Source organism: Anolis sagrei, chromosome Y (assembly GCF_037176765.1).
Source record: "Anolis sagrei isolate rAnoSag1 chromosome Y, rAnoSag1.mat, whole genome shotgun sequence".
Lineage (NCBI taxonomy): Eukaryota > Metazoa > Chordata > Lepidosauria > Squamata > Dactyloidae > Anolis > Anolis sagrei.
Genome location: NC_090035.1, coordinates 21,948,685 through 22,020,573, shown reverse-complemented (window position 1 = coordinate 22,020,573; position 71,889 = coordinate 21,948,685). Strand labels below are relative to the sequence as shown.

Below are 71,889 nucleotides of genomic sequence, written 5' to 3'. Positions count from 1 at the left end.
CAAAAGGTTTTACTGTGTTTTCTCTATAAATATGCTTGTAAATTCTTTAGCGGTATGCTTGTAGAGGAATTATCCCTACTTTTGCATCTGATTGCAGCTGAATCGCAAATAAAACACCTCGGTTGCTGAACTTCTTCCGCTTTGGTGAGGATTTATTATTTTAAATATTTTTATCGCTGAAATTGGCTTCGTTGGCCTCACCACGGTTCCAGGACTCTCTTTGGTGCAGTCCTCAGGGATCTCTTTGGCTGGGAAGACCCTCCTAAAAGCAACTCAATATCATTTGGCTTATACCACGAAGGGACCCTGCTTGGAGGTCCAGATGAAATTATAGCCTAAATTTCCAAGCAGGCGCCTTGGTCCTGAATCTTCGGGCCAGATTACCAGGCGGAATGGCTTGGGAAAAGAGGCGCCTCTCTCAATTCGGACTTTCTTTCTGACAAAATTACAAATTCTCCCACAGCCATTTCCCCCCAGTTCTGACCCGGATTTTCTGCACAAAGGAGCGCCAGGGAAGCCTTGATCCAAGGACTTCCTGGAAGAAGAGCCACCGACATGAAAGGGGAAGATGTCTGAAGGGTAAGGCAAGCAACCGCATTGCTGCCTCAAGAATTGCCAGGTGGAGGGGTTTTGGGTTTCTCTGTCCAGACTCGGATTCGGTCCACTGGGAAGGGGAATTCTGGGACTCGGTAACAAATCCTGGTTGAGGGGTGGAGGTCATCTAGGCGTTTGAGGTCCAGATTTTGCAATTCAGCTCGTTTATTGCGGACCTGAGAGGGCTGTGTAAGAAAGGGAATTTCTACCTTTGTCTACAAGTCCATTCAGGTGCTGAATCACTCGGAGTTCTCCGGTCAGGAACCATTCAGTGGGAGGTTCGTGTTGCGGTTGACAGAACTCCCCTGATTAACCACTGGTCTGTGGGGCTGAGCGGAGAAATGGGTGCTTGCCAATCCGGGATCAAACATCCTGTTCCACCAGAGTCACCTTTAGGAAAGATACTGGCAGAGTGGGACAGGGTGGCATCACAATCATTGATGCAAGCCAGTATGGTAAAGTTTAGCATGCAGAAATGGCCCAAAAGGTCTTTGGAGGGTGGAGTCTCTTGGTCTCCTCATGGCAGCTCTGATCTGGACCTCATTCTGAAGCTCCAGTCGGACTGCTATGATAGAGCCAAGTGGACAGAACTTGCCTATGCTTCGTGTTTTTTTGCCATGTACCGGAGGGCGCCAGAGGGAGAAAGTCGTGCCCAGCTCTTACCATGCCAAGAGAAGGACACAAAACCCCATCCTCCCAAAATCTCCCCTCCAGACCCTTTGCCTCCTCCTAAGGAGGATCCCCTTGAAACATTTGCTTGTCCCCCTCCTTACCGCCCCAACCTCCTCAGCACCTCTCCAACAGCCCCCTCTCAAACCCTTCCTGCCCAACCCCTTCTCCCGGGGATTCCTGCCCTCCAGGCTTCCCCAGCCCAGCCTCCAAGCCGGCCCAAGCCTCCTGAAGCAGAGAGTTCCTCCTCTCAGCGTTCAGGGGCCTCTATCCAGAATGCCTCCACACACACCCCCCCTGTACCCCCCACTACCTTCCACTCCACAGCCACAGCCCCACTTCATGCTCTGTTCCTAGCTCATCCAGGACTCCTTCCCTGGGTCTCAGCTATCCACTCTCCTCAATTTCTTCTTCATTTGTCCCCTCCACGCACAGCTGCCCCCTTGACCTCCTTCATCATCCAGCCCAGACCCCCCAGAATGTCCCCTAGCCCTCGGCCGGAGCCCTTTTCTCTGCATGGCCTTGATCCCCTTGTCCCTTCATACATTCCTCAGCCAAAACTCCCCGCCATTTGTGCTCCAGCACCTTCCACATCCACAATACACATTCCACTCCCCCTGCTGCCACAAGGACACCCCAGTATCCCCCACCGGGACCCCTCCTCCTGCCCAGCAGGCTTTGATTTCCTCTCCAGTCCCACCACCAGCCTCTCACAACACTCCCACTGACCCAAATGACCCTTTTGAACCCCTCATCACCAAGGGCAGCCTGCGCAGCCATCCTACAAACATCCAGCCCCCCCTGAGGGAGATGGTAGGGGCAGGGGGCACTCCTGTCCTTGTGCATGTCCCCTTCTCTACCTCTGACCTCATAAATTGGAAAAGGAACACTGCCCCTTTGTCCCAGGATCCCACAGAAATGTCTGAATTGTTCAGGACCATCTTTCTCACACATCGCCCCACTTGGGGGAAGGTTATGACCCTGCTGGGCTCCCTTCCCACCCAAGGGGAGAAGCGCCATCTACTGGCAGCTGCTCAGGCAGAGGTCATGAAAGCAGATGTGGATGATGGGGAAGATAGGGAGGTAGTTTTCCCCACCAAAGAGGACCCAGGGTGGAACTACAACACTGTTGCAGGCAGGCTGGCTCTAAAAGGCTTCCACCATGCCATTTTAGCTGCCATGCCCTTGGTGTACCCTCGCCCAATGAACCTCTCAAAGTTTCTTGGCATCAAGCAAGAGCCAGATGAGAACCGTTCTGACTTCTATGACCGGATCTGCTGGATGGCCAAAACTTGGACCAATGTTGACCCCACCAACCCCCAGAGTCAAAGCCTGCTGAACATTCTCTTCATTGGGAAGTCCACCAGGGACATTAGACTCAAACTCCAGAAGGTGGAGGGTGGGGAAGGAATGCCCATCTCCCAGTTAATCAACCTTGCCTTCAAAGTTTTCCACAACCGGGAGGATGCTGCGGTCCAGAAGGAAGAAGATGATCGGAAGGCTCAGGCAGGGGTTCAGGCCACCAGCCTGGTGGCTGCTTTGGTCGAAAGGGACAGGGGTCACAGGGATCATAGGGACAGACCAGTCTGGAAGGATCGGGGCCAAGGGAGGCAGGGAGGGCAGATGAAATACTACCAGTGCGAGAGGGTGGGATACTTCAGGAGGGATTGCCCAGAGCTGAGGGAAAGGGGAGCCCATGAGAGGGTTTTATGAATAGGGAAAAAGATTGCCCTGGCCCCCTCAGACCCCATTGTGCCACTGAAATTTGGGAGGAGGACAATTGACTTCCTCCTGGACTGTGGGACCACCCACTCAGAGGGGTTCAGGGGGACGGAACTGGGAAGCAAGAAAGCTCAGGTAGTAGGGGTCTCAGGGAAAGAGGCAGAGCGTTCCTTCTTGAAGCCCATGTAATGTGAGGTGGGAGGGAAGACATTGTCTCATGAGTTCCTGTACATGCCTGAGTGTCCTGTTCCCCTTCTGGGCAGGGACATCCTTTGCAAGATCGGGGCACAAGTTGCCTTTGGGTCAGAGAAAATCATCCTAGCTGTGCCAGAAGAAGAAGGGTGGAGGGCACAAGCATTCTTGCTCCACCAACCCAGCCCAGAGGTGGACCTGATTCCCTTAGCCATCCTCCAGCAGGTGGACCCCATTGTGTGGGCAGATGGGGTCCCAGGGAGGGTCAAGAACATTGCCCCTGTCTCCATTGCTCTCAAGCCAGACACAACACCTCCTAGAATCCCCCAGTTTAGGATCTCCATGGAAGCCCACAAGGGGCTCCAGCACATCATTGATAACTTTCTACAACACTCCTTATTGAGGGAGTGTGCCTCACCTTACAACACTCCTGTCCTTCCTGTTCGTAAGCCCGGAGCACCTGGTGAATTTCGTTTTGTGCAGGACCTCAGAGCCATCAATGCCATAGTAGTGGACATACATCCCGTGGTGCCAAATCCTTACACTCTTCTTTCTACTATTCCTTCCTCCTCCTCATGCTTTACTGTACTTGACTTGAAAGATGCTTTCTTTTCCATCCCTGTTCATAGAGATAGCCAGGAGATCTTTGCCTTTGAGTGGGAGCATGTGGGCACTGCCAGGTGGGTGCAGCTTTGCTGGCAGGTTTTGCCACAGGGCTTCACCTGTTCACCTACCATCTTCAGCCAGAGCCTCACCTCAGAGTTGGAGAAGTGGCCAAATTGTGACCAGGGAGTCCTGCTGCAGTATATTGATGACCTACTCCTCTGTTGTGGAGACAAAGACACCTGTGAATGTCTCACCATCAGCCTCCTCAACTTCCTGGGTGAAGCTGGCTTCAAGGTATCCAAGAAGAAGACCCAGATCTGCAAGGACACTGTGAGGTACTTGGGGTTTGATGTCAGTCAAGGACAGAGGGCGTTGGGACCAGAGAGGAAGGAAGCCATCTGCAAGGTCAGGGAGCCCAGGACTAAAAAGCAACTGAGAGGTTTTTTGGGGATGGCAAGCTTCTGTCAAATTTGGTTGCCAAACTTTGGACTACTTGCCAAGCCCCTGTATGAGGCAACTTCAGGGCCAGAGACATTCCTTGTTTGGTCTGCTGAATGCAGGACTGCCTTTGAAGCCATCATGAAGCCCTCATATCTGCTCCAGCCTTGGGACTCCCTGACATGACCAAACCCTTCTTCCTTTATGTCCATGAATGCCAGGGGGTGGCTGCGGGGGTGCTGACCGAACCACTGGGTAGCACCAAGAGGCCAGTTGCTTACTTTTCCAAGCATCTAGACCACACCAGCCTTGGGTGGCCTGCCTGCTTGAGAGCTGTGGCTGCCACTGCCATGGTAGCTGAAGAGGCCAGGAAGTTGACGTTGGGCCAGCCAACAACTGTCTATGTGCCCCATAGCGTCCTGGCTGTCTTGGATGCCAAGAGGACCAATTGGCTTTCTGCTGGCAGGCTCACTCGCTACCAGGCCCTCCTCATCGACCAGGGAGACCTCACCTTGGCCACCACCCACTGCCTCAACCCAGCCACCTTGATGCCCATCGAGATCGCAGATGGAGACTACCAGGAACCCTATAACTGCATCGCCACCATTGAAGAAGTCTACTCCAGCCAGCCAGACCTCAAGGACCAGCCCCTTCCAGATGCCAAGCTCGAGTTCTTCACCGACAGCAGCAGCAGTTACCACCAGGGGGAGAGGAGAGCCGGGTATGCCGTGGTCACTCTGTGGGACACCATCGAAGCTGAGCCACTTCCTCCTGGCACCTCTGCCCAAAAGGCAGAACTAAACGCCCTCACCAGAACCTTGGAGCTGGCTGAGGGAAAGACTGCCAACATCTACACGGACTCAAAGTTTGCCTTTCATGTGCTTCATGCCCATGGAGCCATCTGGAAGGAGAGAGGGCTGCTGACAACAGCTGGCAGCCCTGTCAAACACCAGGCTGAGATTCTAAGACTCTTGGAGGCTGTTTGCAAGCCTGCTGCAGTAGCTGTCATCCACTGCAGAGGGTACCAAACTGGGGAGCAGGACACAGCTAAGGGGAATCGGAGAGCAGATGCAGCGGCCAAGGGGGCTGCCAACAGAGAGCCCACCTTCCTAGGAGCCCTGATCCCAGACACCACTGTGACCGCTCTCCCTGTGTATGGAACTATGGATGATGAGTTTGCAAAGGGAGAGGGTCTGAAGCAGGAAGGGGACTGGTGGAAGGACAACCAAGGCCGTTTGCTGCTAACTGATCCCCTTATGCGTGAAGTGGCCCTCCGCCTCCACAAGAGCACCCATTGGGGCCATGATGCCATGCTGGAACACCTCAGGACTTTCTTCATTGGCCCTCGCATGGCCCAGCAGTCCATCTGTCGGCGGTGCCTCCTGTGCTTAAAGAACAACCCTAAGATCCAGAAGAAGCCAGAAGTGGGGCATCTCAAGGCAGGCCTCCAGCCAGGGCAAGTATGGCAAGTGGACTTTGCTGAATTGCCATCCAGAAAGAAGTACAAATACCTGTTGGTGTTTGTGGACTGCCATAGTGGCTGGCCAGAGGCCTTTCCCTGCTACACCTGCGCTGCCAAGGAAGTAAGCCAGGCCCTCCTCAACCACATCATCCCCCGTTTTGGACTTCCCATCTGCCTCTCCTCAGACAACAGGGCATCTTTTATCTCCAAGACCACCCAGCAGGTCGCACAGGCCCTCCAGATCAAGTGGAACTTGCATACCAGCTGGCACCCCGAAGCCAGTGGAAAGGTTGAAAGGATGAACCAAAGCATCAAGAGACAGTTGGCTAAGATTTGCCAGCAGGCGAGCCTGCCTTGGCCAGACGCCCTTCCACTTGCTCTCACTCGAGTTAGGGCTGCTCCCAAGGGAGGGTTAAAGTTGAGTCCCTTTGAAATTCTTTATGGTAGGCCTTTCCCTTCCTCACAGGCTCCTCTGAAAGCTGATCACCTGCATGAGGTGGGATCTGAGAGTGTTAAAGAAAGACTGTCATTTCTCACTTCTATACTTTCCTCTTTGAATAGGTATGTGCTTTCCCATCTTCCTGTTCCCTTGGATGCTCCTGTCCACAACTTCTCCATTGGCAATTGGGTCCTCGTGCGGACGTACAGGCCAGAAGCATTGTCGGAAAAGTGGGTTGGGCCTCACCAAATCCTCCTCACCACCCATACAGCGGCTAAGGTAGCGGGCATCTGAGCTTGGTTCCATCATTCCAGGCTGAAACTCGCCCCTGAGCCAGAAGTGGGGTCCACTAAGGAGGAGGAGGACAACAAGCAGTGGGCCGTCGAGCCTGGGGAATATCTACGGCTTTTGTTCCGGAAGGTGCCACCGAAAAGACCCCCTCCTGCTCATCCGGTCGACCCACCTCCTTCCGAGGCCTCCAGGAGGAAGAGACATCATGCACGAGGACAGAAAAATCCCTCTGGAGATTCCCACCAAGTTTCATGTCGCTAGCACCACGGGAAGCCACTTTTTCAATACTTCCGGGTTTTTGACAGTTCATTTGACAGCTGTCAAAGTCCTGCCAGCTGATTTTGACAGCGTGCCCTAGTACATCCTTTGGTTTCGATTTCCTGTGGTCCTCCACGGGCCACGCGGAGCTGTTCTTTCAGCACCATTTCAACACAATGAGTCTATTTATATTCTATTATTCCTCGGGCGGAGCATGTTTTTTCCTGTATTTCTCTGCCTGTTATCTTTAACCCAATGCATGTCTTCAAGCCCTGTTCTCTACGAATGGCTGTCAACAAAAGCCAACTTCTGGCAACAGTTGGCTTCAAGGGTCCTAAATGTTTCTGATTTCTGTCTGTCAGATCTGTTTTCCACATGTTTGATCGGAATTCCAGAATCTCTGGAGATTTTTCAAAATTTTACCATTTTTCAAAATATTCTCTCAAAGCCCATGTCCTATAGAGACTTGTCTGTATGGGGCAGGGTTGCCAGGGAAAAGGAACCAAGCATGGTGGCAATTAAGTTGGCCCACAGCCCCCATGCTTCGCATTGCTTTCAAATTCCCAAGTGCGTGGGAAAGTGCCAAAATTTGCCAAGAGAAAATTCCCTAAATTGCTCTTCCATTGAGATATTGCCCTACATGAATGCCCATTTGGTCTTGCCCCCAGGATGGTTCTTCCGGTGTGGGTAGACAGCCTATAGTTATCTACCAGCCAGTTCCTCCATAGGAAATTGTGCCCTGGGCAGACTGTCAGTTTTTATGCCTTCCAAAAGTGACCTGGAGCTGGCACACTCCTTGGCCAGGGAGGCTAGGTCCATCCAAAATTTGGACCCAAATTGTGATCCCTCTGTGGTCATAAAGGGCATTCCTCAATTTGTGGCAATGGCCCTTGCAAAGAAGCAAGGGAGCGGAGGGATAATATATTGTTGCCACCAATTTGATAGGAACCAGTATTCAGGAGATTTTACCCCAGTTCCCAATTCTAAAAAGAACTGGCCGATTTGCAATGTAGGTTGCCGATTAGGAACCAAATTTACCATCAAGTTGGAAGGGAGGCTGTTCAATTGCACCTCCTCCTTTATTAAGAAAGTAATAACTTAGTAGTAATTACACTGTATATACTGTAGTGTGACTGGAGAGAAGAATGTAGTTTCATTTGGTTACTTTTCCCTGCGTTTCTGCCACCATGTGAGGTAAATTGTAATACTGTGAGAAATTACACGTGGTACACAGAATAGACGGAGCTGAGGCAATCTTCAAATAAAAGTTAACAATTTTATTAAGTACACAGCGTGTGGTTGCAAGACGTACCTTTTGTTATAGAACTTAGAACAATGCTTGGTTAGTTGAATGTTACACTCTTTCAGTTTACACAGTATCTTCCTGAGGTGAAGCACTTATTACAAAACAGTTTCAATACAGGGATGTCTCCCTTATCTAATCCTCCCTTGATCAGATATTTAAAGATTATTCTTTAGCCTTTCCTTAGACTAAAGGAATACTGGCTTCATTTCCCTTATCAGCCTCTCTAGGCTTCTTTTTAAAATGCAGATTTATTTATTTATTTACTTCACTTGTATACCGCCATTCTCAGCCCTAAGGCGACTCATTGCGGTTTAATGGATTTCTCTTGCTAGGCTCTGTCCACTTTCCACTCTCCTCTGCCTGGTCTCCTTGGCAACGCCACAATGGATACAACCAGTTATTTCTAGCTTTCAGCTACTGTTACCAAACAAATAGTTAAACAGTTCAAATACATATACCTAGTTTCAAGAACTTCCTTACAGCCCTGTTCACCCCTGGGGTGGCAGCTGGCATGAACTACAGGGCCATTAAACATCTGGCCTGTGCTCTGGTCAAGAACATTAATTTCACCTCACAGGCCCCGGCTTACATAGCCACAGAGATGCATGAGCTGAGAGAAGCTGTGCTGGACAATCGTGCTGCCATTGATTTCTGGCTGTTGAAGAATCATTATGGCTGTGAGATTGTGCGCCACATGTGTTGTTTCAACTTGACTGACCAGAACCCTGTAGTTAACAAAGCCATAGAGGGAATGAATGATTTGGCAGCCGGGATCAAGGAAACTATTGGCTTTGACCTCAGTTTTTTGACAGACTGGCTTCCTTCTTTAGACTGGCTCAAAAAGGGCTTCCTAGTTTTCCTAGGTCTCATAATACTCCTCCTTGTTTTGAACTGCTGTTGGTCTCACATTCCCTCTCTGTTCAAAATTTGTCAAAAAAGGGAACGTTCCAATCCATCCCGCCAGATGCCCTTGCTGCCATTGGTCGGGTACAATGCTTGGGCGGAAACTTTGAGAAGGCATGGCCTTCTTCAGTTTCTGAGCGGGGAATTGTTCCCGAGAGCGGCGGAGGCCCCCGCCTTCAAATTGGTATGAACCACAGCTGAGAGTTCCGCAGTTCCTGGGAGCCAAGTTTGGCAGCTCAAAACTAGGACTGCACTCAGCCTCTCATTACTTTCCCCTCTCCTTACTTTGTAGCAAATCCCCGATGAAGGTACTTGAATTTTGCAACTTTTTACCTTCTCCGCCTGATACTTTGTATCCTTTCCTGCCTCGGACTAACCCAAACATGAAATAAACTTCTTTCTGGGCTCCGGGCAACCGCGGGCCCACCTGGGATGCCTTCTGGGTGTCCCGGGGAGGCCGAATCTGCGTCAGTTAAAACCGCGGATACGGAAACTTTCCTATTGGACCCCTGTATCCGCTACAACCTCAAAATAGCGGATCAGCACCGTTTCAATTTCATATTTTTCTATACCCGATTCCTAACTAAACTCCTATCTCGCTTTTCTCACTTTGGATCCCTATGCCCAGGAAATAATTGTTTTGTTTTAAAGTATAAATTTTGACAGAAACCAGCTGATTCGCCGGCTCTGCACAAGCAGTCCATTTCTCTTCGTTGCCGTTCGTTCCTGCCTAGCCCCGCAGCCAGGGACTTGCTGTGGATGACCCCAGGAGACCTTGGGAAGGGGGCCGGGCAGGAGACCCAGTCCTTGGGAGGGAGTTATGGTTCCCCAAGGACTGAATGATGGATCTTGTTGTTAATCAACTCAGTGCCCATCTGCTGACTCCTATTGGGAGAAATGACTCTCTGCGGGTTGATCTGGACTGCAAGCCACCTCCGTCTCCACGATCTTTCCACAGGAACATGGGATTCCAAGTCCTTTTAATAAAAATCAACTATTTTAATAAAATTGATTAAGATGAGGGGTGGAAATGGGGTTTTCCTTTATGAACTTTATATAAGTAAATAATGCATGAAATGTCATCCATTTCCCGCCTTTCCCTTTGACTTTTGCCCCATAAAGAAATGACCAAGGACTGTTGCAATGCTCGAGGGAGAATCCCTGCCTCCCTTGAAACTCCCTTTTGATTGACTCATCGGCATAAACAATAGCCATTTATGATTTCCTTTTCTCATTTTCTGAGTCGGTCTGGTGAGATAAGGAAGTTTATATGGACAACGGACATTAAGATTGATTTACAAAGGGCAGGGTTGATCCCCCCTGAGGTCCCCTGCCCTGATCCTATTTGTTTCCCTCACCAAAACCCATCAAGGACAGGAAAGCCTTTGTTTATGAAGATTGCACCTTGCCAGCCAAAACAAAGCCTCACATTCCAGCTGGCTGGCTATCTATAATCCCATCATTTCCCCCATTGTCCGCAGTTGGCCCGCCTTCTCTCTTCTGATTCGTCCATCCTCAGAAGCAAGAGAAGCGCACTGATTGGCCCTCTAGAGGCGGAGGAACTCGCTGATTGGCCCAGAGCAAGGCAGGTCGCCAAGCCTCCTCCCAGCTGTTCGAGCTGTCAACCAATCAGTGCGAAGCCGGGCGGAGAGGGGCGGGCAGGAAATTCAAAAGGTTTTACTGTGTTTTCTCTATAAATATGCTTGTAAATTCTTTAGCGGTATGCTTGTAGTGGAATTATCCCTACTTTTGCATCTGATTGCAGCTGAATCGCAAATAAAACACCTCGGTTGCTGAACTTCTTCCGCTTTGGTGAGGATTTATTATTTTAAATATTTTTATCACTGAAATTCGCTTTGCTGGCCTCACCAAGGTTCTAGGACTCTCTTTGGTGCAGTCCTCAGGGATCTCCTCGGCCGGGGAGACCCTCCTAAAAGCAGCTCAATATCAGGACTGCCTCCAAATTTGGCAAAAGAGTGCAGGCTTCTATGAAGAATTCTTCATCAAATTGTGAATTCATAAAAAGATGGTGCAGCAGACCTCAGATGTGGATTTTGTAGCTGGAGCAAGTTCCCAGCCGCTGGTATCAGATTACCTCCTCAATGTCCTCCTTGAGGGGTCAATCCCCAATGACCTAAGGACATCCTGTCAACCAGCCAAAGCAGATCCTTGTCTATTTACCTAACTGTCCATCTGTCCATCCGTCTCTCTCCTTGGAGCGTGTTCTGCCTCTGCTCTCGCCAGAAGAACCACCATGGCAGCTTACAGATCAATAAAGAAATGAGGCAGACCGTGACATCGGGCTTATAGTCTAAGAAGACAAGTCATGAAAAGATTTGGAGATGGAGAGAAAATGAATAAGGATCAGGTGGCAAGAGAAGGAGTAGGCCTTGGAATAACGGCAAGCAGAGGCCGAATGTGGCTGCCCAAACCAGCCGCTCCTGGCTCCCAGATTGCAGTTGCCTTGGCCCACAGAGAGCTCCCGTGACATCAAAATTAAAGATGTGTCTTGGTAAGAAAGACTACCAAATTCTTGCCAAGGTAAGTCTTTGGTTTTGTGGCGGGGGAACTCTTTGGGGCCCAGGAGGCTTTGCAGCATAGATTCAGACCCTGAACAGCTCCAGCTTAAAACCAAAGAGCCACCAGCAGAATTGGTTTTTGATGGTTGCTCTGCCTCACGTCCAGTCTGGCCAGCCACTTCTGAATGGGATTTTATCCTTTTGAAAGTAGCTTTCCATTGTGTAAATAATCTGCTCCAACCCAGAACTGCATCTGTTTCCTCTGCCCTGGATGACTGGGCCTTTTGTTTTCAGTTTGTTTGTGTGTCAGGAGCAACTTGAGAAACTGCAAGTCACTTCTGGTGTGAGAGAATTGGCCATCTGCAAGTACATTACCAAGGGGACATCTGGATGTTTTTTGATGTTTTTACCATCCTTGTGGAAGGCTTCTCTCATGTCCCAGCATGGGGAGCTGGAGCTGACAGAGGGAGCTCATCTCTGCTCTCCCTGGATTCGAACCTGCGACCTGTTGGTCTTCAGTCCTGCTGGCACAAGGGTTTAACCCACTGCACTACCAGGGGCTCCATTTTACCATATTTGGTCATGACAGTTACGGTTCCTCTTTCTTCCTCTCTTTCTCTTCTGTCTTTTCCTGAAGGCTTCCAAGGGGCTCACAGCCTCAGAGCCATGCCTTTCTGCTGCAATGCCAGCTGGCCAAAGCAGCAGCGGCTGGGAACCAGCCAGACTTGGAGGAGCAATTATGTGCCAAGGAGGTAGCCAAGCCCATCTGCTCCTGAGCCACGGAGTCCGTCTGCGAGAACAGAACAAACATCTTCCTCCCGCTCACTTGCTCTTTGCTCCCCAGGCCAAGCGAGACGCACAGAGAGAGAAAAGGAGAGGAGTGGATGGATGGTTGGATGGATGGAGAGATCAGTGCCACTGCTCTGAGAAGGAAAATGCCTCAAGGGAAGGCCCAGAGTCAGTGCAGTCAAGATGGCCAATACAGATGGTCCCCAGGAGAGTGATGGGCCAAAGGGATCCCAAGCAATCCCAGGAGGGCTCCCTCTGCCCACATCATGAGCCTGCTTTCTCTTGCAGATCACTGGAGAGGCCCAGAGCTTGCTCAGAATCACAGCATTCTAGAGTTGGACGGGACCCAAGGGCAATCCAGTCCAATCCCCTTCTCCCATAAAGGAAGGGCACCACCCAAGCTCTCCTGACAGATAACCATCCGGCTGCTGCTTGATGATGATGATGATGATGATAGACCCCTAGAGCTAGACAAGTCTCCCAAGGGTCATCTGGTCCAACCCTTTTCTGCATCAAAACACCATCCAAACCCTCCTGACAGATAGCCATCTAGCCTCTGCTTGATGATGATAATAATAATAATAATAATAATAATAATAATAACCTAGAGCTAGAAGAGGTCCCAAGGACTATCCAGTCCAACCCCCATCTGTCATCCAAACACCATCAAAGCACTTCCAACAGATAGCCATTGACTATTGCTGAATGAAATTAAATGTCTTCTCCAGCACACACAACAAAACAGCACACCCATCCCTCCACACCCCCACTCCCAAACTCTTCTCCCCCAATGCATATGCATGATGCATACACACATGCACACAAAGACATAGGAGCATGTCCTCGGCTCCCACCAGCCTTCAGTGTGGCCCGCGTCCTCATCAAGGTCATCTCAAGGACAATGTGGCCACTCTTGAAGGATGACTCGGCTCCTTTAAATATGGAGGTGGTAGAAGGGGAGGGGAGGGAAGTGGCTGAGCTGAGTGGAGGGTTGGCAAGGAGAAGAAATATCCTGCCTCTGATTCAGAGTTAATAGTTTTCTAGTTAAATCTTAAATTATAGCTTCCAAGTGCTGGAGCGGAGCAAGCCATAAACATCTCAGACATCAAAACAGGAGGTTATGTCTCTCACAGTTGGTTTCCTGCTTCTTGTGTTCCTTTGGCAAATGTTCCAGAATCACATCCTCCAAACAACCGCGAGATGTAATTAAATGTGCCGGCTTTGTTAGCAGCAGAGCATCTCTCCTGGCCGCTCTCGGCTCCAGTGAGCACCAGCCAAAGCACTAGGCTTTGCCTTCTCAGCGCCAGGCAGGAGGGCCATCTAAGGGGCCCCAGAGGCACTTTGGGGATGTGCCCCCCTCAAACATACACATTGCATGCCCAGCTGGACTTTCTGAGAGGATGGCTGTCTGTCTCTTTGCCTCCCCAGAAGTGCCATATGGCCAGGGAGGGTCAGACCTGCCACACAGGGGAACCAGTGTTTTCCCTGCTTATGGGGGAGGCAAAAATAGGGTGCTTTGCAAGCAGGAAGTTGGGATGGCACGGGGGTGGCATTTGGGGGAACAGAATGGCTTTGGATGGTACTGGAAGAGGCAGAAAAGGTCCCAAAGATACAGATTAGGTGGCACCATCAACAGCCCCCCTAGGCTTGAGCTTGCCCCCTTCACAAGCATCATAGGAGCTGTGTGGTTGCTGTGAGTTTTTAGGGCTGTATGGCCGTGTTCCAGTAGCATTCTCTCTTAACGATTTGCCTGCATCTGTGGCTGGCATATTCAGAGGTTCTGTTGGTAGTGAAGCAAGTGGAATGTATATAGTGTTTCCTCACTTATCATGGGTGTTCTATTCCAGGACTGACCCCAAGAGCGGTGGAGGCCCCCGCCTTCAAATTGGTATAAACTGCAGCGGAGAGTTCTGCAGTTCCTGGGACCCAAGTTTGGGACCAACTGATGAAATGTGCCCCAGCAGGCAGCTCAAAACTAGGACTGCATTCAGCCTTTTATCACTTTCTCCCAAGCCCTGACTTTGTAACTAATCCCTAATAAAGGTACTTGAAAATTGCAACTTTTTAACCTTTCCGCTTGATACTTTGTGTCCTTCACTGCCTAAGCTAACCAAAGCATGAAATAAACCTCTTTCCAGGCTCCGGGCAACCGCGGGCCTGCCTGGGATGCCTTTCTGGCATCCCTGGGAGGCTGAATCTGTGTCAATTGGAACCGCGGATATGGAGATCTCCCTTTCGGACCTCGGTATCCACTAAAATCTCAAAATGGCGGATCGGCCCTGTTTCAATGCCATATTTTTCTATACTTAATTCTTAACCAAACTGTTATCTTGCTTTTATCATTTCGGATCCCTATGCCCGGGAAATAATTTTTTTGTTTTAAAGAATATAATTTGACAGAAAACAGCTGATTGTCAAACTTCACCAGCTCTGCACAAACAGCTCATTTCTCCTTGCTGCTGCCCGTTCCTGTCTAGCTCCGCAACTGGGGATTTGCTGTGGCTGCCCCCAGGAGACCTTGAAGAGGGGGCTGGGCAGGAGGCCCAGTCCTTGGGAAGGAGTTATAGTTCCCCAAGGACCAAACCACGGACTTTGTTACTAATCAACTCAGCGCCCATCTACCAACCATAACCAAGGAAAAATGACTTTCTGGTGCCTGTTTTTGGACTACAAGCCACGCACATTTCCACAAACTCTTTCAAGGAAGCTCCGAATTTTCAAATAAAGAAATGATTTTATTATTGGGTATGGGGACGGGATTTTCTCTATATGAAATAATATTGTTTAAGTATTGTTTAAGTATGTATGAAATATTGCTGGCGCTCCTGTCTTGCCCTGACTTTTAGAAAAATGTGACCAAGGACTGTTGAAATGCCTGAGAGAGGGCCACCGCCTCCCTTGAAACTTATTTGATTATTCAACATCTGCATGGACAATAACAAGTTGAGATTTCCTCTGCCCGCTCTCTGAGTTTGTCTGGCGGGTGAGGAAGTCTTCATGGAGACTTTGATTAAATTACAAAGGGACAAGGACAACCCCCGGGGTCCCCTGTCCTGGCTCTGTTTGTTCCTTCCATTAAGGACACTCCTTATCTGATCCGGGACAGGAAAACCTTTCTTAAGGAACATCACCCTTTGCCAGCCAAAACAATGCTTCAAATTACAGCTGGCCGGCTGGCGATAATCCCATCATTTCCCCCATTGTCCGCGATTGTCCCACCTTCTCTCTTTTGATTCGTCCATCCTCGGAGGCGAGAGAAGTGCGCTAATTGGCTCCTCAGAGGCGGAGAAGCTTGCTGATTGGCCCAGAGCAAGGCAGGCCACCAAGCCTCCTCCCAGCTGTTCAGGCTGTCAACCAATCAGCGTGAAGCCGGGCGGAGAGGGCCGGGCAGGAAATTCAAAATGTTTTCCTGTATTTTCTCTATAAAAATGCCTGTAAACTTTGTATTGGTATGCTTGTAGAGGAAATATCCCTACACTTGCATCCGATTACAGCTGAATCGCAAATAAAGACACCTCGGTCACCAACTTCTTCCGCTTTGGTGAGGATTTATTATTTTAATATTTTCTGCTGCTGAAATTGGCTTTGCTGCCCTCACCAAGGTTCAGGGACCCTCTTTGGTGCGGTCCTCGGGATCTCCTTGGCTGGGTAGATCCTCCTAAAAGCCGCTCGATATTAGGACCATCCGTGATAAGTGAAAATCTGCAAAGTAGGGACGCTCTGCCCATTTAGTGGTAGCCTCCTCCTCCTTGCTGCCTCCAAGTCCTCATGACTGGGCTGAGGTCAGAGGCCTCAGCCCAGCCCAGCAGTGCCGTCAACAGAGCCCAAGGGGCCTCCGAGGTGAGGAGCAGCAGAGGCAGCGAGGAGGAGGAGGCTGCCACTGAGTGGGCAGAGTGTTCCTACTTTGCAGCAGCCTCCTCCTCCTCACCACCTCCAGTGCTCCCAGCCTTGGAGGCCCCTTGGGCACTGATGATGGCACTGCCAGGCTGGGCTGAGGCCTGGTCTGAGCCTCCTCCTCCTCGCTGCCTCTGAGTCCTCAGGACTGGGCTACGGTCTGAGGCCTCAGCCCAGCCTGGCAGTGCCATCAACAGAGCCCAAGGGATCTCTGAGGTGGGGAGCAGCAGAGGCGGCAAGGAGGAGGAGGAGGCTGCCGCCAAGTGGGCAGAACGTTCCTACTTTGCGGCGGTCTCCTCCTCCTCCCCACTTCCGCTTCGCCCCACCTCAGAGGCCCCTGCCAGGCTGGGCTGAGGCCTCAGATCACCGTGGACATTCCACACACACACACACTCCACTTGCTTCTCTGCCAACAGAACCTTTGAAGATGCCATTAGCCACAGATGCAGGGAAATACCAGAAGAGAATGCTACTGGAACATGGCCATACAGCCCGGAAAAATTCACAGCAACTCAGTGATTCTGGTCATGAAAGCCTTGGACAACACATTGAGCTGCCTTTTGTTCTGTGACTAGTCACTGCGAGGTCAACACAGGCTTCATTTGCAAGTGTGAAGACTTCACCAGCCTCTGGCCATTGGGCCATTCAATAATAGCATGGTTTCCTTGGTTTTTCTGACTTAATCTCCAGGCCCATTGACAGAAAACTACCCTGTTTAAGTGAGCCCCAGCAGGAAGTCCCTCAGAACAATTCTCTTCCTATGTCTCTAAAGACAGGCCTTTGGCTGGCAAATAGGACAATGTGTGAATTGATCCCATCAAGGAGGTCAATTTATTTATATGCTATCTCTGTGACTGCTGTAAGTCGCTTCTTGAGAACAGACAAGCATCTCAAACTCTGAGGATTACCTGGGAAGGAATCCCACTGGAGCATTGCAGCACACCCAAATACCTGGGAGTTACTCTGGATCATGCTCTGACTTACAAGAAGCACTGCTTGAATATCAAGCAAAATGTGGGTACTAGAAACAATATCATACGAAAGCTGACTGGCACAACCTGGATATCACAACCAGATACAGTGAAGGCATCTGCCCTTGCACTTTGCTACTCTGCTGCTGAATATGCATGCCCATTGTGGAACACATTTCACCATATTAAAACACTTGTGGCTCTTAATGAGACATACCGCATGATCACAGAATTTCTACAGTATTGTGCACCAGTTGCGCCCGTACCTCAGGAAGTCTGATCTGACCACAGTGGTCCACGCTCTTGTTACATCCCGTATAGACTACTGCAATGCACTCTACATGGGGTTGCCCTTGAAGACTGTTCAGAAACTTCAACTGGTCTAGTGAGCAGCAGCCAGATTGCTCACCGGAGCGACATACAGGGAGCACACCACTCCCCTGCTGTGTCAGCTCCACTGGTTGCCGATTCAGTTCCGAGCACAATTCAAGGTGCTTGTTTTGACCTACAAAACCCTTTACGGTTCTGGTCCAGTGTATCTGTCCGAACGTATCTCCCTTTACGTCCCACCCCGGAATCTGAGATCATCTGGGGAGGCCCTGCTCTCGACCCCACTGCTATCACAAGTGAGGCTGGTAGGGACGAGGAGCAGGGCCTTCTCAGTGGTGGTCCCCCACCTGTGAAACTCACTCCTGGGGGAAATCAGGGCATCAACATCCCTCCTTGCCTTCAGGAGAAAGCTAAAGACATTGTTGTGGGACCAGGCCTTTGGGCATCCTGACAATTAGATATGGAAACCAGATGGATAGGAGCGACAATTTGTGGAAATTGAAACTTAAACTATGAGACTGTGAAACTATGAGACTCTTCCTCTCCCTCTCTTGGGGGGGCGGCGGCAATGAGAGGACCACAGGCTTTGCCTCCCTATCTGCTCCCCACAAACACACATCGAGGAGGAAAGGGCTGCCAATGTATCCATGGAGGCAAAAGTGCCCCCCCCTTGATTATGGGGGAAGAAGAGGGGTTTCACATGCTCCCAGGAAAAGATTACAGTCCCACTGACATGGAAGCCTCCAGGAATGTCCTTAAGGCTGAGCACTACTTTGCTTAGCCAATGGGCAACTACATGGCCTGGGGGGGTCTTCTCCTTCTCTCCTTCCCATTACAGTCCCACATAAGGTCCCAGCCCCACTGGAGAGGCTGAGAGACCTCAGCTTTGAGTTCCCCATACAAACACAGAGAGACACCCCGGTTCCATACTATCCCTTGTGAGCAGTGGCACTGACCCTATCCATCCGCCAGCCCAGCACCCACCTCATTCATTTCAGGGTCCATCTGTTTGTCTGTCCATCCTGGGCTCCAAAAATGCCCATTGGGGAAGTTTCCTAATTAATCTGCTGGAGAAGGCTGAGCAAAAGAAAGAAAAAAAGGGAGAGGTGAAGAGGATTGCTGCTTCTTTGCAGAGCCTCCTTTCCCCACCCCAAATAGAGACAGGGAGGGTGCAGGTACATATATGGGAGGTTCACCCTTAATTCAAAAGACAAGCCCCCATCATCAACCTGACACCCATCAGCTACCCACCAAGAACCAAGGGATTCAAGCCTGCAAACAGTGCTTCAATTTGCATCTATCTAGTGTTTCTACTTTAACAAATGGCTTGAGGTGCCTCACAATGGAACTGAAAAGAAACCCCATGAAAGAAATTAGCCAAGCAGCCAGTTGCTGCCACATTAAACATCCCAGGAGTGGAAAGCTAGGCAAGTGTGTGTATGTGCATGTGTGTGTATGTATAAGGGGTGGGAAGGTGTCCATCAGGTGTTGGGGACTGTATGTATTGTGTGGGGACCCCCCCCCCATGGGCCCCACCGTCTTTGTGGCTGGAGCTGCAGTGGAAACACTCCATAAACTCCTGGATGGAAGCGGCTTTCCAGAGCCCCAGACATTAATTTCGGTCACAGCTGGCCAGACAATATCACCCTATAAACACCTCTCCGGTTTCAATTAACATCCCTCTATCTCCTGTCTCCCTGCATATTATATTTCACTAATTTAGGGGGATTGGTAAAGATAGTTTTCACACTTCAAAGGAAAGAGTAATGAAATAATTATACCTATAGCCACAGAGTTGGCATGAGGGCATTGCAGAAGAGGCGCTAAAGTCACCCCAAGTAGAAACTTCTTGGAGGCTTCCGGTCCACTTTGGCCCCTTAAGATGGACTAGGTCTAAAGTTGCTCTCCAAGGTCCTAGATCCCTTCTGACACATAAGTTTCTGAGAGCAAGGGAAAAGGATGGGGTGGTTTACATCGAAGGGATGCATGGAAGGCCTGCAATGACCACCAAGTATCGACTAGATGGGAAGATACCCCAAAGGAATGCAAGGCATATCGAGGCAGCTCTCAAGGCACTAATGGGACTAAGACTGGGGTCTCCATTGAGCTCTGGTTCCATCTGCCCGAGGTTTGGAAAGAAATGCATCTCTTCCAATAAAGTCAGGCTCCTGATCCACCAATTCTGAGAGCAAGCAAAGAGGGTAGATTGGTTTGTATGGGATTCATGGAAACCCTGCAAGGACCACCAAGTATCAGCTGGATGGGAAGATACCCCAAAGCAAGTGCAAGGAATGACCAGGCATCTCTCAAGGCACTTATGGGACTAAGACCGGGGTCTCCATTGAGCTCTGGTTCTGTCTGTCCAAGGGTTGGAAGGAAGTGCCTCCCTTCCAATGAAGGCGCGCCCCTGATCCACCAATTCTGAGAGCAAGGAAAGAGGATGGGGTGGTTTGCATGGGATTCATGGAAAGCCTGCAAGGACCACCAAGTGTTGGCTGGATGGGAAGATACCCCAAAACAAGTGCAAGACCAGGCAGCTCTCAAGGTACTAAGACTGGGGTCTTCACTGGGCTCTGGTTGCATTTGCCTGAGGTTTGGAAGGAAGTTCCTCTCTTCCAATGAAGCCCCCAATCCAACAATTCCTCTGGCATTTCTCTGGGAAAGAATCCCCCCAAAGCCTCCTAAACCGCAGCTCCAATGTGGCCGAAGAGGTCCTCTCACAAATCCCACAACAACAAACCAGAGATGAGCTTGCAGCACTGCCTAGTTTGGAAGAAGTCAGCAATGCCATCAGCCAACAAAAGAATAACAAAGCCAGCGGACCGGATGGGATCCCTGCTGAAATCTTTAAAGAGGGAGGATCCGAGCTGACACACCAACTCCACTAGCTCATAGAAAAAGTGTGGGTGACCGAGAAAATCCCAGCAGACTTCAAGGATGCCACCATCATCACCCTCTTCAAAAAAGGGGAAAGAACAGACTGCGGAAACTATCGAGGTATCCCCTTCTAACCTCCACTGGGAAAATCCTCGCAAGAATCCTTGCAAACTGCCTTCTGCCCCTCTCAGAAGACACCCTTCCAGAATCCCAGAATGGCTTCCGCCCCTCCAGAGGAACCGTGGACATGATCTTCACTACACGACAGCTCCAAGAAAAATGCAGAGAACAAAATCAACCTCTGTACATGGCATTCATCGACCTTGCAAAGGCATTCAACACAGTGAATCACAGCGCTCTCTGGACCATCCTCCAAAAAATCGGGTACCCAAACAAATTTGTGAACATCCTGCAGCTCCTCCATGATGACATGATGGCAATAGTCTTGGACAGCAATGGCTCCCAAAGTGACACATTTAAGGTGGAATCGGGTGTCAAACAGGGATGTGTTATTGCCCCAACTTTATTCTCCATCTTCATCGCTATGATACTTCACCTTGTTGATGGGAAGCTTCCCACCGGAGTAGAAATCATCTATTGGACAGATGGCAAGCTGTTTAACCTCAGCAGACTGAAAGCTAAAACCAAAGTTACAACAACATCTGTTATAGAACTCCAGTATGCTGTCTGTGCGCATTCAGAAGAAGATCTACAAGCCACTCTCAACACCTTTGCAGAAGCATACACGAAGCTTGGCCTGTCACTGAACATCGAGAAAACCAAAGTGCTGTTCCATCAGTCACCAGCCATCCCCTCTCCAATGCCAGAGATACAGCTTAATGGTGTAACATTAGAAAATGTTGACCATTTCCGCTACCTTGGCAGCCACCTCTCCACCAAAGTCAACATCGATGCCAAAATACAACACCGCCTGAGCTCTGCAAGTGCAGGAATTTTCCCGAATGAAGCAGAGAATGTTTGAGAACCGGGACATCCCTAGGGATACCAAGGTGCTTGTCTATAAAGCTATTGTCCTCCCAACCCTGCTATATGCCTGTGAAACATGGACTGTCTACAGACGTCACATGCAGCTCCTGGAACGATTCCATCAGCGCTGCCTCCGGAAAATCCTGCAAATCTCCTGGGAAGACAAGCGGACAAACGTCAGTGTGCTGGAAGAAGCAAAGACCACCAGCATTGAAGCGATGGTCCTCCAACATCAACTCCGCTGGGCCGGCCACGTTGTCCGGATGCCTGACCACCATTTCCCAAAGAAGTTGCTCTACTCTGAACTTAAAAATGGAAAATGGAACGTTGGTGGACAGGAAAAGAGATTTAAAGATGGGCTCAAAGCCAACCTTAAAAACTCTGGCATAGACACTGAGAACTGGGAAGCCCTGGCCCTTGAGTGCTCCAGCTGGAGGTCAGCTGTGACCAGCAGTGCTGCAGAATTCAAGGAGGCATGAGTGGAGGGTGAAAGAGAAAAACGTGCCAGGAGGAAGGCGCATCAAGCCAACCCCAACCGGGACCGCCTTCCACCTGGAAACCAATGCCCTCAATGCGGAAGAAGATGCAGAGCAAGAATAGGGCTCCACAGCCACATACGCACCCACGGGGAAACCCATGATGGAAGACCATCTTACTCGTCCAATGAGGGATCGCCTAAGTAAGTAAGTAGTAAGTAACCCCCCTCTGATTCCTCCTCAAAAATGGCCCACAAAACTTAGTGGAAGAAAAAGAAGACAAGGGGAAGATGCCCGGAGTCTTTCAACATTTTTAATTGCTCTGTCAAACTGACAATTCTAGAACTAATTATTGAGAAGACAATGCCAGATACACTGAAGAGCACATCAACAGTGCTTTTATGTATTGTCGAAGGCTTTCATGGCCGGAATCACTCAGTTCTTGTGGGTTTTTTCGGGCTATATGGCCATGTTCTAGAGGCATTTCTCCTGACGTTTCGCCTGCATCTATGGCAAGCATCCTCAGAGGTAGAGTGCTTTTATGTAATTATGCAATTTAATGAAATGAAAGCTACAGTAATGGATGATTGCTGGTTAATTAGGGACTCCCTTTATGCTAATGGCACCATTTATTTCCAAGTCACAATAATTCCTTTTACAACTCTCTCCGTTTCTCTTTGTTTCACTCTGAAGTCGCCGTAATCCAGGAATGGAGCTGGAAGTGCTTCCCTATAGAAGAGTAGGGCGGCCTCCGTTCCTGGAGAGCAGTGATCAAAGAGGTCCTCCAAGAAGAAGTCCTTGGCCATTAGGAGACACAGGCAGATGCTATTGAATCACAACACACCTCGTTTTCTTTGGGATTGTTTTATGCTTTCATAAAGTTCTTTCTTGTTGCTTTATAGCAACTTGAATGGCTTTATGTTGCTTTTGCAATTGATTTCGGTTTCCTGCCACCCCGGGTGCGATATTAATATTTTAATCACATATACTGTGATTTTGGTTTATGTGATTTGATTTCCCCCCAAGTGGACTTCAAGGCAGTTGCAGTTCGGGTTTTTATGATATTTGTTGGCCTCTGGTGAAATTGGCAGGTACGGGAAGAGGTCAAGGCTCTTTTTGGACGGGTCATGTCCCAGGGTCAGGGAGTCTCCTCACTCTCCCAGCTAAGCTAAGCGGCTGAGGGGAAAAAGGAAGGGGCCTGAGGCTGTTAGGAATTGTGGGAGTTGAAGTCCAAAACACCTGGAGGGCTGAAGTTTGCCCATTCCTACTCTAATCCCATTAAGTCAGAGGCAGCCATAAGCCATCTTTTCTGCCGCATCCTTTGAGTTTCACCTAGAATGGTTTTAGGACGTGCCGCCAACAATTAACTTGTCGTCTGTTAAATTAGATCTAAAACTTCATCCCAAAATTGTTTGATATTTGGACATGTGCAAAAGAGCGAGAATGAGAGAGAATTGACTAAGATCTGCCTGGGAGGTTTGACAGCTCCAGCACGAATCTGGGCGAGAAGAGTGACTGTTGCTTCATTGCTGTGATGCCGAACAGGCTCCGTGGAACAGGACTGCCTTCATGCTTCTGGGGATCCGGGCACTCTCCTCGTCTCCTTGAGCACGTCCTTGTCCTGCGTTCACCATCTTCTTGGGAAAGACTTGCGCTCTCCATCCCCCTGTACTTCACTCCATCAATGAGGTGCGTTTCACACAAACCAGATTCTGAGCTGCTTCATTTGCGGTCCAAGCTCCACCTTTGAACTCGGCTCGTAATAGTCATTCATATTTAATCAGCGAGTGGCGGATAACATGAAGAGCTTGGAAATCCTGAAAAGGCGGAAGCCTGTGTCCTTTCGGCAGGCTTTTCAGTTGATCAGAGGAAATGGCGTTGTTGACTGTTGTACAGATGAGAATCTTTGGCCATTGGCTCAAAGAATGGGGTTGAAATGCTGCAATGAGGGGGGTGTCCCTCCCCACTGAAGATAGATCAGAGCTCCTTGGGTCCCGCTTCCTGGGATTTCCTCTGTCTCAGTTCTGTTTTGGATCTTGGCCAAAGAGGCTGTTGTGTTTCATCCTTGGACTGCATAAGTCTCCAGTCCTCAATGAGTAGCTAGCCTAGATATAGGATTAGAGTAAGGGATTCCTTTCCCCACATTCTTATGCATGCTTTTCCCAGAAGGGGCTTTGTGTTTCCTTTTCTTGCTTGCCACTATCTCCTCCTTCTTTGATGATGTACCAATAGAATATGGATTGTTGTAGGATTTTTAGGCTATATGGCCATGTTCTAGAAGCATTTTCTCCTGATGTTTCACCTGCATCTATGGCAGGCATCCTCAGAGGTGGTGAGGTCTTTAAAGGTATTTTTATTGCCTTGGGTTTTGGCCATGTGGTCATTCCCCATTACCCTCTTTCTGCCTTTGTCTTCTTTCCAGTGAGGACACATTTTGCCATTCTCCAGGCAAAATATAGCTGCATGGACCTCACAACCTCTGAGAATGCCTGCCATAGATGCAGGCGAAATTTTGGGAGAGAATGCTTCTAGAACATGGCCATACAGCCCGAAAAACCTACAGCAACCCAGTGATTCTGGCCATGAAAGACTTCAACAATACATAGCAATGGAACCTTTGTGAGGTATGAGGAAACTTCCTCTTTAAAGGTATTCTTATTGCCCTGGGTTTTGGCCATGTGGTCATTCTCCATTGCCCTCTTTCTGCCTTTGTCTTCCTTCCAGTGAGGACACATTTTGCCATTCTCCAGGCAAAATGTAGCTACATAGATGCTTTTGATATTTTATCCTTTTACCTTGCTTAGAAGATGACCTTAGCAAGCTAGTTAGCTCCCAGACCCCTTTTCTATATAGAATAGATTTTTTTTTACTTCAATAAATATTTTGAATCTAAACTTGTGACTCTGCAATCCTGTGCCATCCTGTTGAATGGAAGCTAATCTTCACTCACCACACGTAAGTTTCAGCTGGTTATGAAGTGTGCTTCTGGCATTCTGCTATGTTTTTGGTTGAATCACCCCACGTGAGGATTATTTTTTAGCCTAACAGCTCTGATTCTCAACAGAGGCAAAGCAGGCCTCAAAGGATTGATTTCTGTGGCAAGAATGGCCCTATGTCATATAGGGTTGCCTGGTCAGGACTGTCCCCAGTCATGAGGCTTCAGAGCCAAAATCTGTGCTCTTGTGACATCTCCAAACATTAAATATTTAACACCACAAATACATAATTATGCCACCCAAAGGTTGTTTTTTTAAAAAAAAAAAAAAACACTAGTAAACGAGGCCAATGCATGCACACAAAGGGGTTTTCAAGGCGCTGCTCTTGCCCTAGGATTGTCCCTTCACCCCAAGGACTATATCTGAGATGGTGGTGTCGAGAGCCCCTGCCCAGGAATTGGTCTGCACTGCAGCGGAGAGTTCCGCAGTTCCTGAAAGCCAAAATTGGAAAAAACTGATGAAATCTTTCTGTAAAATGCCTATAAAAATGCCTGTAAATTCTGTATTGGTATGTTTGTAGTGGAACTATCCCTGCAATGCATCCGATCTCAGCTGAATCGCTAATAAAGACACCTCGGTCGCCAGCTTCTTCCACTTTGGTGGGGATTTATTATTTTAATATTTTTGCGACTGTAATTGGCTTCGCTGCCCTCACCAAGGTTCCAGGACCCTCTTTGGTGCGGTCTTCGGGATCTCCTCGGCTGGGGAGATCCTCCTAAAAGCGGCTCGATATCAATGGGACCCCAAACCACTTGATCTGGGGGCCTCACTCTGGCTCCATTCCACCAGAAGTAGGAAATCCAAGCTAGGCTAATGTTATAGGAGCCTCGCAGTCAATTCCTCCCGAATGCCATGAAATTGCATGAAAGATTGGCTCGGAGCCTCCATCAGGGCAGCGCTTTGGTGCTTTGCTCAAGTAGGTTTTAATTTTGTGTTTATTATCTGAAGGCCAGGATCCAGCAGCAGCAGGGTGGGCCCCGCTCTCTCCCTCTCTCTTTGCATTCGGAGGAGGAGACGGCGAACCAGCAGCCTGTGAAATGCACCAAGGAGGCCTCACGAGGATCCACCACCGCCTCTGCTTTTTCACAGCAGCGAGTGGACTTAATTAAAATCAATGGAGAGAAAGGATTGAATCGAGAACGCAATATGAATATTCCAGCCTCCTCTCTGCTGGGGAAGGGGGCTGCCTCTGCCGCCTCGGCCTCCTCTTTCATCTCTTTCTCCCTTGCAAAGGATCAACTGGTCCAATGGGGAAGACACAAGCAAAAGCCAGTTCACCTGGCCTTGACTCCTGAAACAGAGTGGAGGCAACCCCAAGGCCAGAGCCAAATCCCATAGCTTGTTTTCCAGAGGCTAAATGGACTTTGGTCAGGGTTTGTGCCATGGACATTTATTTATTTATTTATTTAGTTAGTTAGTTAGTTGTGGCATTTTGACCCCACCTTTCTCATCCCAGAGGGGGCACAATGCAGCTTTACATGCAAGCAACAATTCGATGCCCAAAAACACAATGTACACTTAAATAAATATTAAAATAGAATTTAAAAGTACATTAAAACAATTTAAATATTTTAAAATCATACATTAAGAATTAAACACATAATCGACAAGCACAATCTGGACTGGGTTGTTTCGGTTTTTCAGACTTATGGCCATGTCCTAGAAGCATTCTCTCCTGACTTTACTCCTGCATCTGTGGCAAGCATCCCGAAAAACCTACAACTCAGTGTTTCCAGCCATTAAAGTCTTCAACAATACATTGTAATCTGGACCATTCCAATGGCCATTGCACATTGTTCCAGGTCTATCTATTGCACAAGTTCTTTAAAGGCTTGGTCACAAAACCACATTTTCAGTTTCTTGCTGAAGGTCAGAAGGGGGCTAATCTAACATTGCTAGCGAGGGTGTTCCACAGTAGAGGGGCCACCACTGAGAAGGCCCTGTCTCTTGTGTCCGCCAATCACGCCTGCGAGGCAGGTGGGACCAAGAGCAGGGCCTCCCCAGATGATCTTAAACTCCATGGAGGTTCATAGAGGGAGATATGTTTGGACAGATAAGCTGGACCGGAACCATTTAGAACTTCATAGGCTAAAGCCAACTTTGAATTGTGCTTGGTAGCAGATGGGCAGCCAGTGGAGCTGATGTAACAGGGGGGGGGGGGTTGTGTGCTTCCTGTATGCCACTCTGGTGAGCAATCTGGCTGCCACCCATTGGACCATTTGTAGCTTCAGAACAGTGTTCAATGGCAGCCCCATGTAGAGCACATTGCAGTAGTCTATTCGGGATGTAACCATAGCATGGGCTACCATGGCCAAGTATGACTTCCCAAGGTATGGGCACAACTGGCACACAAGTTTTAACCGTGCGAATGCTCCCCTGGCCACCGCTGAAACCTGTGGTTCCACGCTCAGGAATGAGTCAGGAAGGAATGCATTGAGAGTGTTGAGAGGCCATCCCTTCTGCTTAGCCTTGCAGGAGGTAAACCTTTAAAGCAGGCATGGGCCAACTTCAGCCCTCCTGCCAGGTGTTTTGGACTCCAACTCCCACAATTCCAAATTATAGTAGTTGAAGTCCTAAACACCTGGAGGGAGGGCTGAAGTTGGCCCATGCCTCCTTTAAAGAACTGGAATCCTCATCTGTTTCTCTCCCAGACCTGTCTATGGCTGGAGTGGGGCTTTGGCCAAGGTCCACTGATCCTTCTCTGCCTGCCTGCCTTCTGCAGGGGCCAATGGGGAGAGGTTAACATTAACAAGCTGCAGAGGTTAACATCCACGGTGCTGAAGAAATTATGGATCGTAAATTGTTTGTAGAGAGGAGCCATAAAAGAAAGCTTAATTGGTGGCCAGAGGGCCTTGGATGACGGGATTCACACCCCAAACTGTGTTTGCATGTTTGTGTTGTGACAGAGGAGGACCTTATTCATTGCCATTGCCACCAGCATTGCTTCCCTCTTCTCCTCCTCTTCTCCTTCCTCTTGTTTTCCAGGCGGCGACGGAGGCGGTCCTGCTGGCAACCAGGATAAAGGACATTTTTATTCCCTAACAAGCTGGTTGTGGTTTTAGGAGGCAATTTGCATAAGCAGCCCGCCTGGCCGTAAACAATCCCAGCAGTAGCTGCTATTTACATATAGAGTAACCCACTCAAAAGGCAATTAAAGCCCTGCCAGGACCAAAGGGGCTGGGAGAAAGAGAGGGAAGGAGAAAAAGGCTCTGATGGATGGGTGTGTTGGTGGAAGGAAGGCACCTGAACAGCCGCCCCACTTGCCCCACCTGAGGCAAAACTGATTTGAGGCCACTTCTATTTTGGTGGGGACCTGTGCCCCCCATTGTCCCCTCCACCCATCCTCCTTCGTGGATAGATCCCCTGCGCTTCACATTCTGCGGCTGCGCTTTTTATCCACATTGATCACACATTATGGTATGATTAAATTTGTTTGGAAGGGAACCAATTACTTTTGTTTTACATTTATTGAATGTGCTTTACAGGGAGACAAATTAACCGGTCGCTGTTCCCTGGATTAATCTGACAGCGGCCCCAAGGAACAGGGAGTAGTGGCTGTCTTCTCCCACGTAAGACCCTCTCCTCCTCTGCAAGTTTCCAAAGAGGGCCTCATGAAGAACCCTCACCCCATCACTCCTGCATCGCCCACATTGCCACCAGAAGGGATCGATAGTGTTCGGCCACATGGCAGCTCTCCGAGAGAATTTCTTGCAGGTGCAAAAGTGTGGGTTTTTCACATGGAAGTCCTGGTGGATGAAGTTGTAGCAGAAAAACAGAAGCCTTGGCTGGAATTAGCTGGTGGCAGCATGAAGGCAAATTGAGCGTCAGAATAGATCTATACTGTCAACTGAATGCAACTTGAAAGCATTTCAATGGCCATAGTTCAAAGCTCTGACATCCTAGGAACAGTACTCTGGGGAAGCACCTGCATTCTTGGGCAGAGAAGACTGATGACCTTGTGAAACTACAATTCCCAGTATTCTACAGCATTGAGGCTATTATAAAAACATGAGCAAGAAATGAACCGAAGGACCACACTGAGGCCCCTTCTACACTGCTAGATAATCCAGGTTATCAAAGCAGAAAATCCACATTATCTGTTTTAAACTGAGCTATCTTAGGCTCCTTACACACAGCTGTATAAAATACCATGCTATCTTCTTTGAACTGGATTATATGGCAATGTGGACTCAGATAACCCTGTTCAAAGCAGATATTGTGGATTATTTGCCTTGATATTCTGGGCTATATGGCTGCGTGGAAAGTCATAGAATCATAGAATCATAGAATCAAAGAGTTGGAAGAGACCTCATGGGCCATCCAGTCCAACCCCCTGCCAAGAAGCAGGAATATTGCATTCAAATCACCCCTGACAAATGGCCATCCAGCCTCTGCTTAAAAGCTTCCAAAGAAGGAGCCTCCACCACACTCCAGGGCAGAGAGTTCCACTGCTGAACGGCTCTCACAGTCAGGAAGTTCTTCCTAATGTTCAGATGGAATCTCCTCTCTTGTAGTTTGAAGCCATTGTTCCGCGTCCTAGTCTCCAAGGAAGCAGAAAACAAGCTTGCTCCCTCCTCCCTGTGGCTTCCTTTCACATATTTATACATGGCTATCATATCTCCTCTCAGCCTTCTCTTCTTCAGGCTAAACATGCCCAGTTCCCTAGGCCGCTCCTCATAGGGCTTGTTCTCCAGACCCTTGATCATTTTAGTCGCCTCCTCTGGACACATTCCAGCTTGTCAATATCTCTCTTAAATTGTGGGGCCCAGAATTGGACACAATATTCCATATGTGGTCTAACCAAAGCAGAATATATCCTTAGATCTAGACACTATGCTCCTATTGATGCAGGCCAAAATCCCATTGGCTTTTTTTGCCGCCACATCACATTGTTGGCTCATGTTTAACTTGTTGTTCACGAGGACTCCAAGATCTTTTTCACACGTACTGCTCTCGAGCCAGGCATCCCCCATTCTGTATCTTTGCATTTCATTTTTTCTGCCAGTGGAGTATCTTGCATTTGTCACTGTTGAACTTCATTTTGTTAGTTTTGGCCCATCTCTCTAATCTGTCAAGATTGTTTTGAATTCTGCTCCTGTCCTCTGGACTATTGGCTATCCCTCCCAATTTGGTGTCGTCTGCAAACTTGATGATCATGCCTTCTAGCCCTTCATCTAAGTCGTTAATGAACAGGACGGGCCCAGGACGGAACCCTGCGGCACTCCGCTCGACACTTCTTTCCAAGATGAAGAGGAAGCATTAGTGAGCACTCTCTGTGTTCGTCCACTTAACCAATTACAGATCCACCTCACCGTAGTTTTGCCTAGCCCACATTAGACTAGTTTCCTTGCCAGAAGGTCATGGGGGAGCTTGTTGAAGGCCTTACTGAAATCCAGGTACGCTACATTCACGGCATTCCCCGCATCTACCCAGCTTGTAGCTCTATCGAAGAAAGAGATCAGATTAGTCTGGCATGACTTGTTTTTGATAAATCCATGTTGACTATTAGCGATGACTGCATTTGTTTCTAAGTGTTTGCAGACCGCTTCCTTAACAATCTTTTCCAGAATCTTGCCCGGTATCGACGTGAGGCTGACCGGACGGTAGTTGTTTGGGTCATCCTTTTTTCCCTTCTTGAAGTTTGGGACCACATTGGCCCTCCTCCAATCTGCTGGAACTTCTCCCGTTCTCCAAGAACTCTCAAAGATGGTTGCCAATGGTTCCGAAATGACTTCCGCTAGTTCCTTCAATACTCTGGGTGTAGTTGATCTGGCCCTGGGGACTTGAACTCATTAAGAGTGGCCAGGTATTCCTGGACGACTTCTTTCCCAATTTGGGGTTGGATGTCCTCCAATCCCTCATCCACTCCATCTTGCTGAGGTTGAAGATGACTTTCTTTTTGTGAGAAGACCGAGGCAAAGAAGGCATTAAGTAGTTCTGACTTTTCCCTATCCCCTGTCAGCATTGCCCCATCTTCTCCTCGAAGAGGTCCTATCGCCTCCTTGTTTTTCCTTTTTCTACTGACATAAGAATAGAAGCCCTTTTTATTGTTTTTAATGTCCCTGGCAAGTCTGAGCTCGTTTTTTGCTTTAGCCTTGCGGACCTTTTCCCTACAGGTGTTGGCTATTTGTTTGAATTCTTCTTTGGTGATTTCTCCCTTTTTCCACTTCTTGTGCATGTCTCTTTTGTGTCTTAGCACAGTTAGAAGTTCTTTGGACATCCATTCTGGCTTCTTTGCACTTGTCCTATTTTTTTCTCTTTGTTGGCACGGTTTGCAATTGCGCCTTGAGTATTTCACTCTTGAGAAATTCCCATCCATCCGTAACTCCCTTGTCTTTTAGTATCTGTGTCCGCGGAATGCTGCTCAGCGTTTCCTTCATTTTTTGGAAATCAGCTCTCCTAAAGTCCAAAATGCGGGTTTGACTTGTCTTAGTTTCGGCCTTCCTTTGTACCTCAAATTGCAGGAGCACATGGTCACTTGCCCCTAAGGATCCTACCACTTCGACCGCATCGATCAGGTCCTCCGCATTTGTTAGGATGAGATCAAGAGTAACCAATCCCCTTGTTGCCTCTTCTACCTTCTGGACCATAATTCAGAATATCAAGACAGATAAACCAAATAATAATAATAACAATAATAATAATTTATTTCTAACCCGCCCTCTCTCCCTGGAGAGACTCTGCTTTAAACTGGATTATCTGAGTCCACACTGCTATATAACCCAGTTCAAAGAAGATGATCTGGAGTTGTATAAGGGGCCTTAGACCTCATGATGTGGATGACGGTAGTGTTGTGGTAACCTAGCCCCAAGCCCGTGTCCCATGTGTCCCCTAATATTTATCAATGCACGGTCGGTGCCATTTGACCCTGCCTGGCTCTGCAATCCGTGGCTTTTCTAAAAGATTTGACTGAAGTAGAAATCTCTGCTTCTACGGCAGGCATTTAATTACAATCCATTAGACATAACCAACATAACATCATCGATTTCCTCCACCGCAGGAAGATGGGATTCAATGCATATTTTCAGGAAGCATGCTGTTTCTGAAAAGAGGCTGCATGACTGGCCCACGTTCCTTGAGGACTAGGCACCAGCAAAAGAAAATAGAAGAACAGGGGGAGGAAGAGAGATGTACAGTATTTGATTGACATATGTATTTGTTGCTTCTTGGGGGCAATGCAACTCGCTAGCTTCATTTTGCAAATGGACCTTTGCTTTAACTTCCCATTGATTTGGATTTTTTTTTCCAGAGGAAGGGTCCCTTTGCAGCTACAGTATCTGCATTTCTTTCAACACAGTTGGTGGAACATGAAGCAATGTTTTTTTCCTTCTTCAGGAGGAGGAGGGTTCTCTCCAGGGTTGGCTCTTCTTGCCTTTGAAGCTGAAGCACCTCTGCTGCCCTCCCACCGGCTTGTGTTGCTTGTTTGTTTTTTGAAAGAGAAATATTGCCTGAAATGCTAGAGGATGCCTTTAGTATCCTTCCCTTGCATAACATGCCTGGGGTCTGTGTGGCTCCACAGAAAAAGGGTCCAGGAACAGCTCTGCTTCTCCTCTCCTTCTCCTTCCTCTCCTTTCTCCTGGAGATCAGTCTAGATCAGGCATGGGCAAACTTTGGCCCTCCAGGTGTTTTGGACTTCAACTCTTACAATTCCTAACAACCGGTAAATAAATAAATAAATGCAAAACCAGCTTTTTTCCTGTTTCATGTGCAAAAATATTATTTCCTCGACTGTGCAAATAAACCAAGCATGAATCTGGTGCAGAATAAACCCCAAATTGTGAAGAGGAGTCTTTGAGAACCCTATGGTTTTTGAAGGCTTTCTCACAGCAAGAAGGCAATTGGTAATATGACTCAAGAAGGAAATGAGTGAAGCATGGCATCCCTGGGGCAGAAGAGCTGCTTAGCAAATGTGGAAGAGGGGCGGGACTTCAGGGCTCAGAGGCCCAATGGTTGCTGCTCCAACGGAGGAGGGGCCATGGAGAATCGTCCTCTGGCACTCCACAGAAGTGAAAAAGAACCAATGGGAGAAAATGGCATAATGAATACTTTTGAAACAAAGGTTCTTTTTATCAAAGGCTTTCATGGCCAGAATCACTGGGTTGCTGTGAGTTTTCCAAGCTGTATGGCCATGTTCCAGAAGCATTCTCTCCTGGTGTTTCACCCACATATATGGCAGGCATCCTCAGAGGTTATGAAGTCTGATGGAAACTAAACAAGTGGGGTTTATATATCTGTAAATAATGTCCGGGGTTGGAGAAATAACTCTTCCCTGTTTGAGGCAAGTGTGAATGTTGCAATTGGCCAGCTTAATTAGCACTGAATGGCCTTGCAGCTTCAAAGCCTGACTGCTTCTTACCTGGAGAAATCCTTTGTTGGGAGATGTTTGCCAGCCCTGACTGTTTCCTGTCTGGAATTCCCTTGTTTTTTGGGTGTTCTTCTTTATTTGCTTTCCTGATTTTAGAGTTTTTTAAAAAATACTGGTAGCCAGATTTTGTTCATTTTCACGGTTTCCTCCTTTCTGTTGACATTGTCCACATGTTTGTGGATTCCAATGACCTCTGCATAGTCTGACATGGTGGTTCTCCATGTAGTCTAACAAACATCATGTCAGATTACACAGAGAAGCCATTGTAATCCACAAGCATGTGGACAATTTCAATAGAAAGGAGTAAACTGTGAAAATGAATGAAATCTGGCTATCAGTATTAAGGAAAACTCTAAAATCAGGACAGTAAATAAAGAGCAACATAAAAAAAATAGGGGAATTCCAGACAGGTAACAACCAGGGCCAGCCAACACCTCCCAACAAAGGATTCCCCCAGGCAGAAAGCAGCCAGGCTTTGAAGCTGCAATGTTATTCAGTGCTAATCAAGATGGCCAACTGCAAAATTCACACATATCTCCAACAGACAAGTGTTCTTTCTCTCACCCTGGACATTCCACAAATATATGAACCCCACTTGCCTAATTTCCAATGGACCCCACAACTTCTGAGGATGCCTACCATAGTTGCTGGTGAAACATCATGAGAGAATGTTTCTGGAAGATGGCCATACAGCCTGGAAAATTCACAGCAACTCAAAGGTTCATTTTTTTGCATTTTTAGTGTGAGAAGTGTGGATCAGAGCAACTTTTACACTAACAACAACATTAGACCTACAGATTCTATATAACTAAATTGGATACACAAACAAACTACAGCTACATTGGCTAACAAACAAACAAAGGGGATTTTACCACATCTACTCAGCATTCACACTTACACATATAAACATTCATTCAACACATGCATACATCACGATTCTTCCTCCGTCTCCTGGAGAAGAACACCTGTACCTAGGCCAGATTGTTTCCCTGCAAATCTGCCAATTTTCCAATATTTCCCAAACTTTCAAAATGCAGCCTTTTCCTAAGAAAAAAAAAGTGACCAGATTCTTGAGTTCCATTGCAGATCTGCCACTCTCCCAAATACACCAACTCTCTCTCCTTCCCATGGAGAAGAGCAGCAGGTGGATCAGACCAGCTGTCTGCCACAATTTTTGGATGGTAAAGTGTAAACGACTGACAGGTGTTTTCCAGCCAAAATATGCTGATTCTATCGGTTCCTGAACAGATGTTGACTTTACTTCCTTTGATGATAAATGGTTTTCCTTCTTAAGGAGTACTGTTTGCTTCTTTCTTAATGTAAGGAACCTCATAGACACTTCCTTACTTGAAAGAGCCATTGTCTTTGGTAATGCAAACATATTGTTTTCCACCAAGAGTTCAACAGTTAATCATTTGTCTCTGGTCATCAACAGTTCAGCAACTTTTAATTACAGTTCATGAATTCTTTGCCTCCTTCTTGTAGTTTTCCAGACTTCAATCTTAGGATAGCATCTCTAGAATATAGAGATCCTAACCATATTCCTGTCATACAATTCCGTTCAAACAATACATCTTATTTATCATTCCAATGGTAGAGGAACAGATTTGAGGCACATTTTAGGGAAAGCTTTGGAATGAAAGCATTGTTCAAGAGCAGATAGGCTGGCCTTTGGGGGGTTGATTATCCTTTTGGGGTCTGGGGTGGACTAGATGATCTCTAAGGAGGCCTTCTTTTGATTCTGTGACTGGTATGAAGATAAGGAATCTCACAAAAAGAACTAGAGACAGGTTTCAGAGGTATCACCACTTGGTGCAGGCAAAGCCCCTTCCAATTGGCCATCAGTGGGCACAATCCCACACAAAACCATAAGGCAACTGGGGCCAGATTTGCCTCTCTGGCAACAGCTGGAAAGCCTTGCTGTGCCATGACCTTTCTCAGATATTTTAATAGGAATTTCAGATCTCCATTCTTAATCTGACATTTATCTTCCACTTAGCCAGGGACACATTCCTGCCCTCCCTCCTTCCCTTGCCTCCTCAATGCCTCCATTGTTGCCTTATTACTTTTCCCATTAAGCTGTCAGGGCTCCTCCTGGCCACAATGGCCGGCCGGACGCTGCCATGAAACCTGTCATCTCCACCGTATGATTTATGCCAGGCCCCAGCGATAACTTTATTTGTGTTGCAGGATAATTATCAGCTCCGTTATTAATGCTTTTCACTTGCCCTGGGGCCAATACATCAATGGGGCTAAGATATCTACAAGCCATAAAATATGTGTTGCCGTAATAAAGGAGGCACCTGGGCCACTCACCTGAGACAGCGCTGGGCTCAAAAGGCCTTCTTTCCCCTTCCCACCATTTTGCCATCTTCTTCAGGAGAAGGAGAATCCTGAGAGCTTCCTGGGCTACTCTATTTTGCTTCATTGTGCTGAGCCAACAAAGGGACCCCTAAAAGAGTTTTGGAGACTCAATGGAGTCATGGGTTTAAATGACAAGAAAGGAGATTCAACCTGAATTTAAGGAAGCACCTCCTGACCATAAAAAGAACTGTTCAACAGTGAACCTCTCTGTCTCACAGTCCTTCCTTGGCAACTTTTAAGCAGAGGCTGGATGGCCATCTGTTGGGGTGCTTTTATTATGCCTAGCATAGTGGGGTTGGATGTGATGGCTTCTGGAGCCTCTTCCAACTCTAGGAGACTTAGATTCTATAAACCTTTTCTCCATGCCTATGAGGCTGGATGGCCATCTGTCAGGAGGGCTTTGATTGTGCTTTTCATGCCTAACAGAAAGACTTGAGCTGGATGGCTTTTGTAAAGATCTTTTCCCACTCTAGAATTCTATGATTCAGAGACTGGATGGCCATCTCTTGGGAGGTCTTTGATTATGTTTCTCCTTCCTGAATGGGGTTAGAAGGCATGGCTTTTGAGGGTCTTTTACAACTCAATGATTCTATGAAAAGCAGGGGCCAGTGTTCATGGAGAAGACATTGTGGAGTCAGGGGTCCACCAAAGGGGCCCATTGAGACCCTCCCCTTTATTCCAAGGACAGCCCCAAGGGGGGAATGTGGGAGGAATGCTTCAAAGAAGCCCCCTTTCCCACTTACGCCACTGACTCATGGCAGAATTCCCCTCCAAAGGGGAGCTACTTCTTCTACCAAAGATCTTTGTTTTGCAAAGGCTGGGCATCTTGAGAAAGCAGAGCAAAGAGAAAGAGCTTTCAATGGTGAGATGTCCCCTTTCTTCCCATTTGGGAACTCTTGGCGGACGGGCCTGGAAAACACAGGCAAACCCTCTGCTTCTGCTTAATTCCTTCCATGCTGTTTCCCATTTTTCTTTTGGAAGGAAAACACATTCCTGGTGCAGACCAGGTCCACCTGCCATTAAGGGAGGAGACAAAGCAAGCCAAGAAGAGGAAAAAATCAGCAGGGTTGCGCCTGCCTTTCCTTCTAATGTCTTTTCAAGAGGTTTTGATGAACCAACTCCTCCCCAGCATGGCTTGGCAGCAAACAGAAGACTTCCCTTGGGTTTTGTGGAGCTTGTTTCTTGGGTTCTGCAACAAGACTGAGTTTTCCTGAGGGGAGGGTCAACTGGGCCCCAGTTTGAGCGGCAGACAGGCATTTCCAGGGGCTCCTTTGCCTTTGTCAAACTCTGTGGTGGTGGGAGACAATAAACCTGACATTTTGCTGCCCTCCCCATTTGTTTCTGCTCCCCCATGGGGCCCACATAGCCCCCCAAGGCGCCCTCCCCATTTTCTCATATCCCTGCATTCTGCGTGGGCAGGAGGCTGCCTTGGCCAAGAGGCGGAGTCCTGGAAGCCAATTCTTCCCTGCTAGGTTTGCTTATAACAGCTTGAAGGCCTTCTTTGAAAAAAGGGATATTAAAATCTTACAATTAATTAGCGGCATAACAACTTTGAAGCCCAGCTCATTAAATACCATTCCTCAGGTTTCAGGTGGGATTAATAAATTATATTAGGGCATGGTGATTACCATATGCATATGAATTTTACAGCCTCCTTTTCAAGTTCTCTGTGCAGCTCCCTTTTTAAACCAGTTCTGTCCAAGAGGACCCTTGGGGCCCACCATCTTCCCAAGGACCCTTTGGGAAGGGGCTTCCCCCACCTGCAGGAACACAGCACAGCCCCATTGGGCACAATATGCCCCACTCTGGCTGGCAGCAGCAACCGGGGATCCCTCCTCGGGTGTTTAATACAATGGAACAGTGGATCTATAGGGAAAATACACAGGTGGCTAGAGTATGTCTCAAAGGGGGATAAACATTTGTATGTATTACTCCCATAACAACAGAGGACAAATAAACAGGCATAGGTTACTTACAGGAACTCAGAAGCCGTGCTCTGCAGCAGTTTGATTCTCTAGCAAGCACAAAGGTCATCAGGTAGAAACTAGTTTATAAAGTAACCCAGTTAAAGGGGCTCCAACCAGGTAGATCAAGCCAAGAATGTGTTAAAGGGCTATGTACTCTGATTTATAAGAAACACTGATATGAGATGGTATCATTCAGACCCTTGGGATGTGTAGTCTTCAGGGTGAAGATCCAAAAGGCTTCACGCTGTAGTAATTTAATGCCAAAATCCAAATTGGAGGGGTGTGTGACAACCTCCAAAACAAGCACCCGGAGTGAATCTGCATCATGATTTAAATCCACAAAATGTTTATAGAAAGTGGAATCCACGGAGCGATTTCTAATTTTGCTCTTATGCTCTATGATCCTTTGTTTGATCTGTCTACTTGTTTGGCCTATGTACATAAGCGAGCATGGGCAAAAAACAATGTAGACCACTCCCTTGGTGGTACAAGTAGCAAAATGTTTTATTGGGTAAGAAGCCTTAGTGTCAGGATTCTGAAAGGTCTTTGTCTGAATAAATTGTGCACATATCGAACAGTGATGGCAAGCAAAATTCCCTACCAAATTGTGTTTAACCTTAGAGGTTTGAAAACAATGATCTATATCAGAATGTACCAGCATATCCTTGATATTCTGTGTTCTCTTGTGAGCAATCATGGGAGGTCTCTCGCACCCAGGTATCTCCCTTATCAGTTGCCAATATTTTTTCACAGTTTTAATGACATGCTTGGACAAATTGGTTAGTGTAAGGGGCCATATCAATCTGTTGTCACAAGTGATTTGTTTATCCTCAAATAGAGTGGTCCGAGAGATGCTGGACGCTTTAGAGCTAGCCTTGTTGATGAGATGTTCTGGATAACCCCTGGATCTAAATTGATCTTTAACCTTTGCGATGTTATGTTCAAAATCTTGTTGTAAATCTCATTACATTACCTTTGTAATGTGCAATTACGTTTAATCCTCAACATTTGGGAATATGGTAAGTTATTTTTCAAAGGTAAGCTGTGGAAGCTAGTGTAGTGTAGAATTGAATTTCTGTCAGTGGACTTACGAAAGTTATTCACAATGGCTCAGGTTCAGTTCTTGCACCATTGGCCAAATTTGTGGATTTCTATGTACAACCTTTTGTCAAAAATATCAAGTCCTATATTAAGGACACTAGACATTTCATTGCTCTGATTGAACAGATTTCTATCCCTACAAATGCTGTCTTAATGACTATGGATGTTACATCACTATATACAAGCATCCCTCTACCAGAAGCACGTGGAATCTGTGAGAACACTTTGAATTCTAGAACCAATTTACATCCCCCCACTCATTTCCTTTTAGACTTATTAGATGTGATTTTGGAGAAAAACTATTTCAAATTCGATGGTCACTTTTATCTCCAAACTCAGGGCGTTGCCATGGGCAGCCCGATTGCCCCATCCATTGCCAACCTGTTTATGAATGACTTGGAAACAAAATCATTTTTTAGTGCCACACAAAATCCCGTGTTTAACAGCATGGTTAAATACTTGAGGTACATTGATGATATATTCATCATCATGCACGACCTACAATCAGCACAAGAGTTGTTAAGATGGGCCAATACTATTCATCCCAACATCAAGTTCACTGGCCATGTTGACTCTAACTGCATACCCTATTTAGATGTCTTGGTTACTAAACTTAACAACAAACTCATTGTGAATAACTTTCGTAAGTCCACTGACAGAAATTCAATTCTACACTACACTAGCTTCCACAGCTTACCTTTGAAAAATAACTTACCATATTCCCAAATGTTGAGGATTAAACGTAATTGCACATTACAACAAGATTTTGAACATAACATCGCAAAGGTTAAAGATCAATTTAGATCCAGGGGTTATCCAGAACATCTCATCAACAAGGCTAGCTCTAAAGCGTCCAGCATCTCTCGGACCACTCTATTTGAGGATAAACAAATCACTTGTGACAACAGATTGATATGGCCCCTTACACTAACCAATTTGTCCAAGCATGTCATTAAAACTGTGAAAAAATATTGGCAACTGATAAGGGAGATACCTGGGTGCGAGAGACCTCCCGTGATTGCTCACAAGAGAACACAGAATATCAAGGATATGCTGGTACATTCTGATATAGATCATTGTTTTCAAACCTCTAAGGTTAAACACAATTTGGTAGGGAATTTTGCTTGCCATCACTGTTCGATATGTGCACAATTTATTCAGACAAAGACATTTCAGAATCCTGACACTAAGGCTTCTTACCCAATAAAACATTTTGCTACTTGTACCACCAAGGGAGTGGTCTACATTGTTTTTTGCCCATGCTCGCTTATGTACATAGGCCAAACAAGTAGACAGATCAAACAAAGGATCATAGAGCATAAGAGCAAAATTAGAAATCGCTCCGTGGATTCCACTTTCTATAAACATTTTGTGGATTTAAATCATGATGCAGATTCACTCCGGGTGCTTGTTTTGGAGGTTGTCACACCCCCCTCCAATTTGGATTTTGGCATTAAATTACTACAGCGTGAAGCCTTTTGGATCTTCACCCTGAAGACTACACATCCCAAGGGTCTGAATGATACCATCTCATATCAGTGTTTCTTATAAATCAGAGTACATAGCCCTTTAACACATTCTTGGCTTGATCTACCTGGTTGGAGCCCCTTTAACTGGGTTACTTTATAAACTAGTTTCTACCTGATGACCTTTGTGCTTGCTAGAGAATCAAACTGCTGCAGAGCACGGCTTCTGAGTTCCTGTAAGTAACCTATGCCTGTTTATTTGTCCTCTGTTGTTATGGGAGTAATACATACAAATGTTTATCCCCCTTTGAGACATACTCTAGCCACCTGTGTATTTTCCCTATAGATCCACTGTTCCATTGTATTAAACACCCGAGGAGGGATTACTATTGTGAAGAACTTGATGTCTCATATATCGACCTGAGGAAGACTCCAGTCGAAACCGGTCGTGGATGTGGATATCCAAAAATTTTCTAAAGCAAGGGATCCTATGCCCTGCAGAGAAGTTGGTTTTACACCAAGAAAGACTCTTTACAGTACGCTTACTCTTAAGCAAGGGATCTTATGCCCTGAAGACAAGTTGTCTTTACAACAAAAGACTCTTTATGTTATATGTGTGTAATCTTTGTAAACAACTGGTTGTTGTTCATTATATACTGGGTTATGCCTATACCATTTAATTTTGCCGTTTGTTGAATATTGTAATATACAAACTGTTAGGCAATATCGACCATTGTGATTTATGTACCACAAATTTTAGTGGATTTGTGTTTTTTGTATTGGTGGGAATCCATTGTCTTCTTGTGTTAACTGCCATAGCTGCTCACATCGACACACTTCATCATTTAATTTGAGGAGAGGTGTCCAACTGGCGACACAAGTCTCCTCCTAAATGGTTTGCAAATGCAGAGCAAGCAGTGGCTGGGTATCAAGGGCTCCAATATAAACAGTGACCTCCTTCCAACCCCCTTACCACTCCCATTGCTCTGGCCTGGATCTGGGGATTCAAGGGGGCACCTGGCAAGACTGCCACCCCCTTTTTAAAGCAAGTCCCATAAGTTGTTCACTGTTGGCATTCCAGTGGGTCTCAAGGGAAGTTAATGGAGCTGACATTTTATTGCTTGTATTGAAATCCCTCCAGACCATTTCACCTGATGGAATAATGGGTGTTTGACTCTCACATTGTCACCTTTTTATTCCTGTGTGTTCTTTCACATCTTTGCTGGATGAAGAAATTGGTGAGGTTTCAAAAGCTTGAAGCATTGGGCCAAGGGAATTACTGCTCCTGGTGGATTTTGTTGCTTTTTACTGGAGGGCCAATGCCTGATTATTGCTTTCTATGTTTCTATCAGGAACTATGCAAAATTGGCATAATTCATTGTGGTACCTCCTCTGTGGGTTTCAGTGAAAGTTAGAGCTCTTCCACAGGGAATTAGATTCCAGGCTTCTTTCACCCTCTATTCTTATTCTATCTATTGGTGGCTCAAATGGAGAAGCCAACAGGAGCAGAAATGCCTTCCTACCTCTTTGTTCATTTTTTTTTTGTATCAATTTTTGATAACGTTTTATGCTCCTGATTCAAAAATGGCTTATCCCCAAAGCTGCCAGGATTGAAGATGGGCTGTTGTGGTTCAGCCAGAGGCTGAAGATGAAGGGATGGTTTAGTGAGAGGTTTTGAGGAATAATGGAATTTCTGCTGTAGAAAATGAGGGGATTTTGGGTCATGATTCTGTATGGGAGAATGACTCTGTGTCTGGTCAGATAGAAATGGCTTCAGAGCAGGGAGGAGATGGAGATGCTTTGACACTGGAGGATAAGGAAGACCTTTCCCCTGGTCATTCCTTGGCAATGGAAGACAAGGAGCTGAAAGGGAAAGATCTTCCCCTGGGGAAATACCTGTGGTCAGTAGAAGTATGAGACTGGATCTATGGGAGGAGGGAGTCAGGTTACAGAGGTCACAGAGACTTCATGAGAAATCTGTGAAACAGACCAGTGAGAAATCCTTGAAACAAAACTGATGGCAAATGCAGGAATTCATGGCTTGTGGGCCTTAAATAAAAGTGTTGTCTACTAAAAGGTTTAGAGCAGGCAAAACCTTGGGTCTTGTTCTTGTTCCACATTCAAGTCTATGGCTAAGATCTTTGGGAAAGTCTTGTGCTCATGTTCATGGGGTCATGATTTGAAAGAAGTTCCCGTGTTCCTGGTTATGGATTTATGCCTATGTTTTGACTCTTTTTTTTTTAATGCACCTTGTTGCTTTTGAACAGAACTTTGCTGGTTGGACTATTTCCTTTTGAAAGCCTTTTACCTATTGCTTTTTATATTAGCTTTTGCCTTTTGATATTTGCTTTCTTCAATAAACTGTTTAGTTAGTACTAGTGGACTCTTGTGTGGTGTTGGGTGCAAAAGTGAATTTAGGCCGGAGTGCAACATGGACTTCATGAAGCTCCTGAAAAGCCACCCCTCAGGTTTTCAAAAGGCAGAGTGTCCCTTGTCAAATATAGGCTACTTTCAAAGGAAAACGGGGAAGGAAGGCTTGCTTTCCAATCCCAGGGCATGTTTTATGAAGGGCTCAAAGTGGTAAGCTGGGAGCATTAAGAGAGAATAAGAGAAAGAGAATGAGATTGACTTCCTGGTCATTCTTCCTACACCCCCATGACCTTTTCACATCAGTAAATGAATTTCAATGGGATGGTGTGGTTTCAGGAAAACTTAGGAACAAGGCAACCATTGAAGATGGCCAGACTCTGTCCTTAAATCACCACCAAAACCCACTCAGAAGATGAAGCACATGGAGCAGCTACCACTCCTTCTCCTTCTTCCTTCCCTTTTTGAAATTGGCATGGAAGCACTATTTGCAAACATTTTATCAGCAAGTTTTCAAATAAGCAGCTGCAGCATGGCGGCCTTTGCAAGCATAGCCTCCCCATGACTTCAAAGCATGTCAAATCTGAATCAAACAGCTTAGCCACCTGTTTCCACTTTGCAGGCAACCAATCTTTGTTCTCAAAGTAACAAAGCTGCCTTCAAGTCGAAAGCAGCAAATCAAAGTTTAATTATTTCATCCTTCAGAGCCTTCGACTATCTTTGTGGTGAGGGTTTTCTTCCTTTCCAGATACGGAGCCTATAGCTGGCCAGCCTCAGAAGGGGAGAGGCAGCATTCCCAAGGACAATGGGATTTGTCACTCCTCAGTTTCCCACTCTTGGAAGACAAATGTGCATTTTATCTCAGCCCCCAAACTGGGGCTGCATCTCTCCCTCCCAGAAAATGCATTAATTTCAGGGCAAGTAGCATTCACTTTCATGTTTGCTGAAAGCCACTCTCCTGAGTATTTCCTAAAGACATGCATAGACGCGTTCTAAAATTAACATTAATTAAAATGCTGCCTTATGAGACAGATATAGCTGCTCATTTCTCCTGTAACAAGTGGGACCTTTGCTGCCCCAAATGCAAAGGAGAAATTGGCAGCTGGGTCTTAGCCGTGGCCTTTGCAGAAATGGCCCACAGACCATTTCTGATTTTCTGACTTTCTCCCCTCATTTGGCAGCCTCGTAAACAGTTCTGTTACAGTGATGCACACATTGCTGGGATTCTTCTGGGAATCTGCTGCTTTATGGGAACTTTCAGCTGCAACAACATTTTAGGTGGCTGAAACAAAACATGAAATCACAATCACTGTGAGAGAGCTCCAGTCTTACAGTTTCAGTTACCTATTAAAGAACACGATGTAACAAAACTTGATTTTTTTTCTGTTCCTGGTTTGAAAGTGTTATTTTCTGTTTAATTGTGTGGTGCTTACTTTGAAAGTAGTTGTTATCCTCCAGAAACTTTGTTTTTGTGGCTGCCAGAAACAATGTTGAATTGGTTAAGACTTTATGATATATTCATTACAGGCCTATAGCAAAACGTGCTGCAGGGCATCCAGCCAAAACAAAGTTTTTGCAATTTAATAAACTTTTCCCATGTTTTCATGATTGACCCAATTAGGACATGATATTTATAACCAGGAACAAAAATCTTGTTATATAGTGTAATTTATTTATTTATCATGTCAGAAGTGAACTGAGAATACAGTAATAACGCATAAAAGAACCCACAAAGAAAGTTAAAAACTTGGCATTCTATTAAATGTCCTTTGACCAGTAGCTGGCCACTTGGAGTGCCTCTGGTGTTGCTGTAAAAAGGTACTCCATTGTGCATGTGCTGGTGCTCAGACTGCATTTTAGTAAGTGGTCTATGGTTTGCTCTTCTCCATACTCACATGGTGTGGACTCCACTTTGCAGCCCCACTTCTTAAGGTTAGCTCTGCATATCATGGTGCCAGAGCACAGTTTGTTCAGCGCCTTCCAAGTCACCCAGTATTCTGTGTGCCCAGGGGGGGAGTTTCTCATCTGGTATCAGCCATAGATTGCACTTCCAGATTTTAAGCTGCCACTTTTGAACTCTCATTTGCTGAGGTATTCCTGCAAGTATCTCTGTAGATCTTAGGAAGCTATTTCTTAATTTAAGGCATTGGTTTACTGGCTGAGATCCGAACAGAGTGGGCCAGAGGTGTCATTATAGTCTGCTACTTCCTGATGGATGTCAGTAAACAGTATAATTTCTTCAGCAGTGTAGCGTGTAGACATTCTGTGATAATGTGGCATGTCTCATTAAGAGCCACATCCCCGGTTTAACATGGTGAGATGAATTCCACACTGGGCATGCATATTCATCAGCAGAGTAACAAAGTGCAAGGGCAGATGTCTTACATAGTGTAAGTTAACAAATGGGTGGTCAAGTTCTTTTCGTGGAGAGTGTATGCAAATAGACACAGAGCCGTGGCCGTGGACTTTGTTCCCTTAGCTGTTCCACACTTGGGACCAACAACCTTCCTCCTTTGTGGTCATTTCTTCTTTTTTAATCTTTTCTCCTCCCCTTTTCTTCTCTCGCTTTCACTCTCTTTTGCCTTTCCAACCAAAATCAACCCTCCAGACATTTTCCTTCCCTTCTGCTTTTTAAATTCCCACTTTTCCTCTCACTCTGCCTTCTTTCCTAACTTTATTACAGGTTTATTTCTCCTCACCTGAAAGTCAGACGGAATGCATGGCATTGATATTTTATTTAGAATGAGGCTCCTCTTGCTCCTTCTTCGCCCGGCAGTCGTTTGCTGGTGAACTTCATTATTATTGTATTATTCCCAGCAGTTTTTTCCTCTCTCCGACATCCTTAAATCCTTTTAAATTAAAATTTTATTTAATTTTTCATCTTTCGATCTTTACAGTTCTCATTTCTCTGGAACACGTGCCTATTATTTCTCCACTCGTGTGTTTGGATCTCTTGGGATGGGGTGAAGAGATAGCAATAGCAGCACCTATTCACGTTATTAGTATTGTTATTATCCTCTTCCTCCTTCTCCTCCTTCCCATCTTAAAGTGATATTTTCTTTCCGGATGAATTCTCTGGAAGGACTGAAGGGAGCTTTCTTATTTCCTATTTCTCCTCCTTTTTCTCCTTCTTCACTGTCTTCCTTCTCCTGATCTCTATACACTTCCATCCCTTCCCACTCTCTTCCTTCTCTTCCTCCACCTTCTCCCTTACCATCACTTTTCTTCTTCTCTTCTTCCCTCTCTGCTTCCTCTTCTCCTTCCTCTTCTCCACCTCTCCCTCCCTTCTTCTTCCTTCACTTCTACCTCCTCTGCCTTTTCCTTCTCTCTTCTTTATATTCATCCTTCTCTTCCTCCTTCACCTTCTCTCCCATTATTTTTCTCCTGTTCTTTTTCCATCACCTTCATCTCCTCCTCCTTATCTCCCTTCCCTCCTCCTTCATCTCTTCCTTATCTTCTTCTTCTGTTTTCCCTCCTCCCTCTCACCTCTTCTCCTTTCCCCTTATTCCTATTTTTCAATCTCATCTACCCAATCATTACTTTTCTCCTCTTCTTCCATTACCTTCTCTTCCTCTTCCATCTCCACCTCTTCTCTCTTCCCCTCCTTCATCTCCTCCTCTTCTTCGTCTCCTGTTCTCTGTCATCTCTTGCTCCTCCTCTTCTATCTCCTCCTTGGTTTCTTCCCCTCCTCTTCATATTCTTCCTTCTCTTTCTCTCCTCCCTCCCTCTTTCTGACTGTCTCCAAGGGCCCCATGGACCCCTTCCTTCCTTCTACCTCCCTGGCTTTTCCACATTCACGGCCAGCATCCCATGATTTACCTGAGATGGAGGCAAATCCCTTGCAGTCTGAAGGGACAAGAGCTCTGTTGCTGGAGTCTCAACCCCCTGAAAAATGAGTTTAATTAGAAAATGGAATTAAGGGTGGGGGGCTTTATTCCTATAGTTCAAATACTGCAGTGGGGGGGGGGTATCATTCCGCTATTTGTAATTTTTTTAAATTAATTTTTAATTTTAACTTCAATTTGGGTTTTTTTAAAAAATAAAACACTGTAAAAGTTAATTTTTAATTTCATTGCCATTTCTCACTTTTGTCTTAATGGTCAATATCCATCTTTGTGAAGGCCAGATCCACTGAGGGGATAAGACCAGAAATCTAGCCTTTGCTGCAAGGGTGATGGGAAGCCCAGAGAAGGCACAGGGGAGCCAACAGGGAGCCAATGACAAGATGGTCATTGGCCAAGAGGGCTACTGGTTGCCTCCAGCTACAAAGGAAGCCCTTGCTTCTGTGTATCATTTGCTGCAAGGCAGAAGGGACCATGGCCAGGCTCTGAGGAAGGATCCCACTGGGGCCACTGAGGGAGCCAGATCTCCTCTCCAGGTTCTCAAAGGGAACATGGGTCCCTTCCCCTCATCTGGGGGTCTATTACAATGGGGAGCAACACATGGGCCACATCTTGTCCTCGATTATGCCATGGGCCATAGAATCATAGAGTTGGAAGGGACCTCCAGTCTAACCCTTCTTTCTGCCAGGCCGGAATGCACCACCTAAGCCCTCCCGACAGATGGCCACCCAGCCTCATAGACATTAGAAAGTCATTGGAGAAATAGGGCTATAGAACAGGCATGGGCAAACTTGGACCCTCCAGGGGTTTTGGACTTCAACTTCCACAATTTGTAACAGCCTCAGGTCCTTTCCTCTGTCAGGAGGGATTAAGCGGCTGAGAGGGAAAAGGAAGGGGCCTGAGGCTCTTAGGAATTCTAGGAGTTGAAGTCCAAAACACCCGTTTGCCCATGCCTGCTATATAATCATAGAATCCTAGAGTAGGAAAGGACCCCTATGCACACCCATTCCAACCCTTTTTTGCCATAAAAGAAAACACCATCAAAGCCCTCCCGGCAGATGGCTATCCAGCCTCTGCTTTAAAATCTCCAAAGGAGGCTTAGTCACACATGTTCTACTGCAAAACAGTTCTCAGGAAATTCTTCCTAATATTTAGGTGGAGTCTCTTCTCCTGCAGCTTACATGCTGGGCCTTTGACCTGTAGAAATATTTCATAGAATCCTAGAGTTGGAAGGGTCCATCCAGTCCAACCCCATTCTGCCATTCAGGGCACCAGTCAATCCCTCCCAACAGAGGACCACCCGTTCTCTGCTCACAGAAGGAGACTAATGTATTCCCTCTCCTCTGGGGCTCCACACAGGCAGGTAATGAGGGGAATTAGTTGGGAGAAGCACCTTCTTGAGGAATGTAGGCAACCTGGAAGGGTCTTCTTGCTCCTCTCCTTGTGTGCCTGCACCTGTTTTGCCATGCCTTGCCTTGCCTACCCCCACTTCTGCCAACCTTCCAGGCAGCCTCCTATTGTGTTCTTTCCAGGATGGTTCTGATCTATTTTTCATGAGGAGGGGGCTGGCTGCCTCTGCTTTTGATGTTCTTTTCCAGGGAGCTCAGCCTAGGGGCCGGGGCAGATTGGGATTCTGGCCGCGTAGCTGCCTCCCTGGGCTGTGATGCAGGTGGTGGTTATTAGCCTGATCATTACGGTGTCACTGCTGCGCATCAGAAATTCATGCGTAAAGGCTCTTGGCTCATGAGGAAGGAGAGGGTTTGCCTGGCTCACTTTGGTCTGGGAAGGAGGCTCAGGAGCAGGACTGAGAAAGGGGGGCTTTGGTGGTGCCTGGTCCTCTCAATCCTTGGATTCAGTATCCAAGAAATTCTGTATTCCTTAAAATTCCCCAAAAGCAAGCCTTGATTTTGCTATGAGAGCCCCCTCTTACTAAGACTTCAGCATCCACAGATTGTGGTACCCAAACCCAGGAGGTCTGGTATTTAACTTTCGGTGCTGGCTGAATAAAGGAACGGGAAAGGGAAGAATAACTTGCAAAGGGGTCTGGACTTGAGCAAAGAGTGTCCCAAGGAGGATGGTGTCTTCTCTGGGTTGTTGTAGGGTTTTTTTGGGCTATGTGGCCATGTTCTAGAAGCATTCTCTCCTGATGTTTTGCCTGCATCTATGGCAGGCATCATCAGAGGTGAGGAAGTGTCTTCTTTGTTAGAGAGGCTCTACAGATGTTCTTGGGCCAAACCTCCCAGTGCCAGGGAAGGGCCTTGCCAGTTGTTTAACTGATGTCTAGTAAAGGGGTCTCCTTCCCGACTGAGTGATTGGTGATTGATAAAGGGGTCTCCTCGTCCCTTGATTGATTGATGAAGAGCCAAATAGGCACTCCAGGGTGGTGCCCACTCCCTTGGTTCGACCAATGGCACGCTGATCATCCTCCCTCTGCCTCCTCTCTGACCAAAGGTCCCCTTCTGCCAGCACTCTTTCCTCTGTAAGGCATCTCTTCCGAGGCCTGAATACCAAGCGCCTTTCACCGCACAGGGGGCATCCATTGGGGAGCAGCGCCCCCTGTGGGCAACGAGACCCTCTTTCAGCTGGATTTGGGGAAAACAGAGGGGCAACTAATGAAACCATCCCCTGGATTGGGAGGGAGGTTCTGCTCTATTCCTTAATCGAGGGACTAAGAAGAGACTGAAATGGCCCTCTCTAGTTCTTCCCTCTTTGGGGGGATGGTTTTGGTTGGCCACTATGGGCAGAAATTGCTGGACCACTCAGAGCTCAGGACAGGTCTGGCTGGGGAACGCCAAATTCCAGGGCCTCAGCCCCTAGCCCCCCCCCCCATCCTGACTCTATAAAGAGAGCCCAAGGCTTCTAGGATGGGATGGCAGCCTCCTCCAGACCATTCTCAGCCTCAGAGAGAAGGGACAAAGGAGGCTTTACAGAGGGCAGTGGAGAGGACTGAAGCACCCCCATAGGCACTGAAGTCTATCAATTGTTATGTCCATTTTACTGTCATTTCTCCTGTCTGCTGGGAACACCTCATTGGGAATTCAAACGGCATTACACTTTATGTCTCCAGTTTGTGTTGCCCAGAACAGATGCACTGGGCAGGACCGAGGTTGCCCAGCAATTCTGCCTTCCTACAGAACATGCTGGCTTCCACTCCAGAGGCATACATTTCTATGGGGTGAGATGCGGAAGAGCCCTCCCAGGAAAATCTCTCCTCTGCCCAGATTTAATTCCCATTTGTTTACTTCCAGCTGGTACATTTCCAATTCCAAACACGGATTTGGAGCCTCTGTGCTTCAGATGGGAAGGAGGTGGAGAGGCAGGGAACATCCGCATTCAGATAAAGGCCCAGCAGCCCTTCATGGAGAGGGTGACTAGAGCGGTTTTGTGGGGGGAGTGTCCAAATGTTAAGGGGAGGCCCATATCAGCACTGTGGGGTCCCTGGGATCAAAGGCAGCATCTTCTCTGAAACCCAAAGGACTCTGTGGCTAGTAAGTGGCCACCTCTTGATGGGCCATTAGTCCAACCTTGGTCCTGCCCAAACTATGGCCACAATTATTCAAGGGAAGAGGTCTGGCCATAGCTCCCCTGCCCCCTAAAAAAAAAAAACCCTCCATGCTTGGCCATGGTGATTACTTACTTCATTTATAGGGATGCTTTAAAAGGGGCCTATCAAATTAAAATTCTTTTTTTCCCAACAGGCAACAGCTGGTTCACAGCTTGAAAGCAAAAGTTAAGATAAATTAAATTAAAGGGATAATAAAATCCAAGCCTAATTTAATTTGTGGTACATGCAAATACTGGCAGTGTTTTTAAAACACAGCAAAAGATGCCAAAGTCAAGGGACCCAGCAATTCTATGCAAATATGTCTCTGGGTCTCAAAAGTAAGAGCAAAGAGATGCTGCGAGAGGCGGGGGGCTCACAGGGAGGGCCATACAGTGGCAGAAAAGATCAGAACAGCTCTCTGCAGCAAGAGTAGAGCACAGCCACAGACTAAGGGGGGCCCAGCGCTGGTTGCTGGGAGGCTTGGTCCCATCTAAAATTGCCATGAAAGCATCAAAGGAGGCTGGATGGATCCATATAGGAGGCAATCAGTGGAAAGTAGCCAGGACAGCCCTGGGCCTGGCAATGGATGGGAGGAAAGTGGGAATAAGTGTAGTTCAGAGCAAGGCCACCCAGGCAGAGGAGGGAGCTATGTAGGCAGATCCCCTCTCTGGAATAATAGAGTTGGAAGAGACCACCTAAGCCATCTAGACCAATCCCCTGCCATTCAGGAAGAGCACAATCAAAGGTCCTCTGACAGATTGTCATACAGCCTCTATTTAAAAGTTTCCAAGGTAGGAGCTTCCACCGGAGTCTGGGGCAGAGAGTTTCACTGCTGAACAGTTCTTACAGTCAGGAAGTTCTTCCTAATGTTTAGGTGGAATCTCTATAATTTGAACCCATTCTTCCGAGTCATGGTCTCCAAGGCAGCAGAAAACAAGACTCCTCCCTCTTCCTTATGGCATGCTTTCACATATTTATACATGGCTCTCATGTCTCCTCTCAACTTCCTCTTCTGCAGGCTAAAACATACCCAGCTCTTTCAGAAAACTTCACAAAGACAGGATGGTGGTGGTGGTGGTGGTGGTGGTGGTGATGATGATGATGGAGAAGGCTTCCCTTTTCTTCCCCTTGTCCCTGGGAAAACATTGGGACCAATGTCACCGTACCATGGGACTCATTGTTCCGCGCCATAATACCAGAGAAATTACGACAATATGTTGTTCGACATGAAAGTACACAACCGAGACAGTACACAAGCGAGACAGTACACAACCGAGAAAGTACACAAGCATCAACAGGATCACCTACCGAGGGGGCGGGAAACTCCCCAAGAGCCGTCAGGAATCCTTCTGGATCCATAAGCCTCCTGGGGTGGACCAACTTAATGGGTCCTCCACCTCTGCAGAGGTAAGGAGTTGCAGTAAGCCTAAATCTGACCAGGTAGTGGTTGGTCCATGGCAACGGAGAGATGGTCAACTCCTCAATACCGCCACCTTCCGCCCATCCCTGACAGAAAACCAAGTCCAATGTATGTCCTGCACTATGAGTGGGGCCAGATACTTGCTGGGACAGCCCCATGGTTGCCATGGCAGACATGAAGTCCTGAGCCGCACCCGATAGGGCAGTCTCGGCATGGACATTGAAGTCCCCCAGCACAAGGAGCCGCTGGGACTCCAATGCCAAGCCCGAGACTACCCCCGCTAGCTCAGGTAGGGAGACTGTAGTGCAGCAAGGTGGTCGGTACACTAACAGAATCCCTATTCTGTCCCGATCACCCACCCTCAGGTGAACGCATTCAAAATTTCTTGACTGCGGAATGGGGCTCCTGGTGAGAGGGATGGAATCTCTATAGACCACTGCGACCCCGCCTCCCCGCCCTCCGGATCTCGGCTGGTGCTGCATGGAAAAACCTGGTGGGCAAAGCTGGGTCAGATTCACGCTTCCAGCTTCGTCCAACCAGGTCTCCGTAATGCACGCCAAATCTGCCCGTTCATCCAGGATTAAATCCTGGATGAAGGTTGTTTTTCCATTGACAGATCTGGCGTTCAGCAGCACCACCTTCAATCCGGAGGGACCGCCCTCCTGGTTACACCAGTTTACCATATCAGGAGACCGATTTGGAATTACTAATGTTGTTACACAATCCCTAGGCCGAATTAATGGTCTCCTTTTCCTGCATCTCCCCTTCCCCACCACAACTTCTATGGGGGCCCCTCGGCTGACGGGACACCCCCCTCCTCCATGCCACATTGCACATCCATAACTTTTACCCATGGTTCATTATTAGTTATTTGATTTGATGGGGTAACAACTTGCCATAATCCTCCATTCTCCACATTACCCACCCCTGCTATGTTGTTTCCAGATCTCTCTAGCCCGCTCCGCCCCCAATCCCTTTCACAGTCAATTAGCAGCGAGATTATCAAATACCAGGGGATGGGGGGCTGCATAGGTAATGGGTGTTAGGATGCTTTCTCTAAAGTCTAGCCAAGTTCATAAAGTGCATATAGATAATCGTATCGATGTGCGAACCAATATATAGTTATTAAAGTGCAACGGGTTGAATCCTGTCAACGCCCTAGTCGCTCTCTGGAACGGGGAAATGACTAGGGCGATAGACACGATCGCTCCAGCCCCTTGGTTTACTGAGGAGCTGGCAGCAATGAAGCGAAGAAAGAGGGAACTAGAGAGCGTGTGGCGTTTGGATCTGAGCGAGCCAAATTGAACACGGTTTGTGTCCTTTTTAAGGGCATATGCCGCGGCAATAAAAGCTGCAACGAAATCTTTCTTTGCGGCCACTATTGCGTCTGCAAAGAACCGTCCGGCTGAGCTGTTTCTAGTTTCAGAGGCCTTTTGAATCCCACTACCCAGAGTGGGAGCCCTGACAATTCGACTACTCACTGTGAAGCTTTTGCTCGGTTCTTTGCAGACAAAGTTGCTTTGATCCGTTCTGGTCTGGATACCATGTTAAAGGCAGTCTCTGAGGATGTAACACGAGCACCTGCTTGTCCAGTTTTGATGGATTCATTTCAATTGGTGAAATCCGAGGATGTGGACAAGATACTTGGAGGAATGAGGCCTACCACATGCATCCTAGACCCCTGCCCATCCTGGCTTCTAAAAGAGGCCAGAGGGGGATTGGCTGAGTGGATTACGGTGGTGGTTAATGCCTCCCTTCGGGAAGGCAAGATTCCAGCGAGCTTAAAACAAGCTATAATAAAACCGCTGTTGAAAAAACCATCACTGGACCCCACTAAATTCGACAACTATTGGCCAGTTTCCAATCTCCCCTTTTTGGGCAAAGTCCTGGAACGTGTGGTGGCCTCACAACTCCAGGTATTCTTGGACGACACGGATTATCTGGATTCGGCACAGTCTGGTTTCAGGCCAGGACATGGAACTGAGACAGTCTTGGTCACCTTAGTGGATGATCTGCGCCGGGAGCTCGACAGGGGGAGTGTGTCCCTGTTGGTGCTGCTGGACCTCTCAGCGGCCTTCGATACCGTCGACCACGGTATCCTTCTGGGATGCCTCGCGGGAATGGGTCTTGGAGGTACTGTTTTGCAGTGGCTCCGGTCATTCCTGGAGGGTCGGTCTCAGAAGGTGTTATTGGGAGACACCTGTTCAACCCCACAACCTTTGTCTTGTGGGGTTCCTCGGGGTTCAATACTGTCTCCCATGCTGTTTAACATCTACATGAAGCTGCTGGGAGAGATCATCCAGAGTTTCGGAGTACGGTGTCATCTCTACGCAGATGATGTCCAACTCTGTCACTCCTTTCCCCCTGCTACTAAGGAGGCTGTCCAGGTCCTGAACCGGTGTCTGGCCACTGTGACAGTCTGGATGAGGGTGAACAAATTGAAACTGAATCCAGACAAGACAGAGGTACTCCTAGTCAGTCACAAGGCCGAACAGGGTATAGGGTTACATCCTGTGCTGCACCTGTACCTTGGGAAGTCTGACTTGGCCACGGTAGTCCATGCTCTTGTTACATCCCGTTTAGACTACTGCAATGCTCTCTACGTGGGGTTGCCATTGAAGACGGCTTGGAAGCTTCAATTGGTCCAGCGTGTGGCAGCCATGATACTAACAGGGCCAGCACACAGGGAGCATACAATCCCTCTGTTGCGCCAGCTCCATTGGCTACCAATTTGCTACCGGGCCCAATTCAAAGTGCTGGCTTTGGCCTATAAAGCCCTAAATGGTTCTGGCCCAAGTTACCTATCCGCTCGCATCTCCACCTACGAACCCACTAGGACTTTGAGATCTTCCGGGGAGGCCCTGCTCTCGATCCCGCCTGCAACACAGGCGCGGCTGGTGGGGACGAGAGACAGGGCCTTCTCGGTGGTGGCCCCTCCCACGGACATCAGATTGGCCCCCTCACTGATAGTATTCCGGAGGAAAGTGAAAACCTAGTTATTTGAACAGGCGTTTGAATAATCAGTGCAATGAATTTCAGGAAATGGAACTACGACTGACAAGTTTGGATCATAATTCTAGTTATGAGACGCCACTAAATGTTTATTACTGTTAAAATGTTTAATTTGTTTCTGTGTTAACTGTTTTTAAGTACCTTGTTGATGCCGCATTGAATTTTTGCCTTGATTGTTCGCCTTGTTTTTGCTTGTTGTAAACCGCTATAAGTCGCCTTAGGGCTGAGAATGGCGGTATACAAATGAAGTAAATAAATAATAAATAAATTTGCATGACCCGACATCTGCCGTTCTCCTTGGAGCAGATGGCGATGCAGATAAACACACAAAATAAGAAGAGGGTGATAGGGACTTCCTGGTTATTACAGACCCCTCTCCTGAATGCCCCCTCCTCCAAAATGCAAGGGGAGGAACTCAGATGCACACATCCCACCTACCCTTCCTCAGCCTAAAGAGGGGGTTGTTCATTGTGTCCATCCCTTAACGTTTACTATCTGTTCTTTGCCAGGGGTGAATGCCCCTTGGGCCCCATTGCCCTCCCCAGGTGGCTGGATGTGTCCCTCCCCCGTGCTTCTTGGACCACAAGCCCACAGGGCTGGCTATGAGTCACCCGGAAAACCTTGCCAGGGGAAGAATGACACATAAATGGGTACAAGCAAACAGATACTGTCATTTGAAAATATGCCTCAGGTTGGGCCGGAGTGAGAGAAAGTGCCCAGGCTTCCATCTGGGTTTGTGGGTTTGTGAGAAGGTACTAAAAAAATGTACCTGTCCTGACTTACATACAAATTCAACTTAAGAACCAACCTATAGAACCTATCTTGTGTTGCTGTGAGTTTTTCCGGCAGAATGGCCATGTTCCAGTACTATTCTCTCCTGATGTTTCACCTGCATCTGTGGTTAATGGCATCTTCATAGGTTCTGTTGGCAGTGAAGCAAGTGGAGTATATATACTGTGGAAGGTCCAGGGTGAGAGAAAGAACTGTTGTCTGTTTAAAGCAAGTGTGATTAGCATTGAATAGCCTCGCAGCTGTAATGTCTATCAGTGGGGGTATCTGCATAGAGGTAGCCAGGCCTCTGTTGCTTGGACGCATCCTTTGTTTGGAAGGTGTTAACTGGCACTTGGTTGTTTGCTGTCTGGAATTCCCAGATTACTGCAGACACAGACTGCAGCCAGGAAATCATTAGATGTTTTCTTCTTGGGAGGAGAGCAACAACCAATCTCGATAAAATAGTGAAGAGTAGAGACATCACACTGACAATGAAGATCCATGTAGTTAAAGTAATGGTATTCCCCATAGCAACCTATGGATGCGAGAGCCGGACCGCAAGGAAGGCTGAGCAAAGGAAGATAGATGGTTTTGAACTGTGGTGTTGGAGGAAAATTCTGAGAGTGCCTTGGACAGCGAGAAGATCCAATTATTTATTTATTTACTTCATTTCTATCCCGCTCTTCTCACCCATCAGGGGACTCAGAGCGGCATACAAAATACATCTAGGCAAAAATTCAATACCTCATTATACAAACCATATAAAACATAACATAAAACCACTAGAAACAATAAGCATATAAATACCATTTAAAACCATTAAAAATATTAAACCATAATTAAACCATACACAGATAACACATTGTACCAATCCTTTAAGCACCTACTAGGGACTCCCCCTTCCCCCGTCATGATCCTAAGGCAGTGCCTCCCAACCAATGGGTCCCCAGATGCACCGGCTCCCAACTCCCAGAAATCCTAATAGCTGATAAATTGGCTGGGATTTCTGGGAGCTGCAGGCCAAAACGCCTGGGCACCGATAGGCTGAGAACCACTATCCCAAGGTCTTCTTTGGTTGTCTTGGATGGTGCTGTATGACTGGTCCTCCGCTGGCCTCCTTTTATGCCCCGGCCTAACGGACAAAGATGAAGTACTTTGACCACATCATGAGAAGACAGGAAAGCTTAGAGAAAACAATGATGCTGGAGGAAATGGAAGGAAAAAGGAAGAGGGGCCGACCAAGGGCAAGATGGATGGATGGCATCCTTGAAGTAACTGGCTTCACCTTGAAGGAGCTGGACCATAGGGAAGGCTGAGCGAAGGAAGATAGATGCTTTTGAACTGTGGTGCTGGAGGAAAGTTCTGAGAGTGCCTTGGACCGCAAGAAGATCCAACCAGTCCATACTTCAGGAAATAAAACCCGACTGCTCATTGGAGGGAAGGATAATAGAGGCAAAGATGAAGTATTTTGAACACATCATGAGAAGACAGGAAAACATAGAGAAGACAATGATGTTGGGGAAAATGGAAGGAAAAAGGAAGAGGGGCCGACCAAGGGCTAGATGGATGGATGGTATCCTTGAAGTGACTGGCTTGACTTTGAAGGAGCTGGGGGTGGCCACGGTTGACATGGAGCTCTGGCGTGGGCTGGTCCATGAGGTCACGAAGAGTTGGAAGTGACTGAACTAATAAACAACAAACAATAAACTTGTGCCTGCCTATGTGTGTGTGTTTGTCTATGTAATTTATTTATTTATTATTTATTTATTTACTTTGCTTATATACCGCTGTATCTCAAGCCCGAAGGCGACTCACAGCGGTTCACAAACAGTAAAAACAGTAGAAACAGCAGTGGTTCCATACAACATATAACAATTGACTTAACACATTATCCATAAATTACCAATAAGCAATTACGATGCACAATTATTACAAAAAACAACCGTACCCAATCTTCTCATCATCCAAGCATAGTCCAGGTTCGTCGTCCATTGTTCCATTCCTATGTTCCATTACCAGATGGCACTAAATTATTGAAACGCCTGCACAAACATCCAGGTCTTTTTGCGGAATACCATTAGAGATGGTGCTAGTCTAATGTCCGTAGGAAGGGCGTTCCACAGCCGAGGAGCCACCACTGAGAAGGCCCTATCTCTCATCCCCGCCAGCCGAGCTTGAGAAGCAGGCGGGATCGAGAGCAGGGTCTCCTCGGAAGATCTCAAAGTCCTGGTGGGTTCATAGGCAGAGATGCGGTCAGATAGGTAGCTTGGGCCGGAACCATTTAGGGCTTTAAAAGCCAAAGCCAGCACTTTGAATTCAGCCCGGTAGCAGATCGGTAGCCAGTGGAGTTGGCGCAACAGGGGGGTTGTATGCTCCCTGCGCTCCGCTCCTGTTAAAATCATGGCTGCCGAGCGTTGGACTAGTTGGAGCTTCCGAGCTGTCTTCAAAGGCAACCCCACGTAGAGAGCGTTGCAGTAGTCTAAACGGGATGTAACCAGAGCGTGGACTACAGTGGCCAAGTCAGACTTCCCAAGGTACGGGTGCAGCTGGCGCACAAGCTTTAGCTGTGCAAATGCTCCCCTGGTCACCGCCGAAACCTGGGGTTCCAGGCTGCGAACCTGCGTCTTCAGGGGGAGTGCAGCCCCATCCAACACAGGCTGTAACCCTATGCCCTTTTCGGCCTTGCGACTGACCAGGAGTACCTCTGTCTTGTCTGGATTCAATTTCAATTTGTTTGCCCTCATCCGGACTGTCACAGCGGCCAAGCACCGGTTCAGGACCTGGACTGCCTCCTTAGTAGCAGGTGGAAAGGAGTGCCAGAGTTGGACATCATCCGCGTACAGATGACACCGTACCCCGAAACTCCAGATGATCTCCCCCAGTGGCTTCATGTAGATGTTAAACAACATGGGAGACAATATTGAGCCCTGAGGAACACCACAAGACAATGGTTGTGGGGTTGAACAGGTGTCCCCCAACAACACCTTCTGAGATCGACCCTCCAGGAATGACCGGAGCCACTGCAAAACAGTACCTCCAAGATCCATCCCTGCGAGGCGTCCCAGAAGGATACCGTGGTCGACGGTATCGAAGGCCGCTTAGAGGTCCAGCAGCACCAACAGGGACACACTCCCCCTGTTGAGCTCCCGGCGCAGATCATCCAATAAGGCGACCAAGGCTGTCTCGGTACCATGTCCCGGACTAAAGCCAGACTGTGCAGGGTCTAGATAATCCGTGTCTACCAAGAATACCTGGAGTTGTGAGGCCACCACACGTTCCAAGACTTTGCCCAAGAAGGGGAGATTGGTAACTGGCCGATAGTTGTCGAATTTAGTGGGGTCCAGTGATGGTTTCTTCAACAGCGGTTTTATTATAGCTTGTTTTAAGCTCGCTGGAATCTTGCCTTCCTGAAGGGAAGCATTAACCACCACCTTAACCCACTCAGCCAATCCCCCTCTGGCCTCCTTTAGAAGCCAGGATGGGCAGGGGTCCAGGATGCATGTGGTTGGCCTCATTCTTCCAAGTATCTTGTCCACATCCTCGGGTTTCACCAATTGAAATGAATCCATCAAAACTGGACAAGCAGGTGCTCGTGTTACATCCTCAGAGACTGCCATTAACATGGTATCCAGACCAGAACAGATCAAAGCGACTTTGTCTGCAAAGAACTGAGCAAAAGCTTCACAGCGAGAAGTCGAATCGTCAGGGTTCCCACCTTGACTGGTGGGTTTTAAAAGGCCTCTGACAATTCGGAACAGCTCAGCCGGATGGTTCTTTGCAGACGCAATAGTGGCCGCAAAGAAGGCCTTCTTCACGGCTTTTATTGCCGCGGCATATGCCCTTAAAAAGGACACAAACCGTGATCGATTTGGCTCACTCGGATCCGAACACCACACACTCTCTAGTTCCCTCTTCCTTCGCTTCATCGCTGCCAGCTCCTCGGTGAACCAGGGAGCTGGTTTAGCTCGGCTACTTGAGAGGGGACGTTCCAGAGCGATCGTGTCAATTGCCCTAGTCATCTCCCCATTCCAGAGAGTGACCAGGGCCTCGACAGGATCACCTACCGAGGCAGCGGGAAACTCCCCAAGAGCCATCAGGAATCCATCCGGATCCATAAGCCTCCTGGGGCGGACCAACTTAACGGGTCCTCCACCTCTGCAGAGGTTAGGGGGCGCAGTGAGCCTAAATCTGACCAGGAAGTGGTCGGTCCATGGCAACGGAGAGATGGTCAGCTCCTCGACCCCACCACCTTCCTCCCATCCCTGGCAGAAAACCAAGTCCAATGTATGTCCTGCACTATGAGTGGGGCCAGATACTTGCTGGGACAGCCCCATGGTTGCCATGGCAGACATGAAGTCCTGAGCCGCTCCTGAAAAGGCCACCTCGGCATGGACATTGAAGTCCCCCAGCACAAGGAGCCGCTGGGATTCCAATGCCAGGCCTGAGACCACCCCCGCTAGCTCAGGTAAGGAGACTGTAGTGCAGCGAGGTGGGTGGTACACTAACAGAATCCCTATTCTGTCCCGGTCACCCAACCTCAAGTGGACACATTCAAAATTTCTTGACTGCGGGATGGGGCCCCTGGTCAGAGGGATGGAATCTCTATAGACCACTGCGACCCCACCTCCCCGCCCTCCGGATCTCGGCTGGTGCTGCACGGAAAAACCTGGTGGGCAAAGCTGGGTCAAATTCACGCCTCCTGCTTCGTCCAACCAGGTCTCCGTAATGCACGCCAGATCTGTCCGCTCATCCAGGATTAAGTCTTGGATGAAATTTGTTTTTCCATTGACAGATCTGGCGTTCAACAGCACCACCTTCAATACAGAGGGACCGCCTTCCTGGTTACACCAGTTTACCATATCAGGAGACCGGTTTGGAATTACTAATGTTGTTACACAATCCCTAGGCCGAATTAATGGTCTCCTTTTCCCGCATCTCCCCTTCCCCACCACCACTTCTATGGGGGCCCCTCGGCTGGCGCAACAACCCCCTCCTCCATGCCGCATTCCATATCCAGAATCTCAATATGTATTTCATTGTTGGCAATTTGCTTTGTTGGGATCTCAACTTGCCATGGTCTTCTGTTCCCTTTATCTCCCCCCACCCCTGTTCTATCATTTCCCAAGATCTCCAGCTCGCTTTGTCCCTTGCCCCCTTTAGTAATTTATTGTATTTTTTTTATCTCCGTTTGTTTTCAAATTTGTTGTACTCTGCCTCCAGCCATCAGGAGAGGCGGGTAATAAATAAAATGTATTATTGTTTCCCGTGCCATCTCAAATAAACGACTCCAGCCCTGTGTACTTCTCCGAACGTATTCTCCCCTATGAACCATCAAGATTATTAAGATCGTCTGGGGAGGCCCTGCTCTCAGTCCCACCGGCCTCGCAAGCGCGTCTGGTGGGGATGAGGGACAGGGCCTTCTCAGTGGTGGCCCCTCGACTCTGGAACTCTCTCCCACTGGAGATCAGAACCGCCCCTTCTATCCTGACATTTAGGAAACAGGTGAAGACTTGGTTATGGAGACAGGCATTCGATGAGTGAGCCGACACCCTGAGATATGGATGGAGGATGATGAGCAACGATTTTAGTATGATGACTGACCATTATAGTTATTGATTGTAATTGCTGTTTTAATGTTTTACTGTAATATGTATTATGATGTTTTATTGATTGTATGTGATACTATGGTTGGAAACCGGTCTGAGTCCCTCAAGAGAGGTGAGAAGGCCGGTATACAAAACTTTTAAATAAATAGATATCCATCCCTTTCCTTTTCCAAACATCACTTTGATGGAGCTCAGCACATCTTCATTCATAAATAAGAAAAAAAGTAATCCCTTTGCAGTTTGCTCCATGCAGAGCACTATCTAACCCAGGCTTGGGCCAACTTGGATCCTCCAGGTGTTTTGGACTACAACTCACACAATTGTGGGAGTTGTAGTCCAAAACACCTGGAGGGATGGGTGTTAACCCAGGCCTCGCGCATGCGCGCTGGGAGGGAAGGCCAGCCCAAACGGAATCAGGCCTTTACTACTCGGAAACTGCGCATGCGCAAATGAGCAAAGACGCCCATAAACTTCAATAAAATGGAATGACTCTCATTTTAGGTATTCGAGCGGAACACCATGGAGGAAATTCCTCCAGCGTCGGGAGCCAGTGAGACCCCGACCACTCTCCGAAGGAGCCCAGAGAAGGAGGCACGAGCACACGAAGGCCGCTGGCAAGGAGGGAGGGAGGAAAGCGACTTGGTTTCGCCTTTGGCCCATTCTGACCCTTCTCTTTCTCCGTAGCTCTTTCCCCATCTCTCTCTTTCATTTTTGTTCCCTGTCTCTTTATATGAATTAATATCTAGTACAGTGTTTCTCAACCTGGGGGTCGCGAAGGGGCTTTCAGAGAGGTCGTCAAAGAAAGGGGCTCTTTGAGTGTAGGTGAACTATAAATCCCAGCAACCACAACTCCCAAATGTCAAGATCTATTTTCCCCAAACTCCACCAGTGTACACATTTGGGCATATTGAATATTCGTGCCAAGTCTGGTCTAGGCCGATCATTGTGTCCACAGTGCTCTCTGAATGTAGGTGAACTACAACTCCAAAACTCAAGGTCAATGCCCACCAAACCCTTCCAGTATTTTCTGTTGGTCGTGGGAGTTCAGTGTGCCAAGTTGGTGAATTCAGAATGCTCTTCGATTGTAGGTGAACTATATATCCCAGCAACCACAACTCCCAAATTTATTTATTTGTCGTGCCAGAGCAAACAGTCCATTATATTACATTTCTAACAGAACAAAGCAAACAAACAGACAAATACAAAACTTGTGAGTTTGGTAGTTGGTTAAATGTCCTTTGACCAGTACCTGGTCACTTGGCATGCCCCTGGTGCTGCTATAAGAAGGTCCTCCATTATGCATTGCAGCAGGTGGTCAGTGGTTTGCTCTTCTCCACACTCGCATGTTGAAGATTCCACTTTGTAGCCCCATTTCTTGAGGTTGGCTCTGCATCTCGTGGTGCCAGAGCACAGACTGTTCAGCGCCTTCCAAGTCGCCCAGTCTTCTGTGTGCCCAGGAGGTATCAGCCATTGGTTGAGGTGCTGGGTCAAGGTCTATTTTCCCCAAACTCCACTAGTGTTCACATTTTGGCATATTGAGTATTCGTGCCAAGTTTGTCCAGATCCATCATTGTTTGTGTCCACAGTGCTCTCTGAATGTAGGTGAACTACAACTCCAAAACTCAAGGTCAATGCCCACCAAACCCTTCCAGTATTTTCTATTGGTCATGGGAGTTCTGTGTGCCAAGTTTGGTTCAATTCCATCATTGGTGGAGTTGAGAATGCTCTTTGATTGTAGGTGAACTATAACTCTCAAATGACAAAATCAACACCCCCACCCCACAAGTATTCAGATTTCGGCGTATCAGGTATTTGTGCCAAATTTGGTCCTGTGGATGCAAATACATTCTGAATATCGGGTATTTACATTATGATTCAGTAGCAAAATTAGTTATGAAGTAGCAATGAAAATTATTTTATGGTTACCACAATATGAAGAACTGCATTAAGGGGTTGCGGCATTAGGAAGGTTGAGAAACACTGATCTACTAAATCAATGAGAAGGAAAATCACATAGAAGACAAGGGGAAAAACATATAACATTTGGCTGTGTTACATCCAATTCTGAGTCTCTATTACCATACTCATTACTCGAGATGCTAAAGTTTTGCAAGTTTGATCTCTCCTCCATATGAAATAGAGGAATATTATTTTCTACTGAACCAAATAGTCTTATCTTCCCAAATCATCTTATGTTTTCTGTCTTGTTCCATATTTATTCTCCTCTTCTCCTATTTTTCTTCTGAAGTGTTCTTCTTGATTGTTCCTGTTAGATTATATCTTTTTAATTCTCTTGTTCAGTTTTATTGCTAAAGTAATTTAAATAACAACAAAACAGCAGAGAGAAAACAACCAGGCACAGCTTAACTCAACAGGGGATTTTCCCAGGCTCAGCCAGGCCTTCAAATGCTAATGAAGGTGGTCAGTTGAAACATTCACACCTAGCTCCAGCAGGGAAGAGCTCCTTGCCCCACCCCAGCCATTCCACAGATATATAAACCCATTGTCCTAATTCCAACAGACCTCACTACCTCTGAGGATGCTTGCCATAGATGCAGGCGAAACGTCCGGAGAAATGCCTCTAGAATATGGCCCTATAGCCCGAAAAAACCCATAAGAACCTTGTCCTAGATGTACTTTCACCAAATGAAAATCAGCATAAATACTAATAATTAGAATCACAAATGTTTGCACAAAAGGTTTATGAATATCTGCACCTAACTGAAATAAGTGTAAATAATGTGATGAAAATGTATTAAGAATCAGTGATAATAAAATAATACATACACACACAGAGTAGAGTCTGACTTAGCCAACATAAAGGGGCCGGCAGAACGTTGGATAAGATAAAATGTTGGATAATAAGGAGGGATTAAGGAAAAGCCTATTAAATATGAAATTACATTATGATTTTACAAATTAAGCACCAACATCATGCTTTACAACAAATCGACATAAAAAGCAGTTTGATACATGGTAACGTTATGTAGGAATTACTCTAATTACGAATTTAGCCCCAAAACATCACAATGTATTGAAACAGCTGTGGATCTGGGTGGGATAATACAGAATGTGTTGGATAATACAGAATGTTGGATGAGTGTTGGATAATACAGAATGTTGGATGAGTGAAGGTTGGATAAGTGAGACTACTGTATATATATTTATTCTATACAATAATTCAAATTTACTTAGCAGGTACTAGGGCTCTATTAACAAATTTTCCTTCTATCTTCCTTTCCTGGCCCTTTTCTTCCTCTTTTCCGGAGAGAAGAAGGAGCCCCGTGTTCCTCGGAGAGGAGCGATGGTGGCTTCCCTGCACTTTGGCCCTCGCTGCTGGCACTACTCCCAAAAGAGGGCCTGACCCTTGACCTGGGCCCTTCAGAGGAAGTGGACCCTGCTGTAGCCTGGCTACTGGAGGAAGGGGCTGGGTTGCTCCTGGGCCCGCTCCCACCTGGGGACCCCAGCCTTGGGCACCTCTTGTTCCTGAGCAGCACAGCCTGCAACTTTTGCTGGGAGCAGCTGAACATGGGGCCTTGGAGGAAGGTGCGGGGGACCTGGCGCAGGGCCTTTGCCTGGGGATGCCTCCTCCGTGCCCTGGGACTCTGCTGCCAAGACACCCAGGGCGGACCCCGCCAAGCCCTGCGCCAGTGTGACTTGGGTCTGCTCCTGGGAGCTCCACTCCCTGGAGATGCCTTGCAGAGGGTGGTTGTCCTCCTCCAGGGCATTGAAGTGGACAAAGAGAAGGAGGAGGAAGGAGCCCCCCCTCCCAAGGTACAGCACTTGCAGTTTGGCCAGCCTCAAGCTGGGAGCAGGGGCTCACCTTAGCATGGCTGAGATGCCTCCCTCCCTGTATTGCCGAAGGGTTCCACAGCCAAAATCACTAGGGTGTTGTGTGGCTCCTGGACTGTATGGCCATGTTATGGCAGCATTCTCTCCTGATGTTTTGCCTGCATCTGTGGCTAATGGCATCTTCAGAGGTTCTGTTTGCAGTGAAGCAAGTGGAGTGTATATTTAAGTGTGGAATAATGTCCAAGGTGGGAGAAAGAACCCTTGTCTGTTTAAAGTAAATGTGAATGTTGGAATTAGCAAGTTTGACTTAGCAGTTGAGTAGCCATGCAGATTGCAAAGTCAGTGAGGATATATGCAGAGGTAGCCTGGTCCCTGTTGCCTAGAGGCAGTCTCTGTTTGGGAGGTGTTAACTGGACCTTGATTGCTTGCTGTCTGACGTTGTTTCTGAGTGGTAGTCATTATTTACTGTCTTAATTCTGGTGTTTCTTTTAATACTGGTAACCAGATTTTGTTCATTTCCTTGTTTTTCTCCTTTTTGTTGGACTTGTCCACATACTTGTGGATTTCAATGGCTCATTGATTGACTTTGCAAACTTCATGGCTACTCAAATGCTAATTAAAGCTTGTTAACTGCAACATGCACACTTGCTTCAAACAAACAAGGGTTCTTTTTCCCACCCTGGACATTATTCTATCGGAATATATACACTGCACTTGTCTCATTGACAACAGAACCTCTGATGATGCCAGCCACAGATCCAGATAAAACATCAGGAGAAAATACTGCTAGAATGTGGCCATCCAACCCCAAAACCACATCACAACACCCATATTTACTCAAGTTGAATGCATCATTAAATATAATGCACACCTCAAATTGCCAAAACCCTGAAACAAAAACAAAAAAAAGCATTTGTTGCTAAATGTAATGCACAGGTACTAAAATTAAACCCTTTATAATTTGGCCAAAAATTGTGTGCATTGCAGTTGCTGCCTGCTCAGAATTCCTTCTTTAAAAACAAAAAGTGTTAGAACACCAAAACTTCCAGCCATGTAGAATGAATCCACTTTAATTGCCTTAGTTCAATGCTATGGAATCCTGGGAGTTGTGGTTTGACAAGTTCTCGAGTCTGCTCTGCCAAATAATGTGGATGCCTCATCAAACTACAAATCCCAAGATCCCATAGAAGTGAACCAGGACCATTAAATTGGAGATGAGGTCCCTCATATAGGAGCTGCAGTTGCTCCTGAAACAGCTTCCCCTTTGGCTTTGGCTCAGCACTAAGATGATTGTATGATGCGAATCTAACGCACACTCCCATTTTGGAGATGTAATTTAGCTTAAAAAAAAGTGAGCATTAGATTCGAGTAAATAGAGTGATCATAATCAGGAATTTATTACTTGCCTCCCCCTGCAACTTGAAGCAGGACAAAATATTGTGAAAGCAAGAAATAAGACACTTAAAGGACATACAAGAGATAAAATACAAGATAAAATCCACTGATGAAATGTGGATTTAAAATCCACCACTTAAAATTGTTCCCCTTCCCTTTCCAGGTTCTCTTTTTGGCTCTGTATTCCTTCAATGGGCAGTGGAAATGATCTCTGAGCAGAGCATTGCAAGCCTCAGAACCCCAGCTTAAATTACTCTTCTTGTTTTGGCTCCCTGCTGTAGAAGATCCAGAGGGAGTTTCCTGTGAGGCCCGCCATGAAGAGCGAGGCATCTATTCTGCACCTTCTCTGCCCGTCGCTGGAGCACTTCCGGGACCACTACATGGTCCCCCAGAAGCCCCTGGTCCTGGAGGGGATCGTGAGCCACTGGCCCTGCATGAAGAAGTGGAGGTGAGCAACAGGTAGGGTGCCCTTTGATAAATTCCAGCTCAGGTAGCTTCAGCCCCATTGCCTTACAAGTGTTTTGGGGGCTGGAGGAGATCCAGCCCCCAATGGGACTTCTCTCCGTTGCAGCGTAGCGTACCTGTGGCAAGTGGCCGGCAGCCGGACTGTCCCGGTGGAGCTGGGCTCCCGCTACACAGGCCAGGAGTGGTCCCAGGCCCTCATGGCTGTTGGGGAGTTCATCGACAGATACGTTGAGAATGAGGTTGGGGCTTTTTATTCCACAAGATAGAAGGGGTCTGTGTGTGGCCTTGGAGGGCGAAGGGAGTTGGGTTTGAAGAACCGAAAGTTTCTGTTGGAGCTTTCCAATAAATCAATGAATATGCTGCCATCTGTTTCATTCAGGATTTAGCCACCTTTCAGGTTACATAGATGGGGCATCTGGGTCACTGCAGGATTCCCACCACAAATATTCTGGGTTTCTCTACTTCAATAAGCCTTCCAATAATAATAATAATAATAATAATAACAACAACAACAACAACAACAACAACAATAATTTATTCATTACTCACCTCTCCTTGTGGCTTGAGGTGGGTCACAACATAAAGTAAAGGTAAAGGTTGGCACCTGACATTAAGTCCAGTCATGTCTGACTCGGGTGTGGTGCTCATCTCCATTTCGAAGACTGTCAACAGCTGCAGATTGACTGAAGGCATCAGTAGAGGAACTATACGGCTCCCTCCTGGAGCCCGAGGTCCTGCTGCGAATACCTCTCAAGCTACTGTGATTTGCACCTGGCACTTTTTCCTATGCCCCTACTTAATGTCAATTACACTGCCAATCTGCCGATTTCTTGCCAATAAGAATTGCACTATGTAGGAATACCTCTGTAGTCTAATCCCCATTGCACTGTTATGAAAGATGACTTGTTAGCACTCCAGCACTTTAATTAACAGTGAGATCTCTGTTAGTTACTAATGTCAATGGTGCTATTGTGCGGTCACTTTAATTTTGCATTTGCACTTTACATCGTGTATTATATAATCACTCCCAACAATGGTCGAATGGCCGGGGAAAATTGGAGATGGTTTTATAAGGCAGAGGAATTGAACTACAATAATGGCGGAAATGATGGTTTAACAACTGCCAGGGCTATTGACATATCATATAACAGTGCACTAGTGAACTACCAGGGTGTGGAGAATGATAGAGGGGGGAGGGAAGGAGGGAGTTCCGGTGCTTGGGGGGCCCCCATCGAGGTGATGATGGGGAGGGGGAGATACGGGAAAGGGAGAGTTAAAAAACCAATTCGGCCAATTCATGAGCAAACCTTAAGGAAAATTCCAAAATGTCCTCCCGACATGGTAAACTTGGGTTCCAAGGTAGACGGTCCTCCCGGATTAAAGGTGGTGCTGTTGAACGCCAGGTCTGTCAATGGTAAAACATCAACCATTCAGGATTTAATCCTGGATGAAAAGGCAGACCTGGCGTGCATCACGGAGACCTGGTTGGACGAGGCTGGAGGGGTTAATCTCACCCAGCTTTGCCCACCAGGTTATGCCGTGCAACACCAACCGAGATCCGGGGGGCGGGGAGGCGGAGTTGCAATAGTCTATAAAGATTCCATCTCCTTGGTCAGGGGCCCGGCCTTACAGTCGACCTTGTTTGAATGTGTCCACCTGAGGCTAGGAGACCGGGACAGAATAGGGCTGTTGTTGGTGTACCGACCACCCCGCTGCACCACGGCCGCCCTACCTGAGCTTGCAGAGTTGGTCTCAGGCCTGGCATTGGAGTCCCGGCGGCTTGTAGTACTGGGGGACTTCAATGTCCATGCAGAGACCACTCTTTCAGGAGCGGCTCAGGACTTCATGGCTTCCATGGCAACTATGGGGCTGTCCCAATTAATATCTGGCCCTACCCACTGTGCTGGACACACACTTGACTTGGTCTTCTGTCAGGGCTGGGAAGAAGGTGGCGGTGTGGAGGAGTTATCAATCTCCCCTTTGCCATGGACTGACCACCACCTGATCAAGTTTAGACTTGCTGCAACTTCTAACCTCCGCAGGGGTGGTGGACCCATTAAGATGGTCCGCCCCAGGAGGCTTATGGATCCAGAAGGACTCCTGATGGCTCTTGGGGATGTTTCCGCTGCCTTGGATGGTGATTCTGTCGATGCCCTGGTTGCTCACTGGAATAGGGAGTTGACTAGGGCAATAGACACGATTGCTCCGGAGCGCCCCCTCTTGTCCAGTTTTGTTGGATTCGTTTCAATCTGTTCAACTCGATGAGGTCATCAGGGTTCTGGGAGAGGCTAGGCCCACCACATGCATCCTAGACCCCTGACCTTCCTGGCTGGTAAAAGAAGCCAGAGGGGGTTTGGCAGAGTGGGTAAAGGTGGTGGTTAATGCCTCCCTTCGGGAAGGCAAGATTCCAGCCAGCTTAAAACAAGCTGTCATCAAACCGCTGTTGAAAAAACCATCACTAGACCCCACTCAATTCGTCAACTTTCGGCCAGTCTCCAATCTCCCCTACTTGGGCAAAGTCCTGGAACGTGTGGTGGTCTCGCAACTCCAGGAATTCCTGGTGGACACGGACTATCTAGATCCGTCACAGTCTGGCTTTAGGCCGGGACATGGTACTGAGACAGCCTTGGTCGCCTTAGTTGATGATCTGCACCAGGAACTGGACAGGGGGAGTGTGTCCCTGTTGGTTCTGCTGGACCTCTCTTCGGCCTTCGATACCGTCGACCACGGTATCCTTCTGGGACGCCTCGCAGGAATGGGTCTTGGGGGTACTGCCTTGCAGTGGCTCTGGTCCTTTCTCGAGGGTCGCTCCCAGAAGGTGTCACTAGGGGACTCCTGCTCGACTCCTCGGCCATTGCACTGTGGAGTCCCGCAGGGCTCAATATTGTCCCCTATGTTGTTTAACATATACATGAAGCCGTTGGGAGAGATCATCCGGAGTTTTGGGGTGCGATGTCATCTGTACGCAGATGATGTCCAACTCTATCACTCTTTTCCACCTGCCACTAAGGAGGCTGTTCAGGTCATGATCCGGTGCTTGGCCACTGTCACGGACTGGATGAGGGACAACAGATTGAAACTAAATCCAGACAAGACAGAGGTACTCCTGGTCAGTCGTAAGACCGAACAGGGTACGGGGTTACAGCCTGTGCTGGACGGGGTCACACTCCCCCTAAAAGCACAGGTACGCAGTCTGGGAGTTCTCCTGGATTCATCGCTGAGCCTGGAACCCCAGGTTTCAGCGGTGGTCAGGAGAGCATTCGCACAATTAAAACTTGTGCGCCAGGTGCGTCCGTACCTTGGGAAGGCTGACTTGGCCACGGTAATACACGCTTTGGTTACATCCCGCTTAGATTACTGCAATGCTCTCTACATGGGGTTGCCTCTGAAGACTGCCCGGAAGCTGCAGCAAGTACAACGCGCGGCAGCCAGATTACTAACGGGTGCGGGGTACAGGGAGCACACCACTCCGCTCTTACTTGAACTCCACTGGCTGCCGATTAGCTTCCGAGCACAATTCAAAGTGCTGGTGTTAACCTATAAAGCCCTAAACGACTCCGGCCCTGTTTACCTCTCCGAACATATTCTCCCCTACGAACCATCAAGACCACTAAGATCGTCTGGAGGGGCCCTGCTCTCGGTCCCTCCGCCTGCACAAGCACGGCTGGTGGGGACGAGGGACAGGGCCTTCTCGATGGTGGCCCCTCGACTTTGGAACTCCCTGCCATTAGAGATCAGAACTGCCCCCTCCCTCATGACGTTCAGGAAACTAACAAAGACCTGGTTGTGGAACGCGGCATTTGACAACTGATTTAATTCTTTGCCCACATGAAAGGAGGATGATGAATGGGATTGTGATGGTGTTGGACGAGTTGGCTCTTTTAACTGTGATGATAATGTTTTAACGTGTATAGTGCTGATATTTTAACCGTGTAATGAAGTGGCATTGTGTTGTTATTGTATATTTTTTGTATGTTAACACATGTTGTGAACCGGTCCGAATCCCTCTTTGAAGGTGAGAGGGTCGGTATATAAAACCTCGAAATAAATAAATAAATAAATAAATAAGCCGAAGAGCCAGTGCTGTCCGTAGACACCTCCAAGGTCATGTGGCTGGCATGACTGCATGGAGCGCCGTTACCTTCCCGCCGGAGCGGTACCTATTAATCTACTCACATTTGCATGTTTTCGAACTGCTAGGTTGGCAGAAGCTAGGGTTGACAGCGGACGCTCACGCCGCTCCCCGGAATGGAACCTGCGACCTTTCGATCAACAAGCTCAGCAGTTCAGTGCTTTAACCCACTGTGCCACCGGGGGCTCCAAGGGTCACAACATATATATGTATAAAAACACATATTAAAACATGCACATATTAAAATGCATGAGATGAAAAATAAAACACCATAAACATAGAATGTGATTTTAAATTCATAGTCAAAACTGACTGGGTCAGCCTGCTGGAAGAGATAGGCCTTCAGTTGTGTTTTAATTTCCAACTCCTTGTCTCTTTTCCTTTCAGTTCCCAGACCGCACTGGATACCTGGCTCAGCACCAGCTTTTTAAACAGGTAAATGGGGGAGCCAGATTTCCCTTTACTGCCATGTCTTCCCTGAAAGACTCTACCCTCAGCATTCCTATGGAAGGATTCTTGAGTTCTCTTTCCACCCCCCTTGGCCTGACTGAGTTTCCCCTGTGTTCCCTTGGCTTTCAGATCCCAGAGCTGAAGGCAGACATTGGGGTGCCTGACTACTGCTGCCTGGGCAAAGGGAACGAGGATGACATCACCATAAATGCCTGGTTCAGTCCGGCTGCCACTGTTTCTCCACTCCATCATGACCCTAAGCACAACTTTCTGGTCCAGGTGAGTTCTGGGGCCAGTGGCATTCTCAGGTCTAGAGACCGCCATGAGGGGACTCTGCCTGAGCCCTGCCGCTTCTCCCCTTCCAGGTCATGGGCCAGAAGTACATCCGCCTGTATTCACCCCAGCAGTCGGTGCGGCTGTACCCACACGAAGGCCACCTCCTCCACAACACCAGCCAGGTGGGTGCCCTCAGTGAGCTTCCACATTGCCAGCCTCCTCGGGACAGGGAAGTCTGGCAGCATGGGATGCAACAACCAGACTGCTTTCCTTCCAGGTGGATGTGGACCTGGAGACATTCCACCAGTTCCAGGCTGCAGCCTTCCAGGAGGGCCTCCTGGGCCCTGGGCAGGTCCTCTTCATCCCGGCTGGACACTGGCACTACGTCCGGGCCTTGGACATCAGCTTCTCTGTCAGCTTCTTGTGGTCATAGTTTCAACCTGGAGCAGATGCATGAGGAAAGGAAAAGGTCCCAGCCAGAGGGGCTTGTCACAGATGGCAGTGCAGCCCTTTTGGTGCTACCATTGGGAGGGCCTGGCAGATAGGCAGAGAGCCAAGAGATGGGTTATTTGAGGAGCCAGAGAGGAGAAAGTGGGGGGAACTGTTGCCCTTTCAGGATTAATAAGAACCTGAACTGGAATAAAGGAAATAATGTTTCTAAGAATCCTGTCTTCCAAATTGAAAACTCCTCACCGCTGATGGAGATTAAAAGCAATGTGGCTAACCAAGGAGAATCAAACCAGTTTTATTGAAATTTTTTATAATAAACTGTTTTTTAAAAGACATTGTTTTAAATCAAACTTTACCAAAAAAAAAAAAGCCCATTATTTCAAAC

General features: G+C 47.5%; 1 protein-coding gene across 1 annotated transcript; it reads left to right on the top strand.

Annotated features, from left to right (window-relative positions):
• The first annotated feature begins 27,026 nt into the window (after positions 1–27,026).
• LOC137095308 (bifunctional peptidase and arginyl-hydroxylase JMJD5-like) lies at positions 27,027–71,599 on the top strand. Its single transcript, XM_067461780.1, has 9 exons — positions 27,027–27,049; positions 28,249–28,531; positions 61,046–61,224; positions 63,814–64,318; positions 66,013–66,179; positions 66,303–66,435; positions 70,716–70,763; positions 70,908–71,057; positions 71,144–71,599. Exons 1-9 carry the CDS (start codon positions 27,027–27,029, stop codon positions 71,597–71,599), a joined length of 1,944 nt encoding a protein of 647 aa, XP_067317881.1.
• Positions 71,600–71,889: the final 290 nt, after the last annotated feature.

Excerpts from the sequence above, each read along its gene's own strand:
- LOC137095308 (XM_067461780.1), top strand. The coding sequence starts at position 27,027 with ATGGCCAAGTATGACTTCCCAAG. Across the intron at positions 28,532-61,045 it reads TAGCTGGTGGCAGCATGAAG|GTATTCGAGCGGAACACCAT; the intron begins GCAAATTGAGCG and ends CTCTCATTTTAG. Across the intron at positions 61,225-63,813 it reads TCTGACCCTTCTCTTTCTCC|AGAAGAAGGAGCCCCGTGTT; the intron begins GTAGCTCTTTCC and ends TCTTTTCCGGAG.